Source organism: Sus scrofa, chromosome 8 (assembly GCF_000003025.6).
Source record: "Sus scrofa isolate TJ Tabasco breed Duroc chromosome 8, Sscrofa11.1, whole genome shotgun sequence".
Classification (NCBI taxonomy): domain Eukaryota; kingdom Metazoa; phylum Chordata; class Mammalia; order Artiodactyla; family Suidae; genus Sus; species Sus scrofa.
This window is the reverse complement of record NC_010450.4, coordinates 8,352,462-8,424,550: the sequence shown is the minus strand read 5'-3', so window position 1 is coordinate 8,424,550 and position 72,089 is coordinate 8,352,462. Positions and strand designations below refer to the sequence as shown.

Genomic DNA, 72,089 nt, shown 5'->3' with positions numbered 1-72,089 from the left:
TGTAACGAACTTGATGCTTAAAAAGTCGTCACTAACGTGTATTGAGCACTCTCTGCATACCAAGCTCTATTTAACATTATATAATTTAGTCTTTACAATAAGTTTAATACACAGATACTATTATTAAACCCTTTTAATGTATGATAGAAAACCGAGGCACAAGGAGGTTAGGTAACTTGTCAAGGTCTCATCGTTAGACAGAGGAGGACACAGAGTTCAGACCCACTTCTTGCTGGACCTTATTGCTATTCTTTCACTCTGTGTGTCCCCATTATAAGGAAACGTCCAAGCGCAGACACACCCCAGAACTTATTGCTGCATCTTGAGCACCTGGAACAGTGTGTGGCAATGCTTTGTGCTCAGATATTTGTAGAAGGAATGAATAAAACGAGGAGGGAGGACCTCTAGAACATCACAGAAGAAGGAACTTGAGGGTTAGATCTGGGAAGTAACCCACCATAGGACTCACAGAGCCAACCAGATGGATGAAAACTTTATTCAAGATTATAAATATTACAGTTTATGCCAAGTAACTCGTACACAGCAGGACCTCAACATGTTGCAGTGGTGGTGAAGAATATGGAGAAAGAGAGGAGAGGTGAGGAGAAAAGTGAAGTAGAATCCAGGTTCACTGGATTGTATAAAATATTATTTTATCATATATACTTCTGTGGTTCAGTGGGTTGATGATCCAACTTGTCTCTGTGGAGGCACCAATTTGATCCCTGGCCCAGTGCAGTAGATTAAGGATCTGACATTGCTGCAGCTGTGGCTTAGGTCACAGCTCTGGCTGAGATTCCATCCCTGGCTAGGAACTTCCATATGCCATGAGGGCATCCAAAAAAAAAAAAAAAAAAAAAGATTTTGTCAATGATAAATTTCTATGTAAGTCTTAAATGGACATTCCATTAACCCTTGGGTACTGTAGTCTATTTGAAAGAACATATGTTTTGGATTTGGAGTCGGGTATTCTTAAACTTTTATTGCTGCTTCATAACCTGTGATGTGCTGGTACATGTTTAACAATTGTCTCGGGACGGGGGCCAGGGCTGATTCCTAGCAATTGCTGATTCACATGTTGTAAGTAATTCTACTGTGACACCCTTGAACACAGAGTGGGCTCTTACAAGCTGTTGTGAGCTGGTTCCAGTGTACGTCCTGCCATGTAATCCTGCAGAAATAATCTCTCTGAGACCCAGTTTCATTGTCCATGAAATGAGTGTAACTATAAATGTCTCCCATATCTGGGACCATTGGCAGATTAAATGTAACCATTCGTGGAACAGCCAAACTCAGAGCCTGATACACAATAGTGAATAATGATTATTGGCTCCTTTTTTTTCAAAGATAATTGAAGGTTAAAATGCAAAAAAAGAAAAGAAAAAAAAATCCTCAGGGTTGTGTTGATAGAGAAATGGGAAGATAATCCAGTTCTTTTAGGAGAAACAACATTCGTCTTTCTTCTTAACCTTCTTTTTCATTCTATTTCTATGATAATCTAAACATTTTTCCTTGGCTGTCATTTCCTCTGACTAGAGCTATCTGGTCAATCGCAGAAAGAACAAAATAAATGAGAAGCAATAACTATGGCTTTGATGCCGAGTTTGCTTTATAAATAAAATGAATCTTTCAGCTCATTCTGTCTGATGAAATGACATAACCAAGACCATAAAGCTGAATTTATAAGATCTTAATATATGGGTTTCAAGATTTTAAGAAAATGTGTTAAAAGCACTTGATTTTATTATAGAAGTTTCAAAACAACTGACTATAAACACAGAGATATGCATATGTATATAGAGAATATATATGTACATATATATTCATATTTATACATAAATCTGTAAGGGTTCATATATATTAAAGTTTTTATTAATAAAATTTTATGTGATTTTGAACTGAGACTAAGAAATAGTTTGTTCCTTCATTTTCTCATTCATTTATTCGTTCTTTCTCTTAATCACTCACGCATTACATCTTTGTGGAATATTTGCCACATAGACACTGCACTGGGAAAAAGGCATACAAAGATAAATTTTATGGGTCCCCTGTATTGTAGGAATTCTCTAACTCCAGCGAAATATGTAAAAACAATAGCAACACAAAAAAGGGCAGAGCATCATGGCAAAAATTAACTAGGAGACACAAAGTCTGTCATCTTCAGCTTTGTAAAGTAATGATTTTTCAGGGAACCAGGAAGAGGATAACATTGCCTTTTAGACAGGGTCCCCCACCCCCCCCACCCCCCGCCACCGCACCTGTGGCAAGTAGAAATTCCCAGACAAGGGATGGAATTCACGCCACAGCAGAGATCCAAACTGCACAGGTGACAACACTGGATCTGCTGAGCCACTAGGAACCTCCTCTTTCAGCCAGTTTTTCTTTTTTTCTTATATACTGACATTGAAAGAGAGTAATAGAGCATTGGCTCCAACAAATTCAATATGGAACTATCTCTTTGCGATCCCATCTCTCAGTATTTTTTACCGAAGACTTAACTACCTCTTCTTGGATACAGTCTAACACCTATGTGGTGATACACATGTCAGCCTGTAGATGGCAGGCTTCGCTCGCTGTTCTGGTGGATTTTATTCCCACCTGTTGGATGCCCCGGTAAACTTTGGGCCACAGCAGTCTAACCCTCCATCTGGCGCTCCTCCACAAATGAGCTAAGTATTTATTTACTTGGTCCATCTTAAAGCTTTGTGGTACAACACATTTTTCATGTCAGGGATTTTTAATTTTCCTGAGCATTTTGTGAGCACAGCTCATAAATGTGTGTGTAGGCAAGGCTTCAACTTAAAAGACTTTTGATCTTTGGATGTAAATAAGGAATTATTTAAGTAAAAAAAAAGTCAATACTGCAGAAAAATCGGGTAAATTAAAAGTAGAGGCCACTCACCCCGGATTTAAATGTGCCTGCTAAGCACAGTCACTGTTTGCAACACCCCCACATCTGTCCATTCTTTGAGATTATGGAAATCTGTGAGCACTTGGCCCCAGGGCTGGAATTATTTCAACTATGCAAACATTTATTAACTTTCTACTATGTGCCACACACTGCATTAGGTGATAAGGGAATATATAGTTGAATAATCATAAAATCCTGGTCTTGGAGACTCATAATTTTCGGGAGGAAACTAACACAAATGCAACATGAATGGTACGTCAGGAATTCCAGCAAGGTGCTGTGAAAGTGAAGGGATAGATGCTATTATACCCCATACTGGTAGATGGAATATTTGTGGAAAAGTAGGAATTATATTTGGTTGAGGGATTGTATGCAGAAACTTCACAAGCAGTACTGAGGAGAAAGTATTTAAACATTTGCATTATTTAGACAAAACATTTTGCAAGCTCCTTGGCGGCAAAAAACTGTGTGCCCCTAATTCCTTTTCTCCCCATTTTCTGTAACAACTAAAGGAATATTCAAAGATATGGAATTTTCTTTCATGGTCAAAATCCATATAACCCCCCCCCCCCAAGTGAGTCTCTCTCCTCTATGCAATTTACTCTACTTCTTCAAATAATTATCTATATGTATGACATAAAAAATATACCTATTTGGCAGCTTTATAGTTTAATGTAAGCTTATTGTAAAAAGAGTTGCAAAATGCAGGGAAAAATATTTTATAGTAATAAAAATAACCTATAAGCCTATTTCCCTACCAATGATATTCTGGATGTCTCAGTGTTAAATACATTTTAATTTTTTTTAAATCCACTTTTATTTTATTCTGGAGTATAGTTGATTTACCATGTTGTGTTAGTTTTAAGTGCACAGCAAAGTGATTCAGTTATACCTGGACATATATCCATTCTTTTTCAAATTATTTTCCCATATAGGTTATTACAGAATATTGAGTAGCGTTCCCAAATAAGCATTTTAACAGAATAATGTCTACATCTATTAAAAGCTACTAAAATCAGACTAAAATTATTGACGCATAAAGCCAGTCATGAGCATAATGACATTTTCCCGCCTTGTTAAAAATTATAAGTGATCAATGAAAGTGATTTCCATTTTGAAACTAGAAAAAGTAACTTCATTTTTTCCCCCAGTGATGTCTCAGCATTGTGCTTTGTATCTAAAAGATTTGGGTAGAAGTCCTACCTAAGATGAGTTATATTTTGGTTATGTGCTTCTATTTCTTAAACTCTTTTCTTTTCTATAAAGTGATGTCATAACATTTACTTTCATTTGTGACATTGGAGAGTCACAAATCTGACATGCAACAGGCATTTACAAAGTGTAGTCGCCCTCCTCTATGTCTACTTAGTCTCTGTTCTTTTGCTCACTAAAAATTTATGAGAAGCTTGAAAATATTTCCTTAGTCTAGGATTTCTCAAGTTCATTGCTTTTGACAATGGGGTCAGACAAATTTTGTTATAGGGCTGTGGGATGCTGTACGATGTTTATCAGTAACCCTGTTCTCTACTTCAGAAATGCGCATGGCAACTTTCTGAGTTGTGACACAATCAAAAATATTTTCAGACATTGCCAAATGTCTTGTGGGGTGCAGAATCACCCAAATTGAGAATCACTGTCCTTGTCCCTAAAAGAATGCCTGCTCAGTTGATATAGTGCATGAGACACATCTCTAATAGACTTAAGCGGCACAGCCTCAGCAGCACAGCTGTAACTCTGGTTGAGAGTCCTCAAGTTCTGACTTCTCCAGCTAATAATTCATGAGACGTCTTGGACACAGCACTTTATGTCCCAGCATCTTTTCCCCCAGATAGCTCTTGAGGTCTATAACTTGCTATGTTTCCATATGTTAATTAATTGGTTTGTCTTGGGTAAATGAATTGCCCATTGATTTACAGTCTCCCCAACTGTACACCCAACCTATCCATGTGGGCTTCTGCCTTGGGTCTTGCTTTGGAGTCTGGTTTCTCACTTAAACTCTAGGCCCCTTGGCTGAGACCCTGGCATCTTTCAGAGTTTCGAATCATCTTAACCCTATAGGAACCTGAGTTTCTATATCCTCAGTGACTGATATGATGTAACATATATGTTACACATACATATCTGTACGAATGTTTATATATATACACAAAACATTATTGGAAAGAGGGGTCATGTTACTTGAATATGACTTGAATATTTCTATGAAATTATGGCAATAAAATAGCCTCACAATTTGAGCTAAACCATACTGCTAATGTCTGTGTTTTACTGCTATTTTTTTAACTTGATTATCTTTGTCTGCCGTTGTATGATTTTACAGCATGTACACAATTACGACTTAAGCTCTTCACTTATTTAGGGAACTTCAAGCATGTTGGCAGTTCTGTCAAGTTTCCTATTTAAGAGCTCTGCCTGCACGGAAGAGCGTGAGGATCTGTACAGTCCCTGACCGCAATTCCAATTTCCTTCCTGACAGTGTTGTGATTTTCCTGCCTAGATGGATATTTAGTTTCAAATAGGCTGGTCTCTGAGAAACACCTCGTCACTACCTCTCGGAAATTATAGATCCTTTCCACCAATAACTTCTGATTTTAGTATATTTGTACCTGTTAGTGGGTACCCTTGGTTATCGAATTGAGTTTAAATAAAGTAAAACTTTTTACCACACTGGAATGGTTTCTGGAATGGTTTTGGACATATTAATTTCCTTTATTCAAGATTTTTTACATCCCACATTATTTCTTTCCTCCTGAGGGTACAAATCAAGACGATGGAGTGGGAAGATCCTGAACTCACCTTTCCCATGGACACACCAAAACTACAGAGACATATAGAACAACTACCTCTGAGAAAGACCTGGAATCTAATAGATCAGATTGTCTACAGCTAAAGATATTTTAAAAAGGCCACGTGGAGGTGGATAGGAAGGGCAGCGAAACAGTCTACTCAGAACTCCCACCTGGGATGACACTTCATAAACTGGAAGAATATTACAACAGCAGAGGTCTCTCCTGAGGAATGAAGGGTCTGAGCCCTGTTTCAGGCTCCCCCAGTCCAGGGATCTTCACTGGGCAGACAAGCCCCCACATTGTCTGGCTTTGGAAACCAGCAAGGCTTATGTGGGGCAGAGACAGAGGGCTGTGGGAAATTGAGACTCTGCTGTTGAACTCTTCACATAAAAACTCACCCACTCCAGTTCCAAAGCAGGGTCAGCAGCAAGAAGAGCAACTGGGTTATATGAGATTAAGATTCATTGATCAATTTTAAGGCATGTGCTGGAGGGGCAGCAGTCTAATAGAATTTTCTCTTGGGATGGAAGTTCTGACAATTGCCTTTTATTTATTTTTAATATCTTTCATCTAGAAGTTGCAGACAGGCTTTACAGGGTGGGGACTGTTCTCACCTACCAATGCATCTGCAGTAGTCATGGTTGAGCCATGCAATCCGCTGGGCCAGCGGACTGCCCAGACCATCTGATTGTGTACAACAATTATTGCCCAACAACAGCAGGAGGGTACATGCAGGCCACACAGCGCATCTCCCTGGAGGACCTATCTCTAGGAACCAGGAGGGATTGTGTCACTTGGCATCAGAAGATGCCTTCTACATAAGGCCACCTTCTTCTAGTCTGGAAAACACAGCTGATATACCAATACAAAGAAACAGTGAGAGTTAGGCAAACTGTGGAGAAAAAGATGTAGCTCTGAAATAAAAGAAGAAAATAAAACCTCAGAAAAAGAACTAAACAAAGTGGCAGTAAGCAGTTTACCAGATAAAGAGTTTAAAATATTCAGGAGTTCCCATCGTGGCTCAGTGGTTAACAAAGCCGACTAGGATTCATAAGGAGGTGGATTTGATCCCTGGCCTTGCTCAGTGAGTTAAGGATCTGGTGTTGCCGTGAGCTGTGGTGTAGTTCCCAGATGTAGCTCCCATCTGGGGTTGCTGTGGCTCTGACGCAGGCCAGTGGCAATAGCTCCGATTAGACCCCTAGCCTGGGAACCTCCACAAGTGCAGCCCTAAAACAAGACCAAAAAAAAAAAAAAAAAAAAAGAGTTTAAAATATTCAAAAAGATGCTTGCATAATTTGGGGGAATTGGAAGAATGCAGTGAAAACTTATACAAAGAGATAGAAAATATGTATATACATATATATATATAAAATAAATATATATATATATAAAATAAATATATATATATATACATATATATATATATATATATAAAATAACCAGTCAGAACTATGAAAACTGAAATGAAAAATACACTAGAGATAATCAACAGCAGATTAGAGGATGCAGAAGAATGAGTCAGTGATCTGGAAGACAAGGTAGTAGAAGTGTCCCAATTGAAGCAGCAAAAACAAAAACAAATTTACAAAAATGAAGATTTTAAAGGACCTCTGGGACAACATCAAATATAGTAATATTCACATTTAGCAGTACGAGAAAGAAAAGAGAGATAGATGGGGACAGAATACCTATTTGAAGAAATAGTGGTTGAAAATTTTTCCTATCCGAGAAGCACAGAATGCTTCAAATAAGATAAACTCAAATAGATCTGCAATGGGACACATTATAATCAAAATTTTAAAAGTAAAAGAAAAAGAGAATCTTAAAAACAGCCAGAGAAAAGTAATTGGTTACATACAAGTGAATCCTTATAAGACTGTAAGCTTAGTTTTGCAGAAACTTTTTTTTTTTGTCTTTTTTGCTATTTCTTTGGGCCGCTCCTGCGGCATATGGAGGTTCCCAGGCTAGGGGTCGAATTGGAGCTGTAGCCGCCGGCCTACGCCAGAGCCACAGCAGTACGGGATCCGAGCCGCGTCTGCAACCTACACTACAGCTCACGGCAACGCCGGATCGTTAACCCACTGAGCAAGGGCAGGGACCGAACCCGCAACCTCATGGTTCCTACTCGGATTCGCTAACCACTGCGCCACGACGGGAACTCCGCAAAAACTTTTACATACAAGAAGTATATTGGTACAATATATTCAAACTTACAAAATATTCAAACTTCATACTTACATACAATAATTATATTGGTACAATATATTCAAAACACTGAAAGGAAAACAAAACTTAAAACCAACAATATTCTACCTGGCAAAGTTACCATTTGGAATTGGAGAGATAAAGAATTTTCCAGACAAGTATAAACTAAAGGAGCTCATCATCCCTAAAATAGGCTTACAGGAAATGTTAAAGGGACTTCTTAGAATGGAAAAAGAAAGAAAAAGGACAACTAGAAATAAGAAAACTATGAAAACACAAATTTCGTGGTAAATGTAAACATACCAAATGTGGTGGAACAAAACTCTGCACAGGTACTATTAAGCTTAAAAGGCAAAGGTAGTAAAATAATCCACAGCCAAAAAGACTAATTAAGTGATACCAAATAAAAAGATGTAAAATATTGCCCAAAGCAAAAAGTGTGAGAGGTGGAAAAATAGTACGTTTATAATGTGCTTGAACTTAAGTGATGTTCAACTTAGAATTGCCTGCTGTATACATAGATGGTGATATACGAACCTCATAGAAACCACAAACTGAAAAACCAAAAACAGACACACCAAAAAATAGAGATAGAAGAATTCAAATATAACACTAAATAAATTCTTCTTCTCACAAGGGAAGAAACAAGAGAAAAATAAAGGAATAGAGAACTACACAAACAACAAGAACACAAGTAAAAAAAATGTCAGTAAGTATATCCCAGTCAATAATCATTTTAAGTGTAAATGGGTTAAATTCCCTAACCAAAAATACCGGGTCACTGAATGGATTTTTAAAAATCCATATATATGCCGCCTATAAAAGACACACTTCAAATCTAAAGACACATGGGCTGAAAGTAAAGCGAAGGAAAAGATATTCCATGCAAATGGAAAGATGAAAGCTTGGGTGTCAATACTTGTATAAAACAAAATACCCCCCCCCCTTTGGCTCTGCCTGTGGTATGTGAAAGTTCCTGGGTCAGGATCAAACCCTTACCTCAGAAGCAAGCTGGATCACTGCAGTGACATACCAGGTCCTTAACCCGCTTCACCATAAGGGAATTCCCAAAATAAACTTTAAAACAAAGACTATAAGAGGAAGCAGAGACAGGCATTGCATAATAATAAAGAGATCAATGCAACAAGAGGACATAATAATTGTAAATACATAAGCATCCAAATAAGATCACTAAATATACTAAGCAAATATTAACAAACATAAGGAGAGATATTGACAATAATACAGTAGTATTAGGGACTTTAACCTCCACTTTCATCATTTGATAGATCATCCAAATGGAAAATCATTAAGTAAACAATTTATTGGCCTTAAATAACACAGACCAGATGGACTTAGTACATATAAAATGAATATTCAATATCAAAAAAGAAGAAAACACAGTCTTTTCATATACAAATGAAACATTCTCCAGGATAGATTATGTGCTAGTTGAGAATAGATCCCTAGGATGGATAACAAAACAAGTCTCAATACAATTAAGACAGAAATCATGTCAAGCATCTTTTTCAAAACATGATGGTATAAAAAATGGTAATCAATTACAAAAAGAAAATTGAACAACAAAACAAACCACAAACATATGCCCGCTAACCAACATACTACTAAGTAGTCAATGGGCTGATGGAGAAATCAAAGAAGAAATTAAAAAATTAAAAAAAACAACCTTGAGACAAATGAAAATTATTAAAAAAAAGAAAAGAAAACAGCATGTTTCAAATATCTTTGGGACAAAACAAAAGCAATTCTAAGAAGGAAGTTTATGGCAATTCAGGCCTGACTCAGGAAACATGAAAAGAAAATAATTTAATTTGACAGCTAAATGAATTTAAAAAAGAATAAACAAAGCCCAGATTTAGTAGAATGGAGGAAAATCATAGAGGAAATAAAAAAAAAGACAGAAAAGAAAAACAATAGGAAATATTAATGAAACTTAGAGCTTGTTCTTTGAAAATATAAACAAATTTGATAAATCTTTAGCCAGACTCATTAAGAAAAAAATAGAAGTCACAAATAAATAAAATCAGAAGTGAAAGAGAAATGAAATGACAGAACAGAAACACAAAGAAGCATAAGAGATTCCTATGACCAATTATAAGCCAACAAATTAGATAACCTGGAAGAAATGAATAAATTCCTAGAAGCATACAATCTTCCAAGACTAAATTAGGAAGAAATAGATAATATGAGCAGACCAGTTATCACTAATGAAGTTGAATAAGTAATAAAAACCTCCCAATAAACAGAAATACAGTAAGAGACGACTTCGTAGGTGAATTCTACCAAATCCTTAAAGATTTGGTTCATACCTATTCTTCTCAAGCTATTCCAAAAGAAAAAAAAGAAAAAAAGGACTATTTCCAAATGCATTCTATGAGGCATTACCCTGATATCAAAAAGAGATAAATGTAATCATAGGGAATAGTCATTAATATAATAAATTCGTATGGTTTCTAGACTTACTATGTGATCAATCATTAGTGTATGTAAAATTTGAGTCCCTATGTTGTATATCTGAGATTAATATGGCATTGCATATCAACTATACTTCAATTAAAAACAAAAAAATTCTATAGAATGGGAGAAAATATTTGCAAATAATAAGATTGACAAGCAGTTAATTTCCAAAATACACAAACAGTTCATACAGCTCGATATCAAACAAACAACCCAATCAAAAAAATGGGCAGAAAGCCTAAATACATATTTATTTAAGGAAGATATACAGGTGGACAAGAGGCACATGAAAAGATGCTCAGCATTGCTAATTATTAGAGAAATGCAAATCAAAACTACTTTGAGGTATCACCTCACACCACTTAGAATGGCCATCAACGAAAAGTCAACAAATAATAAATGCTGGAGAAGGTGTGGAGAAAAGGCAACCTTCCTATAATACAGAATGGTGCAACCACTATGGAGAATGGTATTGAGGTTTGTTGAAAAATTAAAAATAGAGTTCCTATATGATCCAGCATTTTTACTCCTGGACATATATCTTGAAAAAACAAAAGCTATTTTGAAAAGATACATGAAAAGATACATGCACCACAATGTTCATAGCTACACTATTTATAATAGCTGAGAGATGGAACCAACCTAAATGTCCATCCAGAGATGGATAAATAAAATGTATACACACACACACATACGCACACACACACATAAACACACACACACACACACACACACAGGAATATTACTCAGCCATAAAAGCAATGAAACAATGCCATTTGTGGCCACATGGATGAATCTAGAGATTATATACTAAGTGAAGTAAGTCAGACAGAGAAAGGTAAAAATTATATGATATCAGTTATATGCAGAATCTAAAAGTGATACAAATGAACTAAATTACAAAACAGAAACACACCCATAGACATAAACATATTTGGTAACCAAAAGGGAAAAGGGGGGAGTAACTTAGGAGTTTGGGGTTAACAGATAAAAAATACTGTACATAAAACAGATAAAAAAAAGACCAGGGAAATAAATTCAATATATAGTAATTTATATTCAATTATAGCATCTTGTGATAACCCATGTGAATTCAGGTATTGTTTAGTTTTAGAAGTAATCTCAAACACAGGATGGGGCATAGGGAAAATAGAACAGAGAAGAAGAATATCCTAGATTGTGTATCTAGAATGGTCACTTTTGTGGAATAAATTCCACTGGGGAACCTTTGAGCCATGTGGCATGCTCCTAAAAATTGTCTACTTGAGGTGCAGAAAAAAAGGTTTTATTTATTCACTTGCTCCAATCTCCCATTGTTCAAGAGTTACTCCATGAGTAGTGACTCCATCATAAGTCCAAGTCTGTCCATGCATCAAATGGCAGAGATGAATGTTACAAGTAACTCATGGGCAACATGAGATATTTGGTGCCGCAGAGGGGACGTTGTGGCATAGGATTATACCTCTTTGCAACAGAACACCATAGCAATGACTAGAATTACAATGTGGGTAGAACATGAGGTAGAACACAAGAGCTACCTAACATACCTGGTATGTCCAAAAACTACCAGGTCATGGACCACTGGGTAAGAGCCATTTATATTAACAGCCCCAGAACTCTTTTACTAATAATTGTACCAGAGAGAAGATGGGGCTCCATGTGATAAACAGCAACTCCTGGAAAGGCATTATTTAGATAAAGCCAGTACTACAGAAGAAAGACAAAAAAATCTCGAATTGACTTCAAATGGACATCTTTTTATTCAAAATGCAAACAGATTGGCTTGCTCCCATGCTCTCACATTGGCTTTCAGTATTTCCACAATTTGAGCCCACTTCTGATTCAACATGGTAACCATTCATATTATATGGGGTAAAGATATCAAAAGAGAAGGGCTTAAACAGTTTTCTATCATTATCTTCACTCTTTGTCCTGGAAAAAGTTCATATAATTTTTAATCTCTGCAGGAGCTGAATTTTTTTTTCACAATTTTAATATTTTTTTAATATTTTTTTAATTTTTTTATTTTCCCAGACTCACTAAAAAGAGGAGAGAAAGAACCCAAATAACCAAAATTATAAATGAAAAAGGAGAAATCACAACGGATACAGCAGAAATACGAGAAACCATAAGAGAATACTATGAACAACTATACGGCAACAAGTTTGACAATCTGGAAGAAATGGACAATTTTCTAGAATCTTACAGCCTGCCAAAACTGAATCAAAAAGAAACAGACCAACTGAACAAACTGATCACGAGAAATGAAATTGAAGAGGTCATAAAATCACTCCCTACAAATAAAAGTCCAGGACCTGATGGCTTCACAGCTGAATTCTACCAAACATATAAAGAGGATCTGGTGCCCATCCTCCTTAAACTCTTTCAAAAGGTTGAAGAAGAAGGAATACTCCCAAAGACATTCTATGATGCCACCATCACCCTCATTCCAAAACCAGACAGAGATACCACCAAAAAAGAAAACTATCGCCCAATATCATTGATGAACATAGATGCAAAAATTCTCAACAAAATCTTAGCCAACCGAATCCAACAACATATCAAAAAAATTATACACCATGACCAGGTAGGGTTCATCCCAGGTTCACAAGGATGGTTCAACATACGCAAATCAGTCAGCATCATACACCACATTAACAAAAAAAAAAAGTCAAAAATCATATGATCATCTCAATAGATGCAGAAAAAGCATTTGATAAAGTCCAACATCCATTCATGATCAAGACACTCACCAAAGTGGGGATAGAGGGAACATTCCTGAATATAATCAAAGCCATTTATGAGAAACCCACAGCAAATATAATACTCAATGGGGAAAAACTGAAAGCCTTCTCACTCCAATCTGGAACAAGACAGGGATGCCCACTCTCACCACTGCTCTTCAACATAGTTTTGGAAGTCCTAGCCACAGCAATTAGACAAACAAAAGAAATAAAAGGCATCCATATAGGAAGAGAAGAGATCAAACTGTCACTGTATGCAGACGACATGATACTATACATAGAAAACCCTAAGGACTCAACCCCAAAACTACTTGAACTGATTAATAAATTCAGCAAAGTAGCAGGATATAAGATTAACATTCAGAAGTCAGTTGCATTTCTGTATACCAGCAATGAAATATTAGAAAAGGAATACAAAAATACGATACCTTTTAAAATTGCACCTCACAAAATCAAATACCTTGGAATACACCTGACCAAGGAGGTAAAGGACCTATATGCCGAGAACTATAAAACTTTAATCAAAGAAATCAAAGAAAATGTAACGAAATGGAAAGCTATTCCATGTTCCTGGATTGGGAAAATCAATATTGTAAAAATGGCCATACTGCCCAAAGCAATCTACAGATTCAATGCAATCCCTATCAAATTACCCATGACATTTTTCACAGAACTAGAACAAACAATCCAAACATTTATATGGAACCACAAAAGACCCAGAATCGCCAAAGCAACCCTGAGAAACAAAAACCAAGCAGGAGGCATAACTCTCCCAGACTTCAAGAAATACTACAAAGCCACAATCATCAAAACAGTGTGGTACTGGTATCAAAACAGGCAGACAGACCAATGGAACAGAATAGAGAATCCGGAAATAAACCCTGACACCTATGGTCAATTAATCTTTGACAAGGGAGGCAAGAACATAAAATGGGAAAAAGAAAGTGTATTCAGCAAGCATTGCTGGGAAACCTGGACAGCTGCATGCAAAGCAATGAAACTAGAACACACCCTCAAACCATACACCAAAATATACTCAAAACGGCTGAAAGACTTAAATATACGACAGGACACCATCAAACTCCTAGAAGAAAACATAGGCAAAACATTCTCTGACATCAACATCATGAATATTTTCTCAGGTCAGTCTCCCAAAGCAGTAGAAATTAGAGCAAAAATAAACCCATGGGACCTAATCAAACTGAAAAGCTTTTGCACAGCAAAGGAGACCAAAAAGAAAACAAAAAGACAACTTACAGAATGGGAGAAAATAGTTTCAAATGATGCAACCGACAAGGGCTTAAGCTCTAGAATATATAAACAACTTATACAACCCAACAGCAAAAAAGCCAATCAATCAATGGAAAAATTGGCAAAAGACCTGAATAGACATTTCTCCAAAGAAGATATACAGATGGCCAACAAACACATGAAAAAATGCTCAACATCGCTGATTATAAGAGAAATGCAAATCAAAACTACCATGAGATACCACCTCACACCAGTCAGAATGGCCATCATTAATAAATCCACAAATAAGTGCTGGAGGGGCTGTGGAGAAAGGGAACCCTCCTGCCACTGTTGGTGGGAATGTAAACTGGTACAGCCACTAAGGAGCTGAATGTTTTGATGGGTCCTGCTTATATGCTCAGATATAAACTATTATGAACTCCCCCTGGTATGAATTCTATGAACTATGAGAAGGATGGCTTTAAGCAGTTTCAAAAATAATGCTAGAGGCATCATTGATTGTTTCTGCTTAATAGAAAATAAATTTTAGAAATTGAACTGAACATAATCAATCATGGAGAATCTAAGATGTTGGCTCTTCCCACTAAATCTCTGGAGTCTCCAAATATATGTCAGCATTTAGCATTCTCTGTCACTCTCTCTTTAAACCTATAGAAGGGCATTGTCTCAAATGACTTTATATTGAAATACTCCAGTGTGTGTGTGTGTGTGTGTGTGTGTGTGTGTGTGTGTGTGTGTGTGTGTGTTGGAGAGAATGTAGAAATTACAAGCTATAAGGTATTGTAAATTAAAGGAGGAATGATCATTTTAAGTTGGTTTTCCTCAGCAGTAGAGTATGAGATAAAGCTTTGAGTACAAGTGATAGTGATCCCAGGAAATACTGGTAAGGAGCAGAGAAATAACACTGAAAAGGGAAGACAGCTGTTATCCCAGGTCCTCTGAGAAGCAGAAACTTCTGAGAAGACAGGATTAGACGCATAGTGATTTTATTGGGGGAGAACATTTGTATGAAAGAAAATGGGGAGGAACTAGGAAGAACTGGGCAAGTGGATTTCTGTGGAGATCTTATCCTCTCTGAAGGAGACAGAAGGAAGCTAGGAAAGTTGGTGGAAGATTCTTGGACTGATAAGGGAGTTTGGTAAGGTGTATAGAGAGTCCTTGAATCCTAGTAAACTATCTTGGGAATATTGCATCTGCTTTAGTATCCCTGTCTCTCAGTCATTGGCTGAGATAAGTCCATGGGAAGCATGGTCTTGGTGCAAATGTGGTGTTTGTTGGATTTAAGAACAAAGCAGCTGGGGCTCCCAGGCAATTTCTTCCTTTCAGTTAGAGATCTGGCAGGTGTATTCTCAAAGCCATCACAGAAGCCAACTCCAAGTGCATTAGGGCATGTGCTACTGACATGGGCACTGGAGTTCAATCTTGCTCAGGACTCCTGGGGACTGTGAAGGACAGACCTCAAAGTTCATCCTACCTGAGGGATATGGAAACTGAGATACTCATCCACTAGATGCCAAGAAGCATTACCTGAGGACTGTTCATGGGAGTATCAACCACCGGGCACCTCTGGCATGCCCCTTGCTCAATCAGAGAAAGCCCCCTGGCAGAGAAGCACAGGTACTTGAGCAGAAGGCCACCGGCACACACAAAGAGCACACTGGCACACACCAAAGTACCAAGAGAATATAGGCAGAGCATCAACGGAATCTGCAAAAATGAGCCAAAGAAAAAGAGAAGCAAATCTCCTGGATGCTAATTATTTGTTCTTCAGTCTTGCTAGGTTTTTCAAGATTTGAGAACAGGCAAGTAGCATTTTCTTTCTGTTTGTGATTTCCCTCTGAGACTATCATTGCTTTAGGCAAATGTATTCATGTGAAGAATCATTTTTCTCCATGTCTGAGCCTGTAATAAATGTCAACCCTTTTTTGGCAACTGCAGGTAATACTGCAGACCTACCATTACTGAAATTGAAATTACATATGTTAGGACCCTGGATCAATTTATTTCAAAGGACATTCAAGATCACTCTGGACAGGCAGCGAAATTTCTTCACCTCTGTGGCTCTGAGCCTCTTTCTGGACAATGAAGATAGGCTTTTCCACTTGCTTTTCTTTTTCTGCTCAGTTTCTTCTCATCCTTGCATAACACAAATACATTGTCAGCTTTATTAATCCCACTTCAATCTGGCATCCTCTCTAACACGCTTAGTACAACTAGGTACTCAGGAAACAAAGTTTAAATTTTTAAAGACTATTTAGCAGAGCCTCTAAGATGTAGATAAATAGCTTTTAAAGTTCCCAAAGAATCATAAGTTGTTGGAGGAGAAAGTAAATTCAGACAATTTCACAGAAAGGGCTTTATTTGACAGACATGAAAAATGATTGCCAGAAAAGGAAGTGACTTGCCCAGAGCCATACATCTAGTTAGTGGCAGAGTGAAGACCAGAATTAAGTTTGCCTCACTTCCAGTCTAATAATTTTCCATAGAATTTAATAATTAGAAATGTATTAATAATAAGATAATAAGAAATGGTATGTATTGGAGTTCCCATCATGGTGCAGGAAAATGAATCCAACTAGGAACCATGAGGTTGAGGGTTCAATCCCTGGCCTTGCTCAATGGGTTAAGTAACTGGTGTTACCGTGAGTAGTGGTGTGGGTCACAGACATGGCTTGGATCCTGCGTTGCTGTGGCTGTGGCATAGGCTGGCAGCTGTAGTTCTGATTTGACCCCTGGCTGGGGAACCTCCACATGCCACTAGTGCAGCCCTAAAAAGCAAAAAACTAACAAACAAACAAAAAACAACAAAAAAGAAATGGTATATATTATGCTCCAATTTCTGGTAAAAAGACTTTCGTACATTGTCTCAAAAAAGAAATCTTTAATAAGATAATGGGTCATTTAGGAGTCAGTGCACCAACGTGGTTAAATATAGGTGGCTTCTAGGATCAGAATGCTAAAATTCAAATTCTAGCTCCAACATATATGTCTGACCCTGCATGATCTCTCTGTGCCTTTTTTTTTTCCTCCATGGAAAGTGCTAATACCTCTCTCAGTATTGTTAAAAGGGATTGTATGAGGTTATACAAGCAGCATCTCTAGGTGGATCTTGCCAAGTACTCAATAAATGTAAGCTATTACAGCCATCTTCACAATAGCTGTCTAGGGCAGCTTTTATCATCCTTACTGTACAGATGAGGAAACTGATGTTTACCAATTGGTCTTAGCAGCAGGTGGAAGAGCCACACCTCACACTTACAGTTCTCTGATCTAAAGTTTTAACAGATTGAGTTTTACCACCTTGCTTCTCTTTATAATGCTGACACTCATGCAATGATAATATATAAAGTGTGTTTGTTTCTTACCCCAATTGAGAAATCACATCCCTCTTCTCAAATGCAGTCTCTCTCCCTGGGTCTTCTCACACTTCTTGAAGTGCCCTGTGCTGTTCAGCACATACGCCTCTTCACTGCATAGCTCATGTCTCTAGATCAAAGCCAATGGTACTCATTTTCAAAGAAAAAAAAACTTCAGTTCCTCAAAATTAAACCCAGATGAGAGTCCTTGTCAATAGTGTTTGAGGAAGTTTTTTTTGTTTTTTTTTTTTATGTTTTGTGACATGGTTACCACTAGTTCCTTTGCCTGTGCTTTATACAGTGTAGTTCACATCTCTGTAGGTCTCTTCTTGGCTCTGGGATGTGGCTTTGCTTTTATTATATTTTTTTTGAAATTAAAGTATAGATGATTTACAATGCTGTGCCAATTTCTGCTGTAAATCGAAGTGAACCAGTCATGTATATATATATACATATACCCCCCCTTTTTTTTTAGGGCCGCAAGTGTAGCACATTGAAGTTCCCAGGCTAAGGGTCAAATTGGAGCTGCAACTGCTGGCCTACACCACAGTCACAGCAAGGCAATTTCAAAGCCTCCTCTGTGACCTACACCACAACTCACAGCAACCCCAGATCCTTAACCCGCTGAGCAAGGCCAGGGATCAAACCCACATCCTCATGGATACTAGTCAGGTATGTTGAGACTGGGCCATGACAGGAACTCCTACATTCCCTTTCGATAGTTTCTTCCATCATGTTCTATTCCAAGAGACTGGATGCAGTTCCCTGTGCTCTACAGTAGGACCTCATTGCTTATCCATTCTAAATGTAATAGTTGGCATCTACCAACACCAAACTCCCCATTCATCCCACTCCCTCCCTCCCCCTTGGCAACCACAAGTCTTTTCTCTATGTTTGCGAATCCCTTTCTCTTTTGTAGATAGATTCATTTATGCTGTATTTTAGTTGCCACGTATAAGTGATACATGGTATTTGTCTTTCTCTTTCTGACTTACTTCTCTGAGTATAAGAATCTCTAGTTACATCCATGTTGCTACAAATGGCTTTATTTTGTTCTTTCTTTAATGGCTGAGTAGTAGTCCATTGCAGGCCTGTGTCACATCTTCTTCACCCATTCATCAGTTGATGGACATTTGGGTTGTTCCCATGTCTGCTATTGTGAATGGTGCTGCTATGAACATAGGGGTGCATATATTTTTTCAATGAAAGTTGTGTCTGGATATATATCCAGGAGTGGGATTGCTGGATAATATTGTATTTCTCTGTTTAGTTTTCTGAAGAACCGCCATACAGTTCTCCATAGTGGTTGTACCAATCTACATTCCCACCAAGAGTGCAGGAGGATTCTTTTCTCCACAGCCTCTCCAGCCTTTGTTATTTGTAGACTTATTAATGATGGCCATTCTGACTGGTGTGAGGTGGTACCTCACTGCAGTTTTGATTTGAATTTCTCTAATAATTGCCCTTACTTTTAAAGAGCTCATAATTAAGAAAATACTGGAAGCATAAATAAGAATTTATAATGAGGCAAATACCAGCTGAGTAGCGGAAGATAAAGACCATAAAATGAATCAAATAATGAAATGTAACTTGTAATATGAGTTTTAAAGATTAGAGCGAGCAGTTGTAAAGTATAAAGTGGTATACCTGAACCAGAGTACATAACTTCTCCTAGAACTTGGAACAGAGAGAAATTAAGCTGTGAGATAATATATAAAAGACAGAGTATAGACATGCAGAATTACCTGAAGAAGAACATGGCTCCTGGGATAACCAGACTCCAGAGCAATGTTTTTAAATACATGAATCTACTTATGAAACAATGTATCAAAAAGAATGGAGTTGGGTATAACTGGTAGTACAGAAAGAGAAGAATCAGAGGAGTTTATGTTAGCAGTGTTCTATCGATGAGTTGCCACTGGCAAGGACTACCATGAATATGTTAGCTCAATTGCCCTTGACCATGGGATTTTTTTTTTTCACAGTTCTTATTTACATTTTTACTGAAGGGCATTAAAGTGACACTTCACTGATGACAAAGACTTTGATTGTTTCCACTCTCTCTGACAATGATTTCTCAGGGTTATTGATAACAGTTTCTGATTGTGCTTTTGTGCCCATGTTCATTGGCTACAGAGGAAGAAAATACAAAACAAGAGCTCTGAATATCTCTAGCTCACAAGATGATTATATTTATTACTCTGTCATGATAAAACAACACTCTGAGAACACAGTGGTTTTGTATTTGTTTACATAGTGAGTCATTCTCTCAGTGTCTTGTCATTACTGGGTGCTAGTAAAACTGTGTCTGGGTGCTCAGAGTAAAATGAGCAAGGATCTCTATTAGAAGACGATTCACCATGACCAGATCCAAGGCAATCTTCTACTGATAACTGCAATTTTAAAGGCAAAATATTATTTTCCAAGTTTATTTGAGGGAAGCAACAGACCTTATTAGGTAAGTACCTTGATGGTTGCATTGGGGTTGATGTTGGAGGATTGAAAACATGGTGTGGAAGAGATAAATTCTGAATATAAAATGAACTGGGATTTAGAATTAAGTAAAGAGAGGCATGAGAAAATAGAGGGAGAGATGTCTGAATGTACTCATTAACATAGAAGAAAGCAGAATCCCTATTTAGCATAAACGGCCAATGCAATTTTTGCATTCCAGTGATACATTAGAAGTTTTGTCTGTCTTCTGTGCAAATAGAAGTTCATCTAGATGGATAGGTATGTTATTATTATTTTTGTTGCTGGACTCAAGAGAGGAGCGCTACTTATCAGGTTTGTTTACACATGTGCCACAATACAGATACTGTCTACATGGTGCTCCCCAAATTGAATTAATTCAGAAGAATCAGAAACTGCTAATCAGGGCTACCTGGACAAAATGTGAGTCATTCCTTCCTAGAATCCTCGGAATGCTTGAAAAGGGTGAATTCTCCATTGCTTTGAATCTCAAAGCCCAGGGTATGTCTGTTGACATTTTTGTTTCCTAGGGAAACAATTACTCTTTCTGTTATTATTACAGGAATTAATATAAAAGATGTAATTTTTTATATTGAGGCAACCATAAAACGTTTTATAGATGATGCCACAGCCAAATAGGACTTTGAAGCCTAAAGCTCTTTTCTGAAATGAACATAGATGTTATATAGGGGATGTTAAATATGTTTAGAAAAGGAATGTGGGGAGGTGAGCTCTGTACAAAGAAGGCTCTGAGCATTTGTGAAGATAAAAGAGTTTTTGGTGGTCTCTGAGCAGAGCGTTTGGTTGGAGGACTTGGGGAAGAACACAATGCTTGTGTCTTTCTATTAACTGAAGGAGGGGCTGCTAATAATGGAACCATGTGGTGACTGCATGTCCTGGGGCCATAGTATCTTGTAAGAAGTCACCCATAAAGCCATTCATAGAACCTAAGAACCACTGAGAAACCATAAGAGCAGAAGTCAAGATGTCCACCTGGAGTCAGGAACGAAGAGAAAGCAAGAGTGAGTTCTTCCAGGACTCACTCTAAGGCCAGTGGAAGACTATCCAATATCATGGGTGCCTTAAACCATGTCTCTCAGTCCACCTCTGATTTCAGCGACATTCTGGTGGGCAGTTTGAACTCTCTGACAGCATCCTACCCCAAACACACCTGGTGAGAATCTCTCTTTCTACTGCTGGATTTCTCAGAAGCCACCAAAGACTACTTAGCTCATGTACTTGGTGCAGCACAAAAGGATGCGTGAGTAAATGCCTCCAAATGAATTCCCTGCTATTGGAAAATGAAAGTTAGGTGGTAAACGTCCTTGACTCCAGCCTTCAGAAAGACGGTTACTGTTGTACAGCAAAGCGACCCAGTCACATATATGGGCATTCTTCCCCCCAGCCCCAGGAAGTTAAGGCTGAAGCTCATTCTAGCAAGTTTCATAGAAAGTCCCCAAGAACATTAAGCCCCTTAATCCAGGAGAATAACCTGCTTTATAATGCACTTTCCTCTCCTTGTTTCACTCTCCCCATGCCCTCCCAACTGTCCTCCAGGGCATCTACCAAATAAACCTACCTACTCCCAATTCCTTGTCTGAGGCTTTGTGGCATGAAATTTGTCAGTTTTGAAATAATTTGAAAGAACTCAGTGCCCCTGAGATGCAGCCAAGGAAACACTAGAAAATTCTGGGCTAGAAATTTTACTGGGCCATTTCGGTACTTTAGAAAATGGTTTGTTCTTTCAGAAATTGGGGGGAAGGGATGGGTCTGTAAGAATAAGTTGGAACCAGAAAGGCAAAGGATTTAGGTCTTTAAACTAAGAGGTTAGGCATTTAAACCATGGAGAAATACTAAACTTTGGTGGGGGGAGAGGTCTACATATAACAGGATAAAATGGAGTTTTTAGAGGAATGTCTTGAATTGATAGATGAATTTAGAAAGACTCAGGCTAGGAAGTTCATGTCATGGCTCAGTGGTTAATAAATCCAACAAGAAACATGGGGTTGCAAATTCGATCCCTGGCCTTGCTCGGTGGGTTAAGGATCCTGTGTTGCCATGAGCTGTGGTGTAGGTCACAGACGTGGCTTGGATCCTGCATTGCTGTGGCTCTGGTATAGGCCGGCAGCTTCAGCTCCAATTAGACCCCTAGCCTGGGAACCTCCCTATGCCGTGGGAGTGGCCCTAGAAAAGGCATAAAGACAAAAAGACAAGAAAAAAAAAAAAAAGACAGACTCAGGCTAGAGACAGAATGACCTCCAACATGTTAATAAAAAATAAATAATGTTTTCCACTTTTTCTACTGCTTAAAATGTATGTATCCATTAGGTATCTTCATCTGGAGTCTTAGGTGAAAAGATCAGTTTTCCATCAATGAGAAGAAATCCCTTTCCCAGGTGGATATTATATGTGAGTATGCTTGTAATTTTCTTGCTGACACTGTAAATTCTCAATAAGTCTTTGACTTCTGGACTTCAAGTTCTAACTGTTGATTTGGGGAGAAGGCATTTGAAAACTGATTCTGATCTCCCAGCTCTGTAGAAATCAGTTTTACTAGTTATCTGATGAGAGGTGAAATCTAGCCTTTTCTTGGAAGGATTACCTCCACACGGTAAAACACATGAAAATGGGAAATGTTTTATTTTGGAATGGCTGAATGCAAGATCAATATTTATCATGGAAGTTGCTGACATTCCATTAAGAAAATTTCAACTGCAATTCGGAGAGATGCATTTGGTGGGTTTGTGAGGGAAATCGGCTTTCCATTGAATGCAGAAGGCAGTTTGTAATGAAATTCAAAATTGAGTGAAATTGGTCCAATCTAAAAACCCAGACAAGAAATTTAAGTCTTTTTAGAAGACCTCAGTCAAGTTTCAAATCTATAGGCACTGATTTATTATCTAAGGCATATAATGAAAACCAAATTTTCACTGGGCTCCAACGTGCTTGTGCCATTAAAATTTTTGAGCTTTAGCAGAACCTGCAAACAGAGACAAAGAAATACGTATAAAGGCAGGAACGAACATCACTAAAAATTAATTTGGAGAATTTTTAATGTCTTCCAATTTCCTTGGCCAGGCATTCAAAGCTCTAATCTTCCTATGTGCTATGTTCAGCACAAATTGATAACTTTGTGTTGCAGCATTTAAAATGGGAATTTCTTTTTCTGCTTTTGCTTTTCTCTGAGATTCTCAAAAGCCAAAAACAAAACTAAAACTAGTGGTGAGTTCTCACACATTCCCAAACTGGTTTCTAGTCCCATAGCCCTCAAGGTCTATCTTTGAGGGGCCAAGAGACATCTTCTTATGATGCTGAGTTAAGGTTTTTTTAATCCTTCCCCCATGGAGATGGTTAGAGTTATGCTTTCTGCTCACTACCAGTAAAATGAGCAGGAATTTAAGGTGACCTCTTGCAAAATTAAAACCTGGTGGTCATAGTTGCCTGATATGCATCCTTGAGAAGTTTGTAAGTAACAGGTAATGACTGTGGTCCAAAGTGACTCAGCAGAGGATGAGAGTGACCTGGTCTTACAAGAAGCCAACTATGCTTCCACTCAGGGTATAGGGAAAAGAAACACATTTCCCAAGAGGGTCACTAGGAGAGAAGGCAAGAAGCCACTCCTGCTTCTACTCTTGGGTTTTTGTCTCATGTATTCATCTTCTTGGGACCACTGAAACATATATATAAGTCTTTGATTCAGTGTGGTGAAATATAGAAAGTGGATCTTATAACCATGGGTCCACACAAAGGCACCCTTGAGGTCTTGCCAAAAGGGAAAGCAAACCAATAACCGTACTCAGAATGCTTGAGTGTATTCATATGTCTATTCCTGTCAAAAAGAATTTCTGACACTTCTGAGATGGAAGAAATCTAGTGCGGTCAACTTGCTAACAAGTGTCCTTTCGCTCTTCTTAAGAGACGGGGCCATTTGGGGACAGAGAGTTGGGTTCTCTTGTTGACATGTTAGACTGTAACAGAGGCAATGGCTAGATGAATGTTGACTACTGGGCAGGGTGGGGGGCGGCTCATGATGTCCTTCATTTTTATCACTAGAGTCTGTGCACTTCTTCTAATCCTGCCAGAACTGGGTGACCGAGGATAGATGGTTGCTTACACCAACAGGCCAAGACATTTTTTTTTTCCTCCTTGATTGGTTAATGCCCCTTTCATGATAAATGCACCTGCACAGGAATTAACATAAAAAAGACCTTTCCACTTGGTGCCCTTCCCTGATCTCCTTGGCTAGCCACCTCCCCCTATCCAAGAACTCCTTGTGATCAATCTTCCAATTTTCCTCCTTCCACATTCCTTCCAGCCAGCGAGGACATTTAACACCACCCAGAGCTGTGGAACATGAGCTATGTTAGGCCAGCTCTGTAAGCTGAACTCAAGGAACTTCTGTGGTACCTAACCTGGGGCACTCCCCAGATTTATGCCCCTTGGGAGAAATTCCTCTGGCGATTATCCATTGAAACCATCCATGAGTGGGCTGTTGTTCAGGTGACATCCACTATATGCTTAGACTCAGGTACAGAGTCTTCAGACTTCTGAGCAGCCAGCTTTATACCTCACTTCGGGCAGTCACAAGGATGCAAGCTGCCTTGGGAAGCAAGTAGATGAGGCATTTCTCTATCACAGAGCCAGTCTTGGAAGGAAGTCCCACCAGGAGTCTCTTCTGACCACACTCTGCACACCTGGATAAGAAATCCTTCATGGAGGTGGATCTGGGGGATCTATCTCTATGTCTACCACTATCTACCCTTGTGCACCTTAGATTCATTTATCCATGTTCATTAAGGGAACAGTTTCTGTAGGATTCTCATGGTATTCTCTTCCTGAGGGGAACTTATAAGATGAAAGCCAGAAAGATGAAATATACCCATCCAGTTACAGCCGGTCTCAGGGCCATCGATGATAGTTATTTCTTCTTTCCTGTATTATACATTTCTGGATCCTTTTTCCCCCAGCTACTCTGCTACTGGTCTTTATGGCTTACAAGCCCAGACCTTCATCTTGGGAAACCTGACTCTGATTATTACACCCTTCTTAGTCAGGTGTTATTCTGCTTGTCTTTTTAGCATCACAACTGGGGAAGGGAATAATAAGAGGCACTCAGGTGGGTTACCCAGATTCCATATAGAATCCTTTCTGTTTCCATGAGAACGGGGGCCAAACCTGAAGTCACATCCTGTGCCCAGTGGCTGGTACATACCCAGCAAATATCTGTGCAATGAGTAAAGATCTTCATGAATTATTAATACCAGGGCCTTTACCTCTAAATCATTCCCACACAGCACTTTCAATAATTGATCTCTATTTATTGCTTAAGGTACAGCTCAGGAGCGCTCTCACCATCGAGAGTCCAAGAGAAAGCACAGCACAAACTGTGACTTGATTGTTTCCCACTAGTTCCTGAAACCTCTGTTCTCCATTTCCTTTTAGTTCAGATCAATTTTTGCAAAAATGTTGCTTAATCAACTAGTTTTACTTACGTCCCATGGCTTATTAAAATGTAAACTTCTACCTATAAAACTACTCAATTCTGTTTCTTTGTAGGCTTTTAGAAAGGCTTGCATAAGTTACAATCCCATTCAATGAACTCTTTAAATAGCACATAGCTGGTCATTTATTATCTCATTGATTACATTTCAGGATTTAAAAAACAATAAATAAAATATAATCTCTCCTCTTTTTGAGGTGCAGCATCTGGAAGAGGATGCTATAGATGCTAGTACAGAGTATGAATAAGGTTTAGAGGGACTCCTAAGGGTCACATTACATATGGAATCAGAGGAAGATATGGAGCTTGCTCAGTGGTTAAGTAAGGAAGTATTCACAGAGTACAAGTGGCCTGATCTGGGGAAAGTAGATCAGTGTGAAAAGAAGATCTCAGGTAGAGTGAAAGCTCAGAGGCCTTAGAAGGAAGTAGGCCACAGCAGGGAACCCTTAATGGGTGTTTTGTGTGTATGAGAAAGCAATACAGACCACGAAGTGCATTCAGTGACATGCTGGAAAAAAAAATGGATTACAGTATAAGTGGTGATACTCTTTAAATATTTTAAGCAAAGATGTGATGTCATGCAGTTTGGGAAGTGGAAGAAGAATTGAAGTAGAAGATTCTGGAAATTAAGAGACTCTTAAGAGAAAAAAAAACTGAGTAAAAAATTGAACATCTATTGTCGTTTTGGGCATTATACAAGGCTCTAAAAGCGAAAGGATGACATAGCATTCTTTTTGTTTGTTTGTTTGGGCTGCTGTAGCTTCGATTACTTTACCAAGAAAGAGATGAACCAGTCCTGGCTATCAACATGTATGAACTATCTATGATGGTAGAACTCCATGCCAGATACTAAATGTTTGATAATGTATTTAATTCTCACATTAATATTTTTGAAGTAATGATATCCTTATTTAAAAAAAAACAGAAAATTATATATATAATTTTATATATGTACATATATATAAAATTCAGAGTCTAGATTTGTTTTTTTTTGTTGTTGTTTGTTTGTTTTTTGTCTTTTTTCCTTTTCTAAGGCTGCTCTCGCAGCATATGGAGGTTCCCAGGCTAGGGGTCTAATCGGAGCTGTAGCCACTGGCCTACACCAGAGCCACAGCAACGCAGGATCCAAGCCATGTCTGCAGCTTACACCACAGCTCACGGCAACGCCAGATCCTTAACCCACCGAGCAAGGCCAGGGACCAAATCTGCAACCTCATGGTTCCTAGTTGGATTCGTTATCCACTGCGCCACAATGGGAACTCCCAGAGTCTAGATTTGGAAATCAAATTTGGATCTTAAACCCGCTTATGTTAGGTAAGCATTATATGAGTTTTGGCAAACTACCTGAAGTCTGTGATCTTTAAATGTATTTATTTATAGAATAAGAAGCGCTTTCTGCTTGCAGCATTTTTGAGCACATGAGAGTTAAACAAACATGCTTCAGTGCCCCGGATGTGTCACTTACTGAATAAGCAGTGATGTTGTGTTTCACATCTGATTGGGTTATATACCAGTGCTATTTAACATGACGAGATGACACAGGAACAGGTGTGAGAGGGATGACTGAATGTTTAATTTTGGGAATGCTGATTAGAGAGGCCAGGAGACACTGGAATAAGCACTGGTGTTGGCCTAGTTCATGACTTCCTCGCCCACTTGAGTTCTCCGGGGTAGTTGTAGAGGGCTGTTTTCAACACATTGTTTATTCCACATCTCAGGATTCTGGATCTGAGTCCTTCTTCTTTGAAAATTTCTCCTTCATCACTCTTCAAACAAAGAGATTCTAGAAGTGTGAATTAGCCAGTTCTCCTGGTGGAAGCCTTCCAAAAGTGGGAGATGGGAGGTGTTGGTTCCTGTACCAGCTTTCCCAAACTCCAGTGGGATCACTCCATCGTAGCTTCACACAGTTTGCAGAGGGTCTCCAATAGATGGAATATTTCTATTTAACAGTGATGCCCACCTCTTCCTTAACGCACTGTTCCTTGTATCACTTCATCAAGTCTTTTGTGTTTCCTAAAACCCAAATAAATGATCCCTATTCAGGTCTTGGTCTAGGGTCTACTTTTGGGTGAACCCAAACTAGAACAAATATTCAAATGAAAATATCTGTTGGTTTAAAACCTATACCTGATTGTTAGCTTGGTGTTAGACACAAAAATGGCATGCAGTGGATGGTTTCTGAATGACTGAATTGATGGAACTAGGAGATCATTTGAAACTAGAGATAATTTTTAAATCAAGGATAAGTGGTAGCTTAGGGCCTAACTTTTAGTTGAAAGTTTGGAGTAGGTTGGGATTAGTCCAAAAAAGATACTGAATAATAAGGACAGAGAAGGCTGAACTGGAATAAACACCAGAGTTCAAATAAATACCAACATTGTTACAGTAATAAAAATACCTAACATAACACATCGTTTTAACTGGTTTTAGGTGTATCATTATGGGGTCTTAGGCATATTCACGATGTTGTGCAACCGTCGCCTCCATCCATCTCCAAAATGTTTTTGTATTCCTACCTTGAAATTTTGTACCCCTTAAATACTAACTCTCCATTTTCTTCTCTCTCCAGCCCCTTTGACAGGCACCCGAACACTGACACTGAGTGATCAGGTACAGCAAGACTCTCCAACACAGCAGAGACAGGTGTTTACAAAAGAGTAGAAAATGGAAGTGGGTTCTTAAAATTAGGAGGAGATAGCTGTAAGAAAGAAAACAATGGCCCAAATGCCCCATGGGATTTAATGCTGCATAGAGGTTACGTTAGGTAAGAGCTAAAATGTATCTATTGGATGTGGAGATGAGATATTCCCATACCATGCATGGTTGGTGAACGTAGAGCCATGAAGGGCTACAGTGGATAGAAAAGAAAGGTGAATGATGAAGTGGGTCCAGTGAGCCTATATTGGTCTTTTGAGAAATTTTTATTTCCTCCAGGAATATTTATTGAGTGACCAAATTGTGTGATACATTATACCTAAATTTGAGAACTGATGTAATACCTTTTCTCATAAGAAGTCACGATCCAGGATTTTCTCAGGAGAACATTTTGGCTAATTAAACTAAACTAATTGTCTCTTATGTGCCAGGGTCTATTCTTGGCATTTATTGTCTATTTTCTCATTCTTTTGACATGGGCATTACTATCCTATTTTTACAGATAAGAAAGAAGAAAATTGGAGTTCCCACTGTGTCTCAGTGGGTTAAGAACATCACTAGTATCTGTGAGGATGTGGGTTCAATCCCTGGCCTTGCTCAGTGGGTTAAGTATCTGGCATTGCCATGAGCTGCAGCCAGGGATACAGACGCAGCTCAGAACTGACCTTGCAGTGGCTGTGACATAGACAGGCAGCTGCAGTTCCAATTCCACCCCTAGCCTGGGAACTTCCAAATGCTGCCGGTGTGGCCCTAAAAAGGAAAAAAAAAAAAAAGAGGAAAATTTGTGAAATTGAAAGAAATTGAGAAATACTCTCATGGTATTTTAATAACTATTTTTAGATAGTGTAAATAAAGTAGGTTCAAGAGCTGGTGATTTTTCTATTATTCTGATAGGTGCACAACTTTGGAATTAATGCCTTCCTGCAAAATCCAGATAATTGATGAGCAGAGAAGGGAAGGGTATGACCTAAGTATACATATGGGTATGAGGAATATTTGCATTCCAGGTGGTAAAGTCCTATGTTTCTGTATGATTTATTGCCCACTATCAAGAACACAGGTGCCCCAAATGCAATTAATACCAAGTGCAGGTTTTATTTTCTACAAGTATTAACAACCATAGAGTGGGTTTACCTTCAGGTGTAATCCTCTCTGTGTGAGCTTCTTTAATGCCCCCTTCTTCCCACTGCTTTCTCTACTTGACAGTACACGTGAGCTCCAATACATTTCATGGCAGCGTAAAGAAACTATTCAAGCTAAACTGAAACTGAGTTGAAGTTAAATTAGCCTATTACAAAAATTCAAAAAACTCACCAAATTCATTCATGACCTGATAGAAATGTTTAACAATATCTTTGGAATTTAATCTCTCCTTGCTAGCTCAATTCTCCTCTCACGGATAACGATGTCATTCTCAAAAGGACTCTGCCCGTGTGATCCAAGGAGGGCTCCCTACAGACCTAGGCTTATAGTCTACTAAACAACAACAAAGGGAAGAAGCTACCACTTCCCTATTAGTCCCCATCAAAGCACCACTACTGACCTTAAACTTCTTTGTTTTAGCCACATGCACATCCTGAGGAAGAGGCTTTGGATAAGTCTGCCTGAACCAGTGCTGCCAAGAGTGGAAGGGATGGGAGAAGATGCTTCTCCAAAGGAAGTAAGAGAAAGAGGACTGCGTGCTTAAAAAACAAACCTATAGCTGTCTTTTCACAGTGTTTATCAGAACGTGTTTCAATTTTCTATCTTCCTCACTAAAGCCAAGCCCGATGTGTCACATCCTTATGTCCCTTCATCATTTACTCATCTAGCTCATATTTTTTTTTTTTTGAGAATTTTCTCTATAATGGGAACTTTACTAAATCCTGAAGACACAATGATGGATAAGGTAAACGGGTTTTCTGGCCTCATAGAACCTACAGTCTATGGTTGAGATAGACAAGAAAAAAAATGTAAGTTTTATGAAAGGAGAAATACAAAGTTCTAAGATCCTAGAGAAGCCTAGAACAGAGAGCCTTAATGTACATGAGGGAATCAGGAAGGCTCTCTCAATTAAGGGAGAGTTACAGACATAATTGTAGATATAGAGCTTAATAAATGCTCCTTAAATGAGAAAATAAATAACTACTTTGGGGGCTATTTTAATTGGTTAGAATGATATCTCATGATGTAGGTCTTTTCATTTGGCAGAATACCCACACATTAATTTCCTCACACACCATGTACTCTCTCTCTCTACATATATATCTATGTGTATAACTGTAGATATACATATATGCACAATATACTATCCATCTATTTACCTTCCCTTATAAACTTTTGAGGAATATGTACACTTTTGAGGAAGTTTAAAAGACCAAGAAGGTAAGAGTTGCCCGGGAGGAAAGAGACGCTATGTCTTGCAAGCCTGGTGAAATGAGCAGGGGTTGCATCAAAAAGGATCATGTTGCAAAGCCAATGGTTTAAGATACCAGGAGCCCCTGGAAGGTTTTAATCTAGGAAACATCTTTGCTTTTTGGAAAGTTCCCTTGGCTACAGCATGAAGAATGAATTGCAAGGGAGTAGGTATTAGGAGTGGAAACCATGAGACCAGTTAGTCTCTAAACAGAGTCCTCCTAAATGAATGAATAAAGGGTCACTTTTGGCCACATCGTTTATGATGGATTATAAGTGATAAAAGTGTTAGTTTATTTATGGTTTTCATTTTGTAACACACTTTCACATTTATCCCCTCGCTTTCGGTGGATTGGTCATGTCAAGGGGCACAGCCTAAGCCACGTGCTCAAAGCCACAAGACTAGTAATGGGCAGGTCTCTGACTTCTCATCTGGGGTTCAAAGGGACATGGGAACTAAATCCATCACTCATCATCATTTCTTTCTGTGGAAGGTGGCAGCTTGAAAGAGCACAACTTGGAACACTTCCTCTGCTATTGATTTGCAGTATAACCTTTGTAAGTCATGTCCCAGAGAATTTTTGCTCCCTCCCATCTGTAAAGGGGGTGCTAATAAAATTTTCTGTGCTTTCACTCAGTGGGATAATTATACTAATCAGATGAGAAACTGTGTGTGCAAGTGCTTTGTGAATTCATTCATTCATTAAAATGTATTAAGGGTCTGTTATATGCCAGGAAGTAAACCACATATTGGGGATATACATACAAATGAGACACAAAATCTCTCACCTGGCTAAACAAAACAAAGGCAAATGATAATTAGAACATGGCATGGAAGTCGTTATAAAGGTTAAGGATGCTGTGGTAGGCACCAGGCGGAATCCTCAGTTCGTGTGGGGATGAGGCATTATCAGAAAGAGAGGCTTACATGCAGAGATAGTCGAATTTAAATGAACACACCACTCCTAATATTTCGTTTTCCAGTAATATTTTCAATTATTATTCTTGCTATTTTATTGTGAACTGGTATTAAAGTATGTGCTATCACTGTTTTATTATTAGCCACATGAAAGAGGGCCATTAAAAAGTCTGTTTAGATTATTTCAGCACATAGGTATGGGGAGACTTCCCGGGAATGTGTCTGCAGACTCCTCTGCAGATGGTTCCCAGCAAGAGGGTAAATTCCTTTCCAGAGGGAACCAAAATGCAGCAGCTGGCATTTCTGATACTCGCATACCTGTCAATTTTTACCCCAAATCTACTTCCTCTGTGTACATGCTATAAATCACCTGGATTTTATTAGGGAGACATTATGCTTCTTAACAAGGTAACACCTTCAGGAGGTGAGACTGTTTGCCTCTGCCACGAGTAAATGACATTTAAAAAATGTTCTCTGAGATGGTGCAGAGGTAAGATCAAATGGATTGAAATACATGGCAGCGAGCTCTTTTCTTCTTTTATGAACCAGATCTTGTTATTATTTGTGTGTGTGTGTGTGTGTGTGTGTGACCCTCTTGCTTACATGTGGGCTCTGAAAGACTGTAAACTTGAAATCAGTGAAGCCACAAGTGGTATAGTCTACTTTCAAAAGCAAGTATTAGTTTGCTTGCTTGACCACCCAGATCTCCTTTTCCTTTATGTTTTCTTTCCTTTCTTTCCTTCTTTCTTTTTTTATGGCAGAGCTTATAAGAATAAGGACAAACTAAGAAAAAGAAAACTTAGATTAAAGCAACCTGTTATCATATGATTAAATGAAAGAAAAAGTATTTTTAAAAAAGTAATACACGCTGGAAGTTAAAGCCAGTGGGTCTACCAAAAGACCTCCACAGAAAGTATAGGAACTAATAAATAAAATCAGGAAAGTTGCAGGATAAAAAAAAAATCAATAGACAAAATCAGTTGCATTTCTATACACAGAAAGAGAAATTTAAAAATCAGTCACATTTATTAACCTCAAGCTCCCAATCCACTCCATTCCCTCCCCCTCCCCCTTGGCAACCACAAGTCTATTTTCCAAGTCCATGATTTTCTTTTCTGTGGAAAGATTCATTTGTGCCATATATTAGATTGCAGATATAAGTGATATCATAAGGTATTTGTCTTTCTCTTTCTGATTTACTTCACTCAGTATGAGAGCCTCTAGTTCCATTCATGTTGCTGCAGATGGCATTACTTTGTTCTTTTTATGGCTGAGTAGTATTCCATTGTGTATATATAAAACATCTTCCTAATCCAATCATCTCTGTTGATATTGCCTTTGGAATAGATTGGCAATGACATCCTGCTGTGTAGTAGTGGGAACTATGTCTAGTCACTTATGACGGAGCATGATAATGTGAGAAAAAAGAATGTATACATGTATGTGTAACTGGCTCACCATGCTGTACAGTAGGAAAAAAATAATGTATTGGGGAAATAAAAAATAAAATAAAATAAAATAAAATAAATAACATTTTAAAAAATTACAAATAAAAGTATAAGACCTAGTAATATATTTAACCACAGAAGTATAAGATTTATGCACTGAAGAAAAATATATTGATAAAATAAATTGAAGACATAAATAAATGAAAAGATAGTCCATGTTCATGGATTAGAAGTAATATTGTTAAAAACATCCACACTACCCAAAGTTATCTACAGATTAGATGCAATCCCTATCAAAATTTGAATTGCATTATTCACATAAAAAAACAAGTCATCCTAAAATGTGTATGAAACCACAAAAGACCCCAAAGAGCCAAAAGAATCTTGAAAAGGAAGGACAAATTTGGAGGCATCATACTTCCTGATTTCATTATATTATAAACCCATAAAAACCAAGATGAATAAGATATTGACATAAAAAAAACAGACACATAACATAAATGGAACAGAATACAGAGCCCAGTAGTAAGCTCTCATATATACAGTCAATTAATTTATGACAAAGAAGCCAAGACTATAAAATGGGGTACAAATATTCCCTTCAATAAATGATGCTGGGAAAAATGGACAGCCACATGCAAAACAATATCTTACACTATCCACAAAAATCAACTCAAAATGAATTAAAATCTTAAATATGGGTAAGACCTGAAACCATAAAACTCTAGAGAAAATATAAAGGATAAACTCCCTGACGATGGTCCTAGCAATGATGTTTTCAATTTGACCACTACTAACAAAGACAACAAAAGCAAGAATAAACAAGTGAGAGACTTCATCAAACTAAAAAGCTTCTATATGGAAACCGTCAACAAAATGAAAAGGCCACTTACAGAATGGAAAAAAAAATAGCAAATCTATACAGGGTTATTATACAAACTATAAAGTAGGATATAAAGAATTCATACAGGGAGTTCCCATGGTGGTGCAGTGGAAACAAATCCAGATAGTAACCATGAGGTTGTGGGTTTGATCCCTCAGTGGGTTAAGGATCTGGCGTTGCCATGACCTGTGGTGTAGTTTGCAGAGGAGGCTTGGATCCTGCATTGCTGTGGCTGTGGTGTAGACCAGCAGCTTTAGCTCCGATTCAACCCCTAGCCTGGGAACTTCCATATGCCACAAGCGCGGCCCTGAAAAGAAAAAAAAAAGATTTCATACAACTCAATATCAAAAGAAATTAAACAATCTGATTAAACCATGGACAGAAGCATTGAACAGACTTTTTTTTTCTAAATAAAACATTCAAGTGGTTAACAGTATATGAAAACGTGTGCAACATCACTAACCATTAAGGAAATAAAATCAAAACCACAATGAAATATCACTTCACAATTGTTAGAATAGTTATGATAAAAAAAGAAAAGAGGTAATAAGCTTTGGTGAGAATACAGAGAAAGGAAACCAATAACAGTGTACTGCATTATATAATTGAAATCTGCTAAGAGAGTAGAGCTTAAATATTCTCCTTCAAAAAAAGAAAAAAAGGCAAACATATGAGGTGGTGTACATGTTAAATAACTAGACGGGGGAAATTCTTTTATAATATGTACATATATCAAATCATCACACTGTACACTTTAGAAATCTTATGATGTCAGATGTCAATAATACTTCAATGAAGCCAAAATTAAAAAGTGTAATGACTTTGAGAGTGAGGGAGACTCGGAGGAAATTTCTATACATTACATTGCTCTTTTTATTTTGAAATATTAAACTGGCAACCATAATGATAATTATGAAGATGCTGGAGATGATTAAAACAGCTATGATTTTATTGGGTGTTGAATATGATAAAGTGATGATATGGAAATAAGAATGTGAAATGTTTCTATTTTACCTCATTCTATCTTCAAATGTATCTTTCTAAGCTCATCTCTATATATGAAAATCTCCACTCTTCTCGGTTGTCTAGATAACTCTAGAAAGAGTGAACAATTGGGAGTTTGAACTTTCTGTTATTTATTATTACCTTTACAAAACGTTTAAACAAGTTTAAGGGCATCTTCCTTTCTAAATTAAGAAAATATATTAAATATTTAATCCCCCATGAATATGTGCTTCTCAACAGCATTTATTTTATGACTTGAATTTAGTAACAGCCACTGCATCACAAATCTATACCTCAACAAACTACAGAAATTATTTAAATATTATAGATAGTTGTATGCCTCAAATTATAGCAGAATTCACAGGACTGACTGTAGCAAAACAGAGCTTGAGGAAGGTATGAGGTAGAGCAGGAATTCAATACCTAGAAATCACAGTCACTGTTGAAATTCAGGCTTAGAAAGCTATCAGTTTAATTAGAATATTAAGCCTATAAACTGCAAAGAGAAGTATGGGATGGATCCCAAATTAGAATTACTAAGAAGGAGGAAAATATTAACAAGAAGGTATAAAAATACATGCTTTTATTTCAAAAATGCAAAAAAGAAGTAAATGGATTAAATGCTTTTTCGTTGATATCAACCTTTAAGGACTGGCCATTGACCCATCACAGAAGATAGAATAATGGTTAGTGAACAGAAAAAAAAAATTATATATTTTTCAGTGCAAAAGTCGAGTTACAGTTGACAGAATATGGGAGACAGCCGGGAGGAATGTAAAGTAGAGAGACGGGTATAACCACATTTTCATCTCAGTAAAGGAAAACCACGAAGATAATACAAAATTGATGGATGTCTTGGGAGAGCAATGGAAGTAAAGTAATAACTATCAAAATTGCAGAGGGACAAAAAGGAAAAAAAAGTTGAATTTTCACCTTTCATGGCCAAAGCCAACAAATAATGTATTTTATTTATTTATTTATTTTGATTTTTTAGGGCCGCACCTGTGGCACAGGGAAATTCCCAGACAAAGGGTAGAATTGGAGCTTCAAGTTGCCAGCCTACACCACAGCCACAGCCATGTGGGATCCAAGCTGCGTCCACGACCCACACCACAGCTCACAGCAACACCAGATCCTTAACCTACTGAGTGAGACCAGAGATTGAACCCATCTCCTCTTGGATACCAGTTGGGTTTGTTCCCTCTGAGCCACAACACAAATTCCCAAAGAACATCTTTTTAAAAAACATATTAGTGGCAATATAGAGATGAGCATCAAAAGATGAAATGGAACTATTTAAAAGGAGAAAAAAGAAAGGAGAAGAGGGCATGGGGGATAAGCAGGGAATGGGAACTTGGATAATATGGGGACAGCATCTAAAGAAAATGAAATGGTTGGCCCTTGGGGTTGACAGTGGGGGAGGAAGACATGAGGGAGTCATGGGATCTAAAGAAAACCATGCCTTGTCTGTTTTTTTCTTCCCATTGAGAGAGACTCAAGTGTTTTAGGTCTTTTATGGCAAGAACCCCGATGAGAAAGTGATAATGAAGATATGAGAGAGAGGACGGAATTGATCATAGAGAAAGGTTGTAACTGGTTAACAACATCCTGAAGGACAAGGAGGTATCAGAAATCCACGCCCAGGAAGAGGAGAAGGTTCGTTTTCATGTGGGAGGAAGGGTCTCTCTTGGAGTGAGACCTGAAGGAGAGAGACAAGGATGGGTGTGGATTTCAGCAGGGCCAGCCCTTTGCTCTTCCCCCTTTGACACGCTCTTATTAATCTAAACCAAACTAGTATTGACATTTTACACAGCCAAAGGACAGTCTGACTAAGCCAGGGTCTCAGATCCAGGGGATTTTTCCTAGTCTCCTGCTCGTCCCTTCCCTGTTTCTTCCATCTGGGTTTATATGACCAAGGACAAACCCTTCACCTCTTTAAGTGCTAAGTGCATATTCCCCTTTTAGCTCTTTTTCTTGTGGTGCATCTCCTCGGGGACACACAATCAAACTAATTCATCTGAAGTCTTTGAAATCAACCTTTCTGCATTACTGTGTTTATTTTAAAAAATGAAAAAAAGGAATGCTATTCTCTATGCCTGTGTCAGGAGGCAATTTTAGAGTGAAAGAAAATCAGCTCTGTGAGAGCCTCCAGGGAGCCTAGATTTCTGATTTTAAAAGGGAACTTCAGTTTCTCCCCATCTTCTGTGTTTAGGACTTCAGGTTTTTACGGTTTTATTGCTATCAGCCTAGAAACAGAGAGAGAAAAAAAATAACACCAGGTCATTCTGGAAATAAGTGACCTAATTTCAACCTTAGCAGAAACAGAGAAATAAGGATGGAGAAGAAGAAAAAAAAATCTGCAGGAAGAACAGAATTAAGAATAATTCTGTTTTAAAATTAAGGTTAATTGGCAAAATCTCCTTATGGCAGGAGCTGAAATTATAAGGTACAGAACTAATGATTTTGGGTGCATGGTCAGCATTAGAAGGAGCATTGAAATGTACGCTCAGCTCACTGCATCTGTGTCTTGTGTCTAGCCACACCAGATGACTCAAAAGTGAGTAGATAAACCTGGGGGTCACGTTCTAAGTACGGTTCTAAACTTGCGACTCTCTCAGTATGGACCACTGGTTCTGCCCTTGAGGCAACTGGACTAGCCTGAAGCTCCCTGTAGCTAAGAAGGCAGCGCTGTAGTCAGTCAATAGTCACAAAAACAATAAGCAAAGACAGGTTTTTCTTTCTTGGAGAAGCAAGAAGAGGGGAGTGATTTGTTACATTAATAAATAAAAGGAAAACAAATTGAAAATTTTTATTTGAAATGGACACATAGGATTTTCTTTGTTGATGCAGTCTTTATTATTGATGGGTCCGTGTAAAAATGAACTCATTTGAGCTTATCCTTGGATGTTGGGCAGGGTAGAGGGCAAGGTCAGTTTTGTGGATTTGAGGCAAATGTCCTCATCTATGATGTGGAATAACAGCCTCTTTCTTATGGAGTTTGTGAGGATAGAGTGAGCCTAAGATCCTGGCACAGAGAGAATATTTAGAAAGTTGCTTTTCTTCCTTCCATAAATGCCATAAACCATGGCAAAGCATTGACAGTTCTTCCATACTGCTGGAAAAACTATACAAAGAAAAAGGTGAACATAAGAGAAAGACTAGGGAAAAATAATCGGAGGAGATTTTTAAAAACACAGAGCAAGTTATACTTTTATATCTCTGATAGAAGTTTTGCTCATATCACAATTCCTGATGTAAGGGATATATATTCTGATATATTCTAAAATAGGCTCTTTCCTAAAATGTCAAATCTTATGTTTAAATTCTCCCAGCTTCTAAATCCCACCCCCAAAACTCTTGATCTTTTGACTTTTTCCTTAAGTTCCTGCATAACTTCGGATCTTTATTTGCCTCTGATCTTGGGAAGTTTCTCATGGTGGCCTCTGGAAGGAAACTTTACCAAGCCAGGCAGGCAGTGTGCTGCCTGTCTCAGCTCTATTGTTTCCTCTCATCCTCTCGAGAATCCCTCATACCTGCAACATTGTGATCCGCATTTCACAAAGGAAGAAACCTGAGTTTAAAAGAACATTATGGTAGGAGCGGACCTTCAATGCACCTTGCCCCATTTTGAATCCTAGTCCCCTATTTGCTGTGTGACTTTAAGCAAGTCCCTTAACCTCTCTGGAGCTCAGGCTTCTCATCTGTAAAACTGGAATGATATTTGTAATTGGTTGTATATGATTATTATAAGTCTGAAAGAGTATACTACTTGTTCAGTGCTTATCACTGTATATTCACTAAAGGAATTTAGAATAAATGGAACTTTGAATAAATATTATTCATCACTACTGCTACTAGAGATGTCTAGTAAGCCACTTGTATTTAGTAAATGGCAGCATCTCCTGTAAAAGGAATGCCAGCCTGTCTCCAGGGCCGAAGTTCTCCACCATTAGGGTGTCCACACCTCACCCCTTGTGTTATTTTATGAACTGATTGAAGGCAATGTGCTGCAGTCTTTGGAAGGCAATTATTACAGCTTAAAAAATGATCAGGAAATTTATTCAAGACATTTCAAGGTGTCAGGATATTGTAAATATTTTATTCCTCCCATAATTGAAATGGAAGAATGGAATACATATATATATATATATATGCATATATATAATTATTTGCAAATAAAAGTGCATATAAAGTGATTTAACATGAGCATCTCAAATAATGAAAATGGCAAGAAAGTATCCTTCCTTACAAGGATAATGAACACTTTACAAGAGAAGTAAATATAATCTGTAGCTAATTAAAGTCTTAGCAATAAGCTCCCTGTGGTAAGAAAGAACTTATTAGGGCTTGGAGTTCCCATTGTGGTGCAGTGTTTAACGAATCCAACTAGGAACCATGAGGTTGCGGGCTTGGTCCCTGCCCTTGCTCAGTGGGTTAAGGATCCAGCGCTGCCGTGAGCTGTGGTATAGGTCGCAGACGTGGCTCAGATCCTGCATTGCTGTGGTTCTGGCGTAGGTCAGTGGCTACATCTCTCATTCGACCCCTAGCCTGGAAACCTCCATATGCCGCGGGAGCAGCCCAAGAAATGGCAAAAAAAAAAAAAAAGAAAGAAAGAACTTATTAGGGCTTGAATGTGGGGTAGGCTAGGTGTGATGATGGATGACTCTAAGAAGAGCTGAATTGGGGAGTGGGGAGCAGCTAAAGAAGAATAAAGAAAGGTATCAGGAATAAGCTGCCTCTTCACCTTGCTTCTGAATGGAAAAGGGCCCTTCAACAGAGAGAACTGGTTAATGTCCCCTTTCTGGTGGCAGATGCTTCAAGAGTATTGGATTTGGCATCGTGATTACAGAATGGAACAGTCTTTGTACTTCTCTGAATTTTTGGAACCAAGGCATTTGAGTATCTCGATGGAGGCCTTGCTTATATTATACTCAACGCCTTTTTCTTACGTTTCTTTTTCTTCTTGCCCTATGGATGAACTTGATTTCCAAACCTGTGACAGTGTGTGATATTAGGAAAATCACCTCACATCTGTGGGGAAGGTTGGCAAAAGCAACTGTCTCTTTAAGGATTTCCAAGGAAGGCTCATCACCCCTGGTTCTTACCAGATGTGTGGGAGCTGGTTTAAGTGAAGAGGCAAGAGGGCACGGAATGGGGTGTGAGAGGGAATGGTGAGAGGCGCATTGTGGGAAGGTGGGGTGCGGGTGTGGGGAGTGAAGATTCCTGGCTCATTGGTTCAACCTTTCCTTGAAATATAGAGGCCCAACAGTGCTTGAGAATTTGGAATTTTTTTCAGCTTTTTAAAAGATAATATGGAACAAACGTTTTCTATTTTATGATACCTTTGGTTGATCTGGACAGCATCACATAATCAAACCAATAATTCTTCAGTAAAATACGTACTTAGTTCTGCAAAATGGGAATAAAAGAAGACTGTAATTGGCTTTGTAACAATTCAACTTTGTTGAGTTCATCCAAGTTTTACTGTTCTCCTGTTAAGATAGTTTTTCCCGAAAGCAGTACTTCCTCGGGGCATATCATTTGTGTCATAATTAAATTTTTCTCTTTCCTTTGGGAATTGGCCTCTAATTTTCCTTAGTTATTTGGAAAGCAAATATCAGAAATTTTTGTAGATAATAAGTAGTGTACGGGCCAATTCATCAGAAAGAACAAGAACTTTGGGGTCTTCAAAATGTAATGACTAAGTTTTTGTGGCTCAGTCTTTGAGTTTAGTTTCTTGCTAACAATTCCCTTTGTGGCCTAGTGTTCAAATAGGATCCCTTTGTCCCCTTGTTCACCCCACTTCCACATACAGAAGTACTTATCAAGGGCCTTATCATTCAGCCTAGGTGATATGTTTACTTAATTTTTCTAATAGGAGTTAGACAATTTTTGATTTTTGTATTGTTTCACTTCACAAATTTGAACAAGAGAGGATCCACTTAGCGTTTTTAGACAGCTGAACAATGTGTGGGCACATCTGTGTCACACCCACATTACTAGACTATCATGGCCTATTCTCAAACTTGCACACGCATCTGAATCACCTAGAGCTCCCCATTTCCAGAGTTTTGAGACAGGAGAGTTGGGGTGGGCCTGTGGATTCGGATTTCTAACAAGTTCCTGGGAGGTGCTGATACTGCTGAGAAAAACCAGGGTTTAGCTTTCTGGGGGGCTAATCAGGTGGCAGAGGGAGTGAAGGGGTCTCAGACCCAGGGCTGCAGGTGGTCACTACAGGGAGGGAAAGAGGGTACATCAGAACACTCAGCAGAAGAGAGGGATAAGAAAGGAGGTGAGCAACTGAGACGTGCAGAACCTCCCATCCTTCCACATCTCAAGGTTAAAGGCAGATGGCTTTAGTGCAGGGAACTGGCAAGACTCTTAAGAGGACAGTGCAAGCCAGGAGGCACCATCACGACTTGACGATGGAATCATAAGATTGAGCCCCAACACCAACCAGCCCTTGGTTTCCAACCCAGGGTTTCCAATTTACCCAAAGGATCTGATTTTGTCTATGTGAGTTAACCTCCCTAACACTCCACTGTCTTTTCTGTAAAGTAGGGGCAGTTGTAAGACCCTCACGGAGATTATATGAACTCTATCAGACACCTAGTACATAGTTATTCAAGAAAGAAAGTATTAAAATATTTCTACTGGTCATAACGAGCCACAGGTCACATTTGATGTATGTTTGTATCCAAGCAGGACTTACAATGAATAAAGGTCATGAGTTTGAAGGATAAGAGGGAATTTCAAACTGTGGAGAAACCACAACCCCTCACCCTTAGTTACCGGGGTTGGAAAAGAGGTATTATAGGACCAGAGCAAGAAATTACTATTAATCACATGACCCAAGAGCCTGGAAGGATGTTTAGGAATAGCCGTCATAATCAAGGATCTCTTCCCAGACTCTATATCACTCCAAAAAGAACAATAATAAACAAATAGAAATGGCTATTTATTGAATTATTTCTAAATTTCTTTGTACCAGGCCAAGACAATCGTACTGTAACGTATGTGTATGTATATATATGTGTGTGTATGTGTGTATGTATATGTGTGTATATATATGTATCTCTCTGTATAAGTGTGTATATATTTATATATTTCTGTGTGTATATATTGTACTTATTAGTGTAATCCTCAACAGAATGATGTAGGATAGGAATTATTACTATCCCAATTTACTGAAGGGGAAACTGAGGTACAGGCAAGTTGTGAAACACATAAGAAAACCTCCATGAAAAAAAAAAAAAAAAAAAGAAAACCTCCGTGGGCATAAACACCAATGTTCAGCATTAAGTCCAGAATGAGCCCTCAGTTCGTCTGTACTTGCCATGTCTATTTCCTTGGTGTTTCTTGCTTCATTGTTCCGTCTTAGATATGTCAATCCTTTTTAATAGAGCAGCAGACTTGGTTAGTTCACAACCATGCCCCTGACATGTTCTCTTCACTCCTGGCATGTTGCCTTTTTCTAAGTGTACTTGATTAAAAAAAAAGAAATCTCTAAGGACCAACCAGGCACAACAAAGTGTTGGCATCCATGTTTCTTTGCCACATCGGATCATGGAAGGCAGGGAGTCAAGGTAACTACCAACTTCCCAGCTAGGAGCACTAACTTTCCGACCAAGTCTCCCTCATTTGTCCAGGCTGCAAAGACAGTGCTTGCCTGGCCTCATCACAGAGACTGCCTTCCTTTGAGACAGAGGAAATTTGACAAGCTCTCTTGCTATTAGTCACCTCCTAACTCATCCTCTGACCCTTTGGCTGACATAATATCTCGTTACTTTTCCGCCGATATCTCCTTGCCTCTCAGTCTCTCCCCTCACCTCCATTCCTAGCTTCAGACGTCGTTTCGTTCTGTCACTTGAATCCAGGTGAGAATGAATAATGCTCCAGTGTAGAACATTAGCAAACATAAGGATTCAGTAACTAAGACATATTATTCTAAGGGGACCAAGTCAGTAGAGTTTGTTTTATTGGGCTAAAAGCCTTCAAGAGATAATTAGTATCTTATGTGGAAATAGAGAGAAAACTCACTACTGTTTCTAGACGTCATCATGCTGGCAATGCTGCTTGAACTTCAAACTTAAATTCAATTTAACATTTATTAAGCGTTATGGCTTATAGCTCCTCAGAGATATTATTGAACAGACCATGATATTCTCAGGTGCCTCTTTCATGGATTGAGAAGAAAGATCTCCCCCACGTAGGGTATGCACATCTCTCTAATTTCATAGCCTCCAATGTTTACCTTTATCACCAAGATTATAATGCTGCCCTGAAATAATCTACTTACAGCTACTCCCTTCACTAGCCTATGAGCTAGTGGGATCCTGTCTTACTTATTTTTATGTATTCAGCATCTTTCTCAGTGCCTGGCACATAACGTGTGTCTAAAGAAGGTTTGTCAAATTGAACTCAACTGAAGGGGATGAGGGATGCTGGGAGGAGTGGTTCTCCTTATGTTAATGACAGAATTAGTGCTTGTGGAAATCCATCTGTCACTGAGCCCTGAATATCAGAGTAGGTACGTAGCCACTGCATACCTCTTAGGAGCTATGACTCCAGGATTATCTGATGTAAACACTCAAATGTCAGTTATCCAGTGTCACGTTGATAGGTTTGCAAATTCCATGTGGTTAATATAGAGACGTTCCACCCATTCAAGGAGGTGAGCGTCAATTGTTAAGCAACTTTTTATTCCTACTCTCTCTAACTTCAACATAGCGTTCCTCCTACACTGCTTCACTCATTTGCTACTTTAAATCAAGTGACTCAGGCTGAGTCTAGTGTATAAGAATTAACAGATGTGTAGCCTGGATTTTCTAGATGATTGGGGTTTTGAGGGAAGAAGTTGGCATTTTAGCTGGTCAGGATCAGGTCAAAGGTAGGCATAGAGGACTTCATTGACTGGGGTTCCCCCATCTGTTTCCTCTTCTTTAAACTTTGTAAGCATAGATGACAAGCATGACATTGGAAGGTCCTTAGATAGAGAAGAGAAAAGAATAGGAGAATCATACCCACAGTGGGTGGGCAGAGAAGAGCTATCAAAAATAAGATCAGGTCTGATGCCAGCTTAGTCATCTCAGCAGTACCCCCTGCTACTACAATTCGGGGGTATCTCTATTCGTGTTCCCTTTCATTCCTTTGTCATCTGAGAGTTGACTATCACTTTCAGTTCAAACACAAACTTTCATGATCCTTGATAGTCAAGGCTTATTTCTAACATGCAAATGAGATACCTGGGAGATCATTTTCTTTCCTATTTTTGAAAAATGTATCTCATCTTTCCTTTTTGCCAGAGACAATAAATTAAGGACAAACTCAAAACTGTCAGCTCTGATCCAAATTTTTTTCTTGACCCCCTGATGAGACTAAATTCAAAACCAATTAGCTGTTTCATGACTTTCACCTTTGATGGATGACAGTGGTTGCTTTTCTCCCCCCAGGAGTAAAATAAGAAGCAGAGAACTAAAAGGGATAAAATAGCTTCTAGATCAGAAATATTCAGTGTCTACTAGTTTTAGTAATTTCCTCAGGCAAAATTGTAGCATTTTTCTGATTGGAGAACCAGAACAAGGCCTTAGAGTGCAAGGAGTGCTAACCTCTGTTGCGAATATATTTCTTAGAAGAAAGCAATTTCAGTGTGAGGCGACTTGCTCCAAGCCACAGATGCAGTGAGGGCAGAACCACAGCTGACACAGAAATCTTGAGATTCTCCATCCAGTGTGTTTCCAAACACACTGTTTTTTCTTTTTTTTTTTCCCAGATTCACTGCCTCTTTGGTGGGTAACATGCAGGACATTCTTGACACGGAGGTACAGAGTTCAATGTTGAATCTTAAAGTTGGAACTATTTATTTGGAGCTCCTGAGGAGTCTTTTCAATGTCCACCATTGTCTCTTTTGCCTTGAGGACACTCAAACCACGGCCACAAACACCTTTCCCACAAGCTCATCTCCTGTGTTCAGTGGGAGTCAATCAGAGGCAGAGCAGCATATTTACTATGGAAATGATCAGAATCACCATTCTGTTAATATTGCTACTGACCTTTGCTCAGGTATTTTCTCTGTGCCTGCCTGGAATTCTCCTGCTGCTGCCATTCTTTAGGGCTCTAAATTTGTCCTTTGAAATTTCCTAAATATACCCACTCCCAAGACCCTTTAACTCCAGTGGCTCTCTTTAACTGACCCCTCTGAAGTGCCCCAGTTAGATGACATCTAGATGTCTATTTGTGGTTTTGAGGGGAACTTCAGGTCCAGCGGTGAATAGAGTCATCACATTCTAATATCTGGATGCAGAAATAATAGGAATAGTGACCATTCATTGGTTGTTTACTAAAGAGAGGGTGCTGGGTTGCGCCAGGTGTTAGGCTCCCAACAAGAAGCATTTACTTTATGTCATTACTTAACCCTGTGACAACAACAAAAATGCAACTCGAAGCCCATCAACAACATGTTGCTTAATAGAACAAAGACCTGTGCTGTGCTCTGAAGTTTGCTGTCATGTATGCATGGAGGCCACCCTTCTCATGACCATGCTTTCTGTCGGTGATGAAGTCTGGAAGGGGTACTAAGACAAGTCCGCTTCTAGAGACATGGGTATCCACTGACCGCTGACTTTGATGTGAGAGCTCCCTGCCATAGCCTTGCTGAAACTTTCTTAATCTGCATGGCGCTCTGCTCTTCCAACAACCTACTTTCTATCTTGCTTTCACCAGGATCAGACTGGTTTCCTAGCTCTTGCAGTTCCCTATTTGCTCTCGCAAGTGTCTGCCTATTAAATCCTTGGACGTTGATTCCAGTCTTAGCCTACAAACTTTGGAGAACCTAGATATATACACACTGTCTGTGAGGCAAATACTATTTTCCTCATATTTGGATAAAGAAAAATAAGCCCTGAGGATTTCCTGAGGTCCACAGATTAGTCATTGGAGGATAAAATATTTGTGGTTAAAACTCAGGTCAAGCCAACTCCAACCCTTCACTTTACATCATAAAGTGTTTTCTAAACGTATCCAGAGGTGACCAGCTCCCAGAATAAGTAGAAGAAAACATCCTGGGTGAGCTAAACTTGAACTACATAGAACTGAAGAGAATAATTTTAAATTAGATGATAAATCAGAGAAAATTACCCCAAATGAAGCACAAAGTAATAAAGGTATAGATTGGATGATTTAACGTAAAGCTCACAGAAGTAGCTAAAGGAAAAATGGAAATAATTGGAATGAATGGAATTGAAGAAAGGAAGACTATTTTAATTGCGTCTTAGAAAATTTAGTAACTTAGCTAAGTGAGATAGCTCAGATTCATGTTCAGGTTTGTCTGAGGGTTTAAGCAGGCGCTTAACCATATGCTAGTTGCCAACTAGTCCTTGAGGTCATTTTCACAAATATTATGACTAAGTCTTGTTTTTTGCTCTTGGAAATTTCATCAGTTTGGTTTTTGAACCCACATATTGGAACTTGTTTTTAATCTTTTTTTCAAAAGTCCATTTTATATTCAACTCATCTTTACATATTGCTGATTTATTTTTAGCTACCAATCTGTTATTGAATGTATTCGGTCTTCTTTCCATCTTTATATCATCTCCAAGTAGACTAGCTCAAAATCCTGTAACAGTCAGAATGTAAAAATTTACTCAGATTATGTCAGTTGTCAATCACTAAGAGTATATTATATAATTCCTCTCTTCACACTGTGCTAGTCACTTTGAGCGGATATACGAGAATTATATTTCATTGCATTTGCCTGCAAAGTTTGCTATGTTGGATGTATAAAAAGGCAAAATATTAAGTCAATTCACCCATCAAATAAATCAATTTAGAAAATAAATAAGTCCTTCTTTTTTATTAGTCAGAAAAAGGACAGGATATTTTCATGAATATTATATAGACACTGGACTCAAAACTTATCATTGATTTAAAATCCAATAGAACTTTCTAACATACTTCATTTGATTCTCTTGCAATTAAATATTCATATTACTGATACATTTTTAATTTTTAAAAATTAGAATATATTTCATGTACCATGAAATTCACTTTTTAAAGTAGACCATTCAGCAGTTTTTAATGTGTTCCCAAAGTTGGACCACTATTACTATCCATTCCAGGACATTGTCCTCACTCTCCAGAGAAACCTCATATCCGTCAGCATCATTCCCCATTCTCCCCTCTACCTGGCTCTTAGCAACCATTAATAAACTTCGTTTTCTTTCTTTTCATATAATGATTTTTATTTTTTTCCATTATAGCTGGTTTACAGTGTTCTGTCAATTTTCTACTCTATAGAATGGCTTAATTTCTAAAATATACAAACAGCTTACACAAGTCAACAGCAAAAAAGCCAACAACCCAATGGAAAAATAGGCAAAAGTCCTGAATAGACATTTCTCTAAGGAAGATATACAGATGACCAACAAGCACATGAAAAAATAAACTTCGTTTTCAAAGTTCATACTGATAAAACTTTAACTGTAAACTCCCACTTTGTCAACCATCATAGGAAAACAGATGTTTACAACTCTGGACATGGTTTTTTATACTTATCTTGAATTCAAACCCAAGTAAGTGAGAAGCCAGTGCACTAATCCAAACTAATGTTAGTTATGGTTATCGATGTTTAACTCAGAAGGTTAATTTTTTTCCCTTTCACTTTAATTCAACTGTTATCAGTAGTTTGGAGAGGAAAGAGGGAAGTTATCACTAATGGTAATTACACAGAGGAAATATTTCCAAGAAATGTAAAACAGATAGTCAAATCTCCTGTTTCGCTGAAGGTTTAAGAAAGTTAAAAATAAAATTAGAATCTATATTTACCAATCAATTAAGACACCATAACTGATATGTTTAAATTCTTCATCTTTTCTGGCTTCGGATGCATTGTCATTATTATTTTCATTATTTTTCATTCATTTTTCTTGGTATGACACAATTTATTTAAGTTTCTGATTTTCTTCTACATTAACTTTATTTATATAGGTTCTTATAAGTTGCTCATGGTCTTTTGGGTCTTGAGGGAAGGTATAAAAATTTTCCAGTCAAAGGAGAGGTAAATTTGGGCTATAGAAAAAAATCTATTATGTTTAAGTGTATTGCTGAAAATCATTTATCTTTAATATTTTCTTTTTCTTACACAAGCACCCTCTTTTTTGATGAGTTTTTGGTGAATGTGGCTGATAAGAGATGGAAAACTTAGAAAATGGAGTGGAAAGGGCAATTTCTTTAGAACTGTGACCACAACCCACTTTTTGTTTCTTCTCTGGTCCTGTCATTATCCTGGATCACAGGAAGTGATCCGTCAGTATTTACATGGGATTTGATATCAGGTTTCCATGTAGGGTCTAGAGTCAAATTGTATTGATCCTGAGAAGATTTTACTTTTTCTTGTTCTTTTTTTTTTTAAATACTCTTTTCTTTTTCTAAACTTGATTATCATCTTTGCTGATTGCATTTTCTTCCAGGATTAGCTCAGAGCCTGGCTGTGCTAAGAGCTGCACTGGTTCTTACTGGGGCCTATTTTGCCCCATAGGAGACATTCAATGATGTCTAGAGAATTTGGGGGAAGGGGTTGCTGATAGCATCTAGTAAATAGAAGCCAGGGGATAATGTTAAATGTTCTTTTAATGCAAAGGAAAACTCCCCACAACAAATAATTATCTAGCTGTGAATGTCAATAGCATTGAGGTTAAGAAACTCTGGGTTAAAGATGGATTACATAGATAATTGAGTAGGAACAGTCTTTGAAATTGTCTGTCATACTTTCTCTTGTATCGCTTGCTCTGGGGAAGGCCATACTATGGGACATTCAAGAAGTCCTGTGAAGAGGCCCACAGTGAGAAGAACTGAGACCGCCTGTCAATAGCTGGCATGCACTGCCAAACATGAGTGAGATATGTTGGGAGTGGATCCTCTAGCTCCAGGCAAGCCATTTGATGGCCAAAGTTGGATAATTACTATAACCTCCCAAGGGACCTGAAGCTAGAGATACTCAACTGAGTCACTTTCAAATGCCTCCCCACAGACGAAAAATGTGCTGTTTCCAGACCTCATGTTTCGTGGTAACTCATTATGCAATGACCAGCATCCAATACATTGTTCCTATGGCACCAGCTTCCTCACAGTCTTCATCATCATGTCTGGGAAGCAACAATGGCTGACATTTTCTTCTCATCGACACAACATTCTTTCTACAGTCAGAAAGAGTGAGAAGGGTGATGGCAAGAGCGAAGTTCCTTCCCAGGACAATGAATAAATCATTTCTGAGAACTAAGCCTACTGTTTTCCTCAAGAGCATCTGAAATGTTGAATTATTGGGTTATCAGCTAACTCTCATCAGTTGAGAGGCCTAATCAGCTGATATTATGGAGAAAGCCTACTTTAAGGGAAAGATTAAACTTTGTTACACCAGTGGAAATTAGCTCTTTACCTTTTCCTTTGTGGATTTGTGAACGGAATACCCAAATTGGTAGACATTTCTTTACCCCCAAAATGGTGCTACTGCAAAGGTACTTTTTGTTCTCAGCTTCATCTGTCCAGAAAAAGTGTTTTTAATTTTCTTCCTTAACTCTGCCAGGAAGCATGCTAATTTACATGACTAGTTTTTATTTTAACCACATCAAATGAGCCCTTCTGGAATATGGCACAGAGTTAACATTGACGGTGTAACATTATTTTATTAACAACCAATACATTGGTGATAACTGTAATATGTTAAGAGTCAGATAATAATGGTGATTTGATGAATGCTGTGATAATAATATGCTGAGGGTTGTTGAAAAGTCGGCAGGCCAGTTTGAAAACCATAAAAATAGGGACTGATGAGGAAATGATTGTTTTGTATGAGGCACGAAGGACAGCTGTCTAAAAATAAAAGCAAGTGTGTTGACCATAAAACATGACCAAGGAACCTGACAGAAAGGTGATCTGTTCAGAATTCCCTTAGACATTCCACAGTTAAGATAATGCCATTCAAAACTCCCTGCATTGACATGTGGTTGCCTGATGGGAGGGGGAGGGAGTGGGAGGGATCGGGAGCTTGGGCTTATCAGACACAATTTAGAATAGATTTACAAGGAGATCCTGCTGAATAGCATTGAGAACTATGTCTAGATACTCATGTTGCAACAGAACAAAGGGTGGGGGAAAAACTGTAATTGTAATGTATACATGTAAGGATAACCTGACCCCCTTGCTGTACAGTGGGAAAATAAAACAAAACAAAACAAAAAAAAACTCCCTGCATTGGGATACGGAAAGTCCTGCTATTGAACTGCTTGTAAGATATGGACTCGCTCATATTTCAGTTTCTTTTTTTCTTTTTTTTTGGTGCTTTTTAGGGCTGCACTCTCTTGGCATATGGAGGTTCCCAGGCTAGGGGCTGAATGGGAGCTACAGCTGCTGGCTGTACCACAGCAGTGTGGGATCCGAGCCTCGTCTTCGACCTACATGTCAGCTCAAGGCAACACCGGATTCTTAACCCGCTGAGCGAGGCCAAGGGTTAAACGTGCATCCTTGAGGGTCCTAGTCGGGATTGTCAACCGCTGAGCCACAAAGGAAACTCCCAGATTTCAATTTCTTGTTGGAAACACCAATCTGGGCATTCTCTATTAAAGTTAATCTGACTTCTTGTTCAAGTATTTCTGTTTCCTAGTAAACTAGGAATCTCATAATAATACAGACGATGCTTTATTCATTATTGTTTCCATGCTACATTGTTGACTAAATAGAAGGCACTCAACCAATGTTAGTTAACGTTAGAATGAAGGCAGGAAGGGAGAGAAGAGGAAGAAGAGAATGTCATAAAATAAGACATAAAATGCCCAACTTAATCACTAAACTTGACGTGGTTCTGTCATTAATTCATCAAATACTCATGGAAGGCTTACAATTTCAGAATCCAGGTAACAGAGAGAACTTTCTCTAGTTCCAATCTTGAGTAGTTTACAGTGAGATACAGGTAATGGAAAATAGATAAATACAAAATCATGGTAGCATGTGGTTAATTTTGTAAAAGAGACAGACTGAGAGGATCTTCAAAACGGGTACCATCTGAAAAGGCAAAGAGGTAAATTATAGGCTGAATCTTTTGGAAGCAATAACATATTGATGGTAAATTGTTTTATTTTTCTTAATCGTTTCTCTCCTTCTGTAAGAGATGTGATTCCAAGAGTTGCAATGTGACGTTTGGTGAACCTCTCTAGGGTAGGTGGTTGCCTGCGTACCATTTTTGTCAGGGCTGGCCCTATGACTTGCTAGGACCAACACAAGGACAATGGAAGTGACCTTGTCATACCCAAATAGAAGATCTAAGAGCCCCACGCATTTTGGATGTTGTTTTCTTTTTCTCATTAGACTGAGTTAAGGGATGAGTCTTGAAAGCTGGGCTGTGATGTGAAGAGAGGCTCTGAGCAGAACCACAACAGCCTGAAGCCCTGCCATGAAATACAGGAAAGAAATAAACCTTTGCTGCTGGGAGCTGTTGAGACCTAGGAGGGTTGTTTATTATCCCAGTGCCACTTAATGAAAGCTTACTAAAGCAGTAATCAAAATGATTAACCTTGGCCACTGCCAATGGCTATGGCCACCCTAAGTATGTAATTATGTACACGACAGTCATTATCGTGAGGGTATAAACTCACACACAAAACCACACACACGCATAGCTGTCAAAGTGATGTGCAATTAAATACAAACCAGATTTCTTGAATATTTTATAGAGATCTCTTTCACATGCTTTTACCACTTATGGACTGTGCTGTCCCACATAAATTGTTTCTGATTTTTATTCATACACATTACATATCATCAGAGAGGTATTGATTTTAAATCGATTTCAATCTGCTATCCTAAATTTCAGTATGATTATGGGCTAGACTATGGTGCTATTTACTCTAGGTTAGTAACGAAGGTTAATAACATGAGCTGTAGTTCCTGTCGTGGCTCAGCAGTAAAAAGAACCTGACAAGTGTCCTTGAGAATGTGGGTTCGATCCCCGGCCTCACACAATGGGTTAAGGATCCGGCGTTGCTGTGAACTAAGGTGGAGGCACAAACGTGCCTCAGATCTGGTGATGCCTTGGCTGTGGTGTAGGCCGGCAGCTGCAGCCCCTATTCAGCCCCTAGCCTGGGAACTTCCATATGCTGCAGGTGTGGCCCTAAAAAAATAAATAAATATTAAAAAATAGCAGTGAGCTCACAAAATTCAGAGAAACTGAGATATGCTCTGTCACTTAGTGAAGGATGAAGTGAGGGTATCCCAAAGATTGGCCACACTGGCTTCTGATGGCCATCTGGTCCATGTACACAGGAGGGCAGAAGCATGGAGGCAAGTTGGCACCAGCTAAGATTTCACACATTCATGGTTTGGTGATTGGAAGGGTCTCAACGTTTCCAATAGAAAGACAGAGTTTTGCTTTCCTTCTTTTGTTTGTTCATTGCTGTCGCTGTTGTTGTTCTCCTTAGGTAATTTGAACCTTTTCAAGGCCCTATATGCACAGCTCTCATTTCCCAGCCTTTTAAGCTTTTTGGTTAGTTTATTGCCCCAACAGTTATCCACAGTCTCAGGAAGCTGCAAAATTAAAATTTTTCCTATATTTTTCTTTTTTTACAGTCCCCAGAGGAAAGTTTTTTCATACTGGGTAAGCTCTGAGTAAAGTTGAATAAAGATAATATTTCACAGGGAACTTCCAGAGAAAAACAAGCAGGTCAAATAATGTTAGCAACCTCTGAGAATGAGGTTTGGAAGGAACTCTAACTCTATTTTACCACCTCTGGAGACGGTCAGGTTTCTGATTTTCACAATAATAGCAAGATGTTGATTTATAAGGTCATAGCACCAAAGAGCAGGAGGAAAGAATGAGAACAATTAGGACACCATAAATCTCACATTTTTTTTTTAAACCAAGAATCAACCATTTTTCTTAAATAAAAAATCTTGAATTTTTGCAAGCTTTAGGTTAATTTCCAGAATCCTGAATCATTTGATTATGACCAGTTTATGCTACTGATGTGCTGTCTTTATGAAAAACTGAATTTTGGAGTCTTTACCACTGCCATTTTCACTGACATCATTCAGAGACGACGTCATTCTTTTTTTTTTTTTTTTTTTTTTTTTTTTTGTCTTTTTGCCATTTCTTGGGCCGCTCCCGTGGCATACGGAGATTACCAGGCTAGGGGTGGAATCGGAGCTGTAGCCACCGGCCTACACCAGAGCCACAGCAACATGGGATCCGAGCCGCGTCTGCAACGCGTCTGCAAAGACCCCGGATCATTAACCCACTGAGCAAGGGCAGGGATCGAACCCGCAACCTCATGGTTCCTAGTCGGATTCGTTAACCACTGCGCCACGACGGGAATTCCAGAGATATCATTTTTAAAAAACGTCAAATTACCTCTATGCCACTAAATTATTTTCAGTAATAAATAATAATGCTCATAGTTATTTTCTTTTTTCAACTTTTAAAATAAATCATTATCAATTTTAAAATAATACATTCCTATTGTAGAGATATTATTTACATGCAGCAAAATAATTTTTCTGTATGAACTAAAACTTGCATTTCCCAAATAAAATATCACACTTTACATTGTATTTTACTATTTCATACAAATAAATATTCCAAACATTCATACAGAATTATTGAATTGAAGTATCCGCAGTGGTTTTATAATCAGTGTTCTTTCATTGTTTATTTTGAGTATACCCTTTTTGTGCACAAATATGAAGTACCAAAGAGACCTAAAGTCTTTCAACTGAACTTGAACTGCCCCTCCCCCGCCCCTAGAACTTACCTGTGTCCTTATTTAGAACACCTTTAGCAAAGTCTGTGTGTGTCAGGGGAACTGGGGTTGTACAAATTAATTTCTGTGAGAGATATAATGTTTATTAAAGAATAAATATCAAATATGTGCCTATTTAAATCTCATATATATGCCTTTAAAACTTAGTGATAGGAGTTCCTACTGTGGTGCAACAGGATTGGCAGCATCTTGGGAGTGCTGGGATGCAGGTTCGATCCCCAGCCTGGCACAGTGGGATCAGGATCAGGTGTTGCTTTATCTGCAGCTTAGATTGTAACTGCAGTTTGGAACGGATCTGTGGGATGGCCAAAAAAGAAAAAAATACATAAATAAAAATAAATAAGTAAATAAATGAATAATGCTTAAACATAAATAATTAAAACTCAGTAATCACTGCAACAATCTTTGCATTAACATTCTGCAGAATGTATGCCTTTATTGCTTTAACACAGGGTGGATGGCTTTCCCTTCCTGGCCCTAGTATGCTACCCTCATACATACCTTCTTTTCCCTCTCTTGAACACAGCCCAGCTATGTTATCTCTCACCTGAGCCTTCCTACCTGCCCTTATCTCTATTTAGTCTCTTCTCTTCATTATAATCTTACATCATCTTATTCCAACGAGGCTTTCGTGTTTTTTCTAAGGTATCACATCCTCAGGGAAGTGTTCCTGATCCCCCCACCTCCACCGCCAAATCAAGGTGCCTCTGCTCTAATAAAAACCATCTTGTAAATACCTTATTAGAGCCCTTACCATGCAGTATTTTTTATGTGCTCATACCTCCTTTGAAGGCAGGAGGTCTGATTTCGTTAAATTAACAGCAACTGGTGGGGAGTTCCCCTCTTGGCTCAGTGGAAATGAACCCAACTAGTATCCATGAGGATGAGGGTTTGATCCCTGACCTTCTTCAGTGGGTTAAGGATTGGGTGTTGCCCGAGCTGTGGTGTAGGTCACAGGTGGCTAGGACCCCGCATTGCTGTGGCTGTGGTGTAGGCTGCCATTGCAGCTCCAATTCAGCCCCTATCCTGGGAACTTGCATATGCAGCACGTGTGGCCCCTAAGGCCCTAAAAAGCAAAGCAACCAAACCAAACCAAACCAAACAACAACCAGTGGTGCTTATTGCATATCAGTAAGGTAATCATTATTTTTGGAAGGAAAGATGGCGAAAGGGTCACGGCTGCACACTGAAATGATTTCATAGCAGTAAAAAGTGGGAGGATTTGAGTAATTAATGCAGTCAAATAGTGGTGGCCAGTGTACAGACCAATTTCTACACTTTCAGTAGATATTTTTCCCTAAGTGTGAGTTTATCATTGAAAGACATTTCTCAAAGTGTGAATCGTAATTCCCTTAAGAAAATATTTCTTCATAAAATGTGTAAGATGCATGAAATTTTTATAACTGCCATGCCAGTAGGCAGAGTGCAACACTAGAAATATAAGAAGATTATTCAAAGATGGGTCATTAAGTGCAACACAGTTTGAATTATCTATGATTGATGACATGAATATCTTTGTAGACTTAAAACAATGCGTAATACTTTGCCTCATCATTGTTATATATTATTACGTTCTTATCGTGTTAAGTGACATTGAAGTACTTGTAACATTTTATTCAGATTATCCAAATTTATAAAATGCTTTATTTAAAAAATTTTAAGCACGTATAATTTCACTCTGAATATAGTGTTGATTTTTCTTGTTTTCCTCTCAATTTTCCTCTTCTTATAACCACTTAGTGTATATTTAAATTTTATCTACATTTATAATATAATTTTGTCACTCATTTTAACAAAAATTATATCGTAATATATACATTATTTCACTTTCCGACTACCACATAATTTAGATTTGTCTATATTGCTTAATATTCTTGAAAAAAATGATTTCATAGCCATAGGCTTGATATAATTTGTTCAAACATTTCCTCATATTTACAGGTTGATTCCTTTTTTTAAATTTTGTTAATACATGTAAACAGAACGATTTGTAATTTTAGGGTAAGTTTTGCTTATACCTTGAATTTTTTTAAATGGGTAAGAGTCTAATTACTAGCAAAACGGCTTTATCAATTACATTGGAATTTATTAACTATCCTATTTGCACTTTGATTTCTATGTCTTTGTAATTTGCCCTCTACTCACACTGACCATTCATTTTCAGTATCTTTTATTCTTTTGTCAGGTCTTTACACATTAGAATATTTTAGTATTTGGTCCTTAGACCTTTTGCTATCAGCTTTTACCTGAGGTTATATCATCCATTGAATGATTTTATGCACCTTGACCTTGATGACTTCTAAATGTGTATCTGATGTACTGACTTCTCCCATTGAACTTCACACGCAGTCACCTAACTATATAGGAGGTCTAGCCAATGTCTAATTTATACCTTAAACTTAGTATTTCCAAACCACACCTACACCTAAAGCCACTTCTGTTTCAATTACCAGTTATTCCTGTGCCAGTAAACAACAAATCTAATCTTTAGAAGATGTGTGGGTCAAAAAATTAAATCATTCCTTTTTGTTTTTGTTTTTGTTTTTTAGTTGAGCTCACAGCATGCGAAATTTCCTAAGCCAATGATCAAACAGGTGCCACAGCAGTAACAACACCAGACCCTTAACCCACTGTGGTACAAGAGAGTGCCTTAAATCATTCCTGAATAATTCCTCTCCCCACATTTATAGATAGTCCGTTACAAAGCAAATGCTCTTAGCTTTAACTCCAGACTTCTTTTCATCAATCAATTTCCATAAAATTTCTTGTCACCAGTCGAGAACAAACACACCATTGCTCACCTATCCCACTGCAATGGTGTTCTAGTCATTTTTCTTTTTTTTTTACTTCAGTCCTGATTATCCTTCTCATAACGTACACACAAGTTTTTCCACATTGCTGCTTGATTAAGACTTTAAAACATCACCTCTGTTGGAACTTTCCAGTTTGAGTCTTTCTCTTAAAGAGGAAAATTAAACTTTTTACAGTGGTCTGCAAGGCACCACAAATTTTCAGTCTCCTATAGTAACCATGCTACCACACTATTTCTGCCCCAGGCTGTTCCAGTATTTCAGAAAAAAAATTTATGACATCTCATTGGCTGAAGAGATTATTTTCTGGAGAATTGGCAGCTTATATTACTAAGTTTTTCTATCCTGGAATGAGCTATATGTATTTTCTTCCTTTTCTTTTCTACATATGTCCCATAGGAAAGCTGTATTGTTTTTCCACAAACAAGTCTGTACATTTCTTATAGTTCTTCCTATGTATATAGCTTTTGCTGTTGTTCATTTTTATTTTTATATTTTTTTTAGGGCCATACCTGGGGCATATGGAAGTTCCCAGGCTAGGGGTGGAATCTGAGCTGCAGCTGCAGGTCTATGCCACAGCCACAGCATTGCCAGCACTGAGGCCCTTCTGTGACCTACACTGCAGCTTGCAGCAATGCTGGGTCCTTACACGACTGATTAAGGACAGGAATGGAACCACATCCTCACAGACAATATGTTGGGTTCTTAACCCACTGAGCCACAACGGGAACTCCTGTTGTTATTTTTAATGTGCACTCAATGTTTTTTCCAACTACATTTTCTAATTAATTACTATCTGACTATATCAGGGTTTTTCAGTCTTGGCACAATTTGATAATTTGGGCCAGGTAATCCATTGTCGAGGTGGGCTGTTCTGTACCTTGTAGCATGTACAGCAGAATACGTGCCTTTAGGCAGTAGATGCCTGTAGCTTTGCTCCAACTGTCATAACTAAAAAATGACTCCAGAGGTTGCTGGAAATCTGGTGAGGCACAAAATCACCCCTCATTGAGAAGCACTGATCTTTATGAAGGTACAGATTTGTTCTCAAATGCCACATGCAGCTCATTCTTGTTAGGTCTGAATGTTTCCCATGTTCCCTTTCATCTTAATTGGCTCTTAATTTGAAAACTTATGGTACCTGCCATATAGGCTAGAAAGTGATTTCCTCAGAGACTCACATAAAGTCCATGATTCTTGGTAATCCTATGTCTACCAGTTGATGTGCTTTAGCAAGCACTATGTAATGAAAAATGAAAGGGCTTTGGGTACCAATAACCTGGATGTAGTTCTCAACTCCACCTTCCAATGGGCATACAATTTCCTAGACAAAATTTAAGCTGAGTCTCAATTTTCTCATCTATAAATAGGAGGTAGAAGCAGTTGCTTTATACAAATATTTTGAAGTTTAGTAATGATACATGCATGGTCCAAAGCACATTTTAGACAACATACATGGTGACCAAACAAGTGGCAATTGGGAGCTCTTCATAAAGCCTGAGAGAGGGGCTGCAGGGGTGCAAAAATACATCTCTCCGATGTATTAATAATCCACTGGATAACACATTATACTAGCCAAGAACATGTATGGAGTGGTCTTTCTAGGTACTATGGAAAACGGAGTTTTCAAATGTGTGATATCCAGACTCTGTCTTTTAGAAGTTCACTAAAATGTGAAACGAAACAGAGAGACCAGGTGACCTGTACATAATAAATAATTAATTAGATCAGTACGGGAAACAGATTCAGAGGGGTGATATTTTTGTGATGCCTCATTTCAAGAGTATGAATTGATGAGACAAAAATGATTATTCATATATACAGTATTAGTCTTGTGAAAATAACAATCAGTCTGAAATTCTAAAATTTCCATTAACAGTTCAAGTTTCTGGAAATTTCCTTTTGGGATAAACTATTTGTGTTAAGGATTGGACACTTTCCTTCAAACATGAGAGATCGTTTAGAGGGACTCATACAAGCTCTTTCTTCCTTAGTAGGTTTAATAGCATAAAATAATTAGCCAGAGAGTTAACAAGGACTTTTGATTGTTTGGCAAAGTTAGGATTAGCAGGAGGTGAAAAGAAATAAACATGACATGGCATAGAGCTACCACCTCTTCCTGCAGGACTCAGCTTGCTGAATGTTGAAGTCTCAGACTTGATAAGGGGAAGGAAACAGGTATTACTCATGGACGGAATCACTTTATCCCCCCAAAAAATCATATTTAATATTTAGAAACATTTCAGATGTTTTACATGATACTTTTGTTGATATTTTATTAAAAGTAGGCCTCCCCTTGCCAATTCCCAAATCCGATAAATCAGAATTCAGAAAAAGTAAACAAGAAAAAGTTACGTGCTCTGAGGTCTTTCAAGAAAATGAGATGCATGATGATGAAATAACTTTCTCGGAGTCACACACTTATTTTCTTTTAACGTAAACGTTAGAACACATATCTTCCCACATGTAGCCAGTGTTTTTACACCACGAGTTTCTCCCTCTCCACAAACTTCCCTTTGTCACTTTTTTGAAATGAATGGTGCTTGGATTAGTTCCCAAGGCAAATGCAGCTTCAGCTTCATTTCAAGAGTTCATCCTGTAATTGTCACACCTGATCTTTGTCCCAGTGCCTGAACCCAATCACTGGAGATAATGTGAATTGACTGAAACTCCTCGAGTCGGCCACTGACCCCCTTCATTCAAACTACGCCATTGTGATAGGCATGGCTGGACACTGCCACTTTAAATTAGGGGTTTATCTTGAGTCCTGGAGAATGCAAGTCTTTTCAGGGGGAAAGGATGATGAATCACATGGCAGGGAACAAATGTAACTGTGATTAATGGGACATTACACAACAACAAAAAAATAGAGCCAACTGTGTGCAGAGATAACTGGGACCACAAAGACTAACTTATTGTCTAAGTTGATGTAATTAACTTCAAGCCCTTCCATAGCTTGGATGGCTGATTCCAGCAAGCCTCTCCATTGTGCAGGTAATAATGACAAGGTTGTGGCTTCTTATTTTAAATACTGTCCTATTAAGGACCATTTTTCTCCAATGCTTGGCACTGATAAAATGTCAAAGACTAAGATATGGCAATTTGAAGTAGCACAATTATAAGCAAATGTTCAGATTCATTCAACTTTCCTTTTTTCTCCAGGAAGACAATAGAAAAAAAAAAAAAGACCAAACACTGGACTTATGATATATGAGCTTCCTCAAATATTTCAGTGAAGAAAGACTCATGATTATATTCTTTTTTTTTTAAGTCGTTCTGGGTTAAGAGAACAGAAGCTTTCAGAAAAATGTTACATTGCAATAACTATGATGAAGAAAGATTTCTTTTTTTTTCATGACCTGATAGGATAACCTATCCTGACTATGCAACTGCATTTCCCTCATTCATAGGAAAGAAGTAATTGTTTTGTTTATTAGAAGGAATGGTTGGCTTGGATACTTATGAAAGTATTATGGATTCAGAAATTATTTTGCACATTTTAAATAAAGAATATCAGTTTGTGAATATTTTCATCCATTGAAATCTTGTCCACGTTCTCCTGTTAGCAATGCTGGAATGAGATTCCATGTTTGAAAATGCTTGCCAACCTCTTTGAAAAATTTGGAAGCTTTCCAAATATTTGATACCTGCCTCATTTCATGTTTTCGGAATTGTTTGGCTACTCCCACAGGCTAACAGAATAACAAATACTTCCCCTAAAATTCTGAAATATGAATATATCCAGAATACTAATTTTTTTCCAGATGCCAGGTGTGTTTTTCTCTTCCTGACTTTGAAATAATAATAACATCCCTAATTTCATAGTGCATTTATTCTTTGCAAATAGCATTAGACCATTTAATTCTACAAGGAAAAATGTTAGAGAGTAGAGATACGCTATTAGTGAACAAGTATGAACTCTGGGGCTGGGGTCTTCTATCTACGTATGACTTTTAGGTCATTTAATTTTTAATATGAGTATTAGGTAACTTCTTTGATCTTTCTGAATCTCATTTTTCTTTTCATTAAAAGAGATTAATAATATTTACTTCATAGAAGTGTGTGATGATTAAAAAAGACCTTGTATGCATGGTATGCTATGAAAGCAATGAATAACTCTTTTTTTCTAGTACCCCACACCTTCTTTGTTGGAAGAAAGTATTACGTTTTATTTATCTTTGTGTTTCCCAAGAAAGGAAATAGAAAGGAGGTAATGTAGTCTTTTTTAAAAAATTCTTGGCGTTCCCATCGTGTCGCAGTGGTTAACGAATCCGACTAGGAACTATGAGGTTGAGGGTTCGATCCCTGGCCTTGCTCAGTGGGTTAAGGATTCAGGGTTGCCATGAGCTGTGGTGTGGGTCACAGACGCGGCTTGGATCCCGTGTTGCTGTGGCTGTGGTGTAGGCCAGCGGCTACAGCTCCGATTTGACCCCTAGCCTGGGAACCTCCATGTGCCACGGGAACCGCGCAAGAACATGGCAAACAGACAAAAAAATAAATAAATAAATAATTCTTTTTCAGTTTCTTTTTTTCTCTTTTTTTAAATTAAAGTATAGTTGATTTACAGCATTGTGTCAGTTTCTGCTGTACAGCATAGTGACCCAGTCATTTACATATATTATATATTATGTATCACATTCACATTCTCATACGGTCTTCCATCATGTTCTGTATTGCCCCCAAGGGAACTACTTCAAATATCTTGGGGTAATACAGTTTTTATTACGAACCTACAAGATTTGCTGTAGCTCATTTCATAAACATTAGATTATTCAAATGGAATTATCTCAATTTTTGCAAATAAGGAAACCAGAGATTGGGAATATTAAACAGTCTGAAGTTAAAAGCCGCCCAGGCCAGTTCTTTCAGTTTAATGAATACTTTTTAAACGAAGCATGAAACGCACGTATAAGACATCATAGGTGAGCATTCTCTCTATACTGTGCCTCATGCAGGGTGCCATGCTGAACTTCAGAAACAGGCACGCAGGGCTCCATAAACAGGCAGCTCCGGCCCCATGCGCAATCCTCCAGCCTTAGTTCTGCTGAATTATCGCCACTCTCCACTCTTCCTTCCTTGAATTCAATTTCACTCTGCTGCTGACACCACTACCATCACAATGGTATCTCATTCCTCAACTTTCATTCTTGGTTCTTTACTTTTTTTTTTTTTTTTTGCTTCACCCATGGCATGTGGAAGTTCTCAAGCCGGGGATCAAGACCACACCACAGCAGCAGCAAGCCAAACTGCTGCAGTGACAACTCCAGACGCTTCAACGGCTGAGCCACAAGGGAACTCTAGCTCTTTGCTCTTGATAATGACTGCCATTCCTCCAGCTGTGACTCCGATTCCTATCCATGATTCACCATGCTCTCTGCCTCAGTGGCTAACATCTTTCCAGGCTTGTGTTGCCTTGGCAGTCCTCTTATCATTACTTCCTCTTTGTTAGACTGACCCCTAATGTGTCTTGCTCAGGTGAAAAGGAAATGGTGTCACAGAAAAATAATTCGATGGAATTTCATGTTATAGCACAATTTGAAAGACTTTATTCAAGGGAGGACTGTCATAGGGGTAGGGACCATCGTGCTGGAATTTTACGAGGGAGACAGTTTGGACTTGACTCGGAATTATAGCTGAGGATTGGGGATGGAAAATTAGAGGAAAACCTCAGGAGTAAGGAAGATTCTGGATTAACTGGATTCTGGATTCTTGCTGAAGGCATGTCCGGGTGGTTAGTCTTCACCCAGGAAAAGGTGGAAGAGGGAAACTCAATCGATATTGAGGATGATCGGGTATTGAGTGTGGGAGTTCTGCTTAAACAGACTCGTCAGGATTCTTGCTAAAATTGGACATGGCAGAGAGGGACACAGATGTCCAAAAGTCAAGCCTAGCTGAAAAAAGAGTTCAGGGAAGGATGAGTAGAGTTTGGTCAGTGAGAGAATCTTTGTCACTAGACAGGTGGGTGAATGAAGCAGAACAAAAATGATTTGCCTCAAGTTGCAAAGTTAGTCCTGAAACCAGATCTGTTGTCTGCCTCTGCCTGATCTATAGCCATTTCTACTAGATGACTGATTTTTCAATAGGAGGGTGATTTTGACCCTCACAGGACATGTGTCAATATCTGGAGATAATTTTTGGTTGTAATGCTATTGGCATCTAGTAGATAGAGATGAAGAATGCTGCTGGAAGATCCTATAAGGCACAGGAACCCTCTTGCACAAACAAAGAATTATCTGGCCCCAAGCATTGACAGGGCCATGGTGGAAAAATTCCACCCTGGATTAAAGTGCTGAATCACGAGGAAGCAGGGAGAGGTCTCTCTCAAGTGATTTGAATGTTTTTATGCATGTGAGAGCAGCTCTATAGAGCTGAGATTACAAATGCAAGTCACGAGTTCTATTTACATAGTTCCCATTGATTTACTTTGTGGCTTCCTCTTCATCACTTTACTCCCAATGACAAACATTTACTGAGAAGCCCAGGTGTGTAATTATAAAAGAGGTATTAAGGAAGCAAGGGTTTTTCATATCAGCACTGACCACTTGTGCACCTCTGTAAACACTATTCACCCTCAGTGTTCATTTACCCTTTCAGATACAAAAAAATATATAAATTCTCCAATTTCCCATTTATGTTATGGCTAAAACATCCACAGGGTCCGTATCTAAGTGTTGCATGTACTGTTCACCAAGTATTAAATAATGCAATAAAAGTTAATAATGTAGTGTAAAAAAATGTTTTTGTCACCATTATATTTATACCGCTTTATTAATTCTTTGCTTGCTTGCTTTCTTTATGCTTTTCTTTCTGCCAGCCACCTGTCCCCAAATGTTGCACTAATTACTTGCCAAATCTCAGTTATGATCTCACTTCTTTCTAGCTTATTTTTCTTCTCTCTCAGCCCTGGCTCGCTTTTATCTTAATCTTAGGTTGGTATTTTTTACTGTCTTTTTCATCTTCTCTTCAATTAGTCTCTTTTCTCTCCTTTCTCCTTTTCCACTAAATCTTTTCAGTTCTCTTAAAACAAACAAAAAAAAGAGCATCCCTAGAGAATTATTCAAAAAGCATGGGTAAATGGGAAAGGGGAAAATGATTGTCAATTGCGTAGCTGTTTTAATTCTCTTCTGTAAAAGTACTGATCATATTTCCAAGGAATAGACACATGATGACAGCCTGGCAGCCCATACCTTACGGAAGAACTGAGACTTACACAAACATAAGCGTCCTCAAGGTATGGAGCATTTGGTTAGGTGGATACTGGGGAAGAGAATGCCTTTGAGAGTCAATTGAGCATTGACTCAGGAAGCTGCAAACATGAAAGTTAATCTTGCCACTGCTGAGTTCCTCACTGCCTTCCAAGGGGTTGCTGTTCAAAGGAGTTCCCTGGTGGCTCAATGGGTTAAGAATCCAGCATTGTCACTGCTATGGCTTAGGTTTTATTTATTTATTTATTTTTGTCCTTTTGCGGGCTGCTTCCACGGCATGTGGAGGTTCCCAGGCTAGGGGTCTAATTGGAGCTATAGCCACCGGCCTATGCCAGAGCCATAGCAGCGCAGAATCCAAACTGCGTCTGCAAACTACACCACAGCTCATGGCAATGCCAGATCCCCAACCCACTGAGCAAGGCCAGGGATCGTACCTGCAACCTCATGGTTCCTAGTCAGATTCATTAACCACCAAGCCATGATGGGAACTCCTATGGTTCAGGTTTGATCACTGGCCTTGGAACTTACACATGCTGTGAGTGAGGGAAGGGAAAAAAAAGAAAAAAAAAAAAAAGGCTCTTTAAGGTTTGACTCTTATCTCTTTATTTTCATTATTCATTCATATCTTGCATGCAAACCCAAATGCTCTTCTCTCAACCCCTGTTGAGACACCTGGCGTTTCTTGAATGTATCAGGCTGGTTTCATGTCCTTATGTCTTTATAGCCAACATTCTTCCAGATAGGAAAACACAGCTTTTTCTCAGTTTCTGTTCGTCTTTAAATATTTAGCTAAGAAAAATCCCCTCCATTGTGTTTCCATATACCGGGTACTTAACTATATGAATGACTCTGTCTATTGTTTTACTTTCTGTACCATGTTATGAACTTTAGGTGGGAATATGGGGCTGTGACTTTTGCCTTTTGGCTCTAGCACCAATCACATGACTTTGCTAGGTAGGTAGACAATGAGACAGCTGGTTGAATAAATGGATGGAAACAGATTGTCTGAAAATTACTGAGAAGGGAGGTGCAAATGGGATGCACTCTTGGTGTACAAATATATCAGAAATGGGAAAAAATAGCAATGTTAGTTTGCTACAACATCTCTCTCAGTGCAAGGAGGAAAATAACATACCAACTAGCTAGAAATTACGGTAAAAAACCTTTTGTCTCTTTTTTTCATTTCTCACACTTGGACATTTAATTTGTCATCAATTTTTTAGTTAAATAAAATATGTTCCTATTTTAAGGTAAATTTATTATTTAATATGGATTTTCTAAAAGGAATTAGAACTAAACTACTTAGGTACACATAAAATTTATTTATTGCATGAGCTGGATTTATGCCACTTTATTTTTTCTCACCAATGTCTTTCCAAAGCAATTTATTTGAGTTGCTTTTCACCAGCTTTGGATGATATGAAAGTTAAAAATAAATTCTATGGTTACTTTCAAGTAATTAAAAATTGTCCATTAAAGGAAGTCCTACTAAATATATTATCGAACCACATATTACTGAATTTTAAAATGTTCTCCTTCTTAAAGGTAGACCCAACCTGAACCAGAAAACTTGAAGGGGCTTTGTTTTTTCTTTTGTTTATTTGTTTGTTTTTGGTTTTGTTTTCTTTTTCATTCATTTTTTTCCCCCTCTAATCCCTCACTGTTGTGTTGGGTACTTTCTAGGTAGGAAGAAATGAAGGTAGCAGAGCTAGCAGAGCTAAGGGAGAAAAAAATTATTATGATGTTTCAAGTTTTAATTTAGCCCAAGTGTTCTTTGTAGGTGACTCATTCCCTTCTCTTATGCTATGCTTTATTTGAAAGGGGGTGGTTATTTGAAGCACCTACATAATTTCCCTAACTTCTGGTTTTCTTCCTTCAGGTAATGCCTCATTTCAGCTACTTACCTCTGCACTCTCAAACCCTTACTGTCCATCATTCCTCCCATTGTTGGGTCACCTTTCCCCTCCATGGTGCTTTCTTGGATGGATCCTTCAAGACCACTCTGTCTGCCTCCCGTCTGCAGGGTCCACATGTGGCCCAACTGGATATGCTTTGCTAGACTTTCTCATCCGATGTCTCCTCTCTGCTGTTGGTGGAAAAGACTTCTTAAAGCAAGTATCAAATGTCGTTTGCTATGTCCCTCATCGTCCCAGCAACACGCATCAAGCTGTTTAAATGGTCACTTGTTTTGATTAGCTAGAATACTTGTCATCTAATCTTTTTTCCTCTTGGTTGATGAGGCATGGCACTCTGGAGAATTAATTACAGAGAAATCTTTCTGTTGTTAGAAGTCATTTCAGCCTTTGGCTGCAAAGAGTTGTTTTCTGATCATAGACTCTGCTCCTTAATCCTACCACAGAGATGATCTGGCTGAAACAGATTGTCCTTTGCTTGTGACCAGAAACAAGCATATTTTTTTTATTTTGAATGGCACCAGTGCTGGATTTCAACCAGAGCCTCTGCTGACACCTCAAGAGCACCCCTTCTCTTTTTTTAGGCTTTTAGCTGGACAATGCTTTACATTTTATCAGGGTTGTCAGTAATCTACAGCAAGCAGCAACATGTTTTACTAGTGCTAAGAAGACTACATATCTGTTTGCATACGCTGCATAAAAAAACTCTCCTAAAAGTTACAGCTTAACAAAACAACCATGGGCTCAAAATTCTGCAGATCGCTTATTTGGACTGGGCTTCTCTGGGGGATTTTTCTAGTTTGCTAGTCTTCTTCATGCAGCTGTTGTCTGCTATCAGTTTTGCTGGGGCATCTCAGTAGAACTGCCTCTGTTCCATATGACACTGCATCCTCTGGCCCATTAGACTAGACATTGTCCCATGTCAGTGACAAGGGTCTAAGAGAAAGCAGAGAGGAGATGCACACAAGTCCCCTTGAGCCACAGTGACCCTTCCACTGCATTCTCTTGCCAAAGCAAGTCACAAAGCTAACCTGGCTTTTAGAGGAGTGAAAATAGATGCTCCTCTGTGATGGGATGTGGATACAGGAAGCGGAATCATTGTAGCCACTTTGTAATCAGTCTATTACAGATAGTCTAATCTATCTCTTTACCCTGCCTCAATATCCATATATTCTTTTATCATTGGCCATGAAATCTAAGCTGGAAATTATGAACGTGCAAGTAATGACTTTACATATGACGTGTAAAACCCACTCAGATCATCTGTGGGCTCGTTTAACAAAATAGGGAGGTGCAAGCTCAAATGAGGAGCTAAAAATCTAATAATTTTTAATTTTCTGTGGTTATCTTTTTTTTGCGAGTCCAGTTTTGATATGTTAGGATCTTAATTTTTTAGGGTTATTTTCACATCTCTCTAAAATTGGGTCATTTTCATACAATTCTCAAATTATGAGGATTGCCTTTGTTTTTCCCAAGAAAATGTTCAATATAGTGTACCTAACAAATGTCAGATATAGACATATTTATAAAGCTTAGTAATTGAAATCTGATGTGTTTGGAAGGTATCATTTTTGGTTTTTGTTTACATGTTATATTGGAAAATACCCAAAGACATGGTTTTACGCTCACTTCCCCAGAGTCCACGATTATTGTAGATTTCTGTATGAATTTTACATGTACCACATTATCCTCCGATGATCCATCCCCAGTAAATCACTTACTGGCAATATTTCTGTGCTTTAGTTATTGCATTATTAATTGGCAGACAATTGTAAACACGATCTATGAATTATTTATAAGGTGTTTCTACAGGGAAGCAAGAAATATGAATATAAGGAAGGCAAACATATATTTGAGTTCCAGCTAGTGCAGGTCACCACTGGGGGAACCTCTGTTTGAAATGTACAAGCACTAGTTGTAGATAACTAGTGCTTTCGCTAAATTATAAAAATACTCCTTAAGATTCAAGTCACGATAGAATATTGACAAGGAATGGAAGATTCGTAAGCACATTGCATATTATTTTGCGTATCAAATTAGTAAAGATTTTTTAAAGTTAGATAACAGAATAGGTACAGTGTTATAATTTGGGTTTTCCCTTGCTATAAGAGATGAGAAAATAAATTATCATGATCTGGGAATACAGAAAAAAATACCTAAGAATATTCTTGATATTTTGTTTTGGTTGAGGGATGACAAATAAAGAGAACCCATCTTCTCTCTTTGCATTCTGAACCAATTTAGAAGTAAGGCAATGGATTCAACAGATGGAGATAAGATATTACCTTTACTGCTCTCAAGGGCTACGTGGAAGACATAGCTTATGTGTCTAGGTAACCAGATGTCTTAATACTTACTAATAACAATGTCCAGAATTAGTCTTATCAAACCAGTCAGAGGCAATAGCCAGAGATTTTCCCCATAAGACTGGAGGTGAGGACAAGAATTTATACCAATGTATATAACTTTGATATGATGGTAAGGCACTATCATATCAAAGTTTACTTGGCTGTGGAGCATATGGTCAAACAGTGTGAGGCATGGCCACTGAGCTGATACCAGCCCTAAAGGTAAGATGGACCTGCAGCAGAAGTTGGGAAAATATTGGGGCTAGATAGAAGAGATGGACAATAAAATCTAGATTTTGCAAAACTGAATCTAGTGCAAATGCAAGGCCAACAATAATAAGTTACTGAAGGCAAAAACAGGAGAAGGAAGAATTATCTTATAGGCTAACAATTTTTCTTAAGAGTTGGAACATAGCTTTATGGAACATGCTCACATGGTCAAATTGCCCTGTGTTTTGTACCAGATTAGGTAATTATTTATCTTATAGCCCTTTCAACTTGTAAGTGAGCAACTTAGAATGAAAAGTGGGGAGGGGAGAAAAATAAATAAAATAACCCAAATTTATAAGAACAACAAATTAGACATATGAGTTAAAATTTGGAACTACGCTAGGTTAAATTCATGGAAAGAACACTCCATTGGAAATCAGGAGGTTTTTGTTCAAATTTAAGTTTACCTACCAAATAGTTGCATGCTCTTGGGCAATAGCCATAGCCACTAAATTCTCTCTCTCTCAATCTTTTTGCTTTTTTTTTTTTTTTGTTTTCTATTTAGGGCCACACCTGCTGCATATGGAAATTCCTGGGCTAGGGGTTCATTCAATCTGACCAGCAGCTGTCAGCCTATACCACAGCCATAGCAATGCCGGATCCAAGGCGCATCTGTGATCTACACTGAAGCTTGCAGCAACACTGGATTCTTAACCCATTGAACTAGGCCAAGGATCGAACCTGACTCTTCACAGTCACTATATCAGGTTCTTAACCTGCTGAGCCACAACGGGAACTCCAATAACCATTCAATTCTGAAGCGTGCTCCCCCTACTTTTTTTTTCTTGAATTTAGGAACCAGTCTAAGTGACCTTTAAGGACTTATCATATTTTATGATCCTAGATATTGTTTTTAACACATCTCTAATGTGAACTTACACATAATAGTGAACATTAGTGCATTTATGTTTATATTAATAATGTTACATAGATTAATCTAATCTCTCTTTATATATAATTTATACTATCCCAGGTTCAAATTCGTGTCAGTTTATAAATAGGCAACAATCCTATTTTCCTGCACAATATTTCCTCTTAGGAAAACCTAATTAAAAGGTTAAAAGATTAAAAATTTTCAGAACCTAACCCGAAAGAACCTATTTTGATTCCTTGCATAATTCTTTCTATTAAATCCCTTATAAGTAACTTGGGCATTTATGCTTCTATCTGTGTATCACATGTGCATGCATTTAAGGGAATCGAGGCATTGGAAAATACCCATTTAGAAAATACAAAAGAGAACAGGTAGTAGGTATTTCCAGCTAGGGGGTTAAAGCTCATTTTGGTGCTACTGACTTGGTGCTTCTTTGAAATACTTAGTACTCTGGGTTACTTATTGCTTTGACCTCAAACAACTGTCTGAAACTTCAAACATTTTCTGACTGCTGAGACTCCACCACTGTCTCATCCATCAGTATTATTTAGATCCTCAAGTGTACTGAAAGTCTTAGTACCGTTTGTTACATGATATATAGTTGGGAATCTAGGTGGCTGCCAACAAATAATGCTTCAGTATTCTTTTCCTAGACTTTGATCCAATTGAACAAGCATAGAGATCCTTAATAGGTTCTGCTGCCTCAAAATGCCATTAATCAGCTGTATCTGGGAGAGAGAATAAGTGAGGTCTTTGGCACAACCCCATACCAGGTCTGTGGACAGATTCTTGGCCTATTGTTGCACCATTTAAGTAAGAGGAGGGAGTGTCCCCATCCTTTTAAAGATGTTACTGGGATGGAAACTTTGGGTCTTAGATGAATGCATACATTTATTTTCTCTTACTTGGGATATCAAAGAATGCATTAGTCCATAATCCATGCACATAAAAAAAGAATAAGCAAGATTGCAAAACCAATGGACATTAAACAAGAGGTTTTCAGAAGACAGATGTTCTACTTCAACATACATTTGTAAAATGATAACTCTGCCATTCATTCCTAAAGAGCAAAGTTCATAATTCATGTGTCTTATGTGACCTTGTGAAAAGGCACGATCTTTATATGCTGAGAGGTAAGCTCTCCTTGGGTACTTTCCCAAAGACAATTCCAAGTAATCTCACTTGCATAAAATGTTAGGTCTTCTCACTTTTAGCTGCTTTGGGGAAAACGATAACTCAGGAAACTTTACTTGCCTCCTTTGGTTAACTTCTTTAATTCCTATTTTGGCATGAGATTTGATTTTACTTTGGAAAAAATTATTAAAATTTGGATAATTTATTATTATTATTAATGCTAGAGAGGTTGATGGAATTCTCAGCATCACATCAATCCAAAAATAAGAGTAAAACCCTTCTGATTCTACATTTTTTCCCCCTTTTTGGCTGCCCCACTGTATATGGAGTTCCCAAGCCAGGGATCAGATCCAAGCTGGAGCTATGACCTATCTCACAGCTAAGGCAATGCTGGATCCTTAACCCACTGTGCTGGGCCAGGGATTGACCCTGCATCCCTGTGCTCCAGAGATATTGCTGGTCTCGTTGGGCCACAAAGGAAACACAACATGAGTTTTTTAATCTAAATTGAGTGCATTATTTAGAAAAAGGAACTACTCCATTGCATTCGCACATAAGGATATTTACTGTGTTCAAGGTATTGTACTGCAAGAGAGTATAGATAAGTTGATAAAACTGGAAATGTGCTATCCAGGAGTACACGGGTAGATTAATAAACACTTTTATATGTATCTTTAATTTATTAAAGATTAATTAACGAATTTGTCGCTATTATTTAGTGTCTTTCTGAGGCTCCTGTTCATCCTTCCAGCCATATTTCCTCCACAACAAATGGAGATAAATAAGGCAAAGACAAAGGCAGGAGGACCTCGGTTTTAAATGGCTACATTGTCCTTTTATATCCTGTGTTAACATGGGCAAAGTCACCATCTTCTCTTAGTATTCATGGAGATTGTAAAGATGCAGGACCTAGTACATGTCTGACCTAAGGGGCAGTTAGTAAATGTTGCTTTTCTCTTATATGCCCGAGTCCATTACACAGTCTTTGGGGGACACTTCCAGTGAAATGGAGACAATTTTATTTTATTATTTTTTGTCTTTTTGCCATTTTCTTGGGCTGCTCCTACAGCATATGGAGGTTCCCAGGCTAGGGATTGAATTGGAGCTGTAGTCACCGGCCTACACCACAGCCACAGCAACGCGGGATCCGAGACCTACACCACAGCTCACGGCAATGTCCAATCCTTAACCCACTGAGCAAGGCCAGGGATCAAACCCTCAACCTCATGATTCCTAGTCAGATTCGTTAACCACTGAGCCACGATGGGAACTCCTGGAGACTATTTTTTGATAAGGCAGCACTTTTTAAAAATAATTAGCATTCAAAATATTTTTCCTTATTTATAGGCAAATTTAGCCATATCTTACCTTTCACATATTTCCCTGACTGCCCTTTGTACTTATAAATGTGTCCCCAAATGCCGTAAAAATTATGGTGCAGGTCTGTGATAACATTGTTATTGATCACAAAAAAACACAAAAATTAAAGTATTTCTTATGAAGCAAAATGTGTTAAACCTAAAGGACTATCTTTTATTCTGAGGATGTGTGGTTGGTAACTAGGTAATTGTTATTAATCTCATATCAAAATAAGTTAAAAACAAATTTATAACACAAAGCCAGCTTTTTTGTGTGTATACATATATGAATATAAATATATATCATTATGGCAAAATAGTATCACTTGCAACACACCATCAATCTCTCATTTTGCTTCACATT

The 72,089-nt window shown here is 38.2% G+C and overlaps 1 long non-coding RNA gene across 3 annotated transcripts; it reads left to right on the top strand.

The window, feature by feature from the left end:
- Positions 19,869 to 32,719, top strand: LOC106507246. Of its 3 annotated transcripts, none has more exons than XR_001303107.2 (4): positions 19,869 to 20,192; positions 22,535 to 22,615; positions 28,276 to 28,316; positions 29,925 to 32,719. It is a non-coding gene; the product is annotated as an uncharacterized LOC106507246 (long non-coding RNA). The 3 variants fall into 3 exon arrangements; XR_001303110.2 differs by having other exon boundaries at positions 28,276 to 28,349; XR_001303108.2 differs by having other exon boundaries at positions 28,276 to 28,470.